Source organism: Apodemus sylvaticus, chromosome 19, assembly GCF_947179515.1.
Source record: "Apodemus sylvaticus chromosome 19, mApoSyl1.1, whole genome shotgun sequence".
Lineage (NCBI taxonomy): Eukaryota > Metazoa > Chordata > Mammalia > Rodentia > Muridae > Apodemus > Apodemus sylvaticus.
Window position 1 is genome coordinate 41,463,891 of NC_067490.1, and position 72,089 is coordinate 41,535,979.

A 72,089-nucleotide genomic window follows, 5' to 3' on the forward strand; every position below is an offset into this window, starting at 1 on the left:
TGTCCCTAGCTCTGCCTTTAGCCACTGCCAACAGCAGCCTTTTCCTGAGATTACCAAGGGAAAAAGGACATGAGATAACAAAGCAAACCCCTTTAGTTTTACAAAACATTTACTTAGCTCCTTCTCTAAGCCAGAACCCACATTAATGTATCACAGACTCAGCCCCCAAAAAGAATCTACTGACCGTGACTGACTGCCCCCTAGGCAGGAGCAGACACTCATTTCTGGTTCTCTTCCTGGCACTATTATTAGTAGCTCCTCCTTTCACTTTTAAAGCTGTCTTCATTTGGATAAGAGATGAAGCAGTCAAATAATTATAGCCTCCGCTGTTATTACATTATTTCTCATGTAATCCTATTTAAAAAAAATAGTCCACGTTTATAGATAAGGAAACTATGCATCCAGATAAATTGTGCACCTAGCCACAGTTTCAAGAACAAGTCAGTCTGTGGTGGTTTGAGTAAAAAAAAATAAAATGGCCTTTGAGCCTATAAGGAGTGGCACTATTAGGAGGTGTGGTCTTGTTGAAATAGGTATAGCTTTATTGGAGGAAGGGTGGCACCGGAGGTGGCCTTTGAGGTTTCAGAACCATTGTCTGATGCCTCTTCAGAACTTTCTCTTCCTGATGCGTGCCAATCCACATGTAGAATTCTCAGCTCCTTCTATAACACCATTATCTGCCTGCCTATCACCATGCTTCCCATCATGATGATAACGGACTAAAACTCTGAACTAGTAAGCCAGCCCCAATTAAATGTTTCTTTATAAGAGCTGCTATGGTTTGTAGCCTCATAAGAACCACAACTATATCAACCAACCAGAACCCTTCCCTATAAACTACCAACCAAAGAGTAGACATGGAGGGACCCGCGGCTCCAGTCAGGATGACATTGCCTGGCATCAATAGGAGAAGAGGCCCTGGGTCCTGTAAAGGCTCCACTCCCCAGTGTAGGGGATTGCCAAGGTGGTGAGGTGGGAGTGGGTGGGTGGGAGCGGGAGCACGCTCATAGAAGCAGGGGGAGGTGAGATAGGAGAGGGTAGTTCCAGAGGAGAAACTGGGAAAGGGGATAACATATGAAATATAAATACATAAAATATACAAAATAAATTTTTAAAGAAAAGGAGCTGCTGTGGATTCAAAATGGTAGTGGCTGCTTCCAGTGCCCCACAAGGCCGAGCTCCAAGGAGCCTCAGAGACCCTCAGGCTTCTCCAGATGATGCAGAGGTAGAGGATAAGCCTGGAGAGTGGATAATATCTCCAGAACAACTAAGGGGAGACAGGGCAGGGAAGAAAATGAAATGAAAATGAAGAGCAAGTCTCACGGGAAGATTTTTTTTTTTTTTAAAAAAAATGATTTTGTGGAATTGAAAAGAAATAGCTAATGGAGTTTCATAGGGTGGAGAGAAGCAGAAGAGAATTGTGGCAGTCACAACAGTGATAGGTATAGGAGCACAGCTGAAGCAGATAACAGAGTGCATCAGTGCCAGTATGACAAGTCCTTGTGTCACCAGGAGGCTCAGACACTACCCACTAGACCAGTGCTGCGGCTGTTTGCCCTGCTGGGAAGAGAACAGTGTGGGGCCATGGCACTGGCTGAGCTGAGGGCATGGTGGTATACAGCAGCCTAGAGCTGGCTTAGGTCCTATTCCTGGACATACTGCACAATTATCCCGATTCTATGCAACAACAAGATGTCTGAAATGAACAGATTCACCTTCTGGATTAAGTCTATTTGCAAGATTTCTAAGCTTCTGCCAGACACCACGTTGGTATCCGTTGTCTGTGCTACTGCTGGAAGTCATGTGTATGCCTGTGCTCTGTACTGCAGCAAGCAATCATTTTGATGTCCCTCATCCATGCTTCGTGCTGTAGCTGAAAGCCGTGTTGATATCTGGGCTGCAGCCAGAAACCATGCGGAAGTCCATGATCTGTGCTGCTGCCAGTGGTATGGGCAAGAAAACTTTGCAATGGTATCGATGCCTTTGGACACATAACTGAAAATGAGAGACATTGAAGGCTTCTGTGACAACCTTCCCCAGCCCCCAGAAACAACAGTCTAGACAGGAAACTATTGACAAAATTTCTTTAGAACTGTGATAAAGACACTGAAATATTGATCTTCATAATTGATGAGTTATGGTAGGGAGAGGAGAGGAGGACTTGGTTTTCTTTAAAGGACTGGTCACTGGAAGTTTGACCATGCTATAGTGAGTATATGGGCAACACAAATTGGACTTGATAGGGTTTTTTTTTTTGGGGGGGGGGGGATGGGATGAAAGGTAAGACCTGAGAGTAATAGGAAGAGAGTGTGATTGGAATGCATTGTACAAAATTGGGCTGCATTGTATAGAAATATTATGTTGGGAGAAAAAAAAAGAGTTACCATGGTCACAGTATCTCTTCACAGCAATAGAACAATGACAAAGACATATTCCAAAACTGAAATTTATTCATTTTGTCTGACTGTATGTAGACTGTCTTCTTTCTGTCTTATCATGTACAGCAGTAGGTTGTCCTGGGCCTGTAGGATTGGAAAATTTCCTTGGTAGTTTTCTACCTTATCTTATACTTCACAGTCTCTCCGCCATTAGCTTGTAGGAACCTCAGTCTCTGAAATATTAAAAGTCTGCCTATCCTGTCCAGACAAATGTACCTAGGCCATGGAAACCAATTTAGTAGTTTACATGAAAGCCAATAATAACTAAAAATTTCCCTAGCTAGATTCATTCATGGAGAAAATTAAGAGAGTTTTTGATGACTCCAGACATCATTGTTCTTTTGGAATGTGGTAAGCTGCAAAACCTTTATAAATAAAGTGTCTACACCTATTCTCAGAAGTGGGAGGTTGGTCTTATGCACTATGTATCCAGATGCTGAATTTTTAGTGCCCAGAGATCTGGCTACAGTCTAGAAGCTAGCATCATTATGATTATTGAACCATCTCCTATATCAATGTGTAAAGAATGCTCCACAATTATCTCTGATTGGTCAATAAAGAGCTGGTCAGCCTATGGCTGGACAGAGAAGGCTTGACGACCTCTGATCCCAGGAAGAGAGACTCAAAGCAGGAGAGGAAGGGAGAAAAGAGGTGGTGATGAGGCAGAGGGTCCAAGAGAAGTTGTAAAGAGCAGGTTGCCTTCAGATTCACCATGAGAACTTCATGGAGCAGAGCAAGCCAGGGTGAAACTCAAACTGTGTGTAATAGAGGACTGTGAAGTAGATAACCAAGAGGGTTACAATAGATGAGTATGTGCGCAGTCACAGTACGGAGAGTTTGTTAATAAATTTAATGGGTCTTTATGTCAATTAAGTTAGCATGGGCTGGAGCAAGCATAGGAATTTCCTGCAGTTTGGGAGCAAAAGGGGTTATAAGAACCCCTCCCACCACCAAGAAATACTACTCACTCAGAGGGTCAAGAAGTTCCTTCTGAAGCAGTCATGTCTATTTGGAAGCTGAGGTGTGCAGCTCAGGAGTGTCAGGGAGAGATGGCACATCATATGGTACTCTTCAATACCTAGAAGTGTTCCTCAATAGAAAACACTGAAACAAAAAAATACTTTTATAATTGTAAAAGCAAAAAAGGAAGAAATGGAAATGAAATGAAAAAGAAGAAAAAAAACATATTGTCAAAATTTTCATGGTAGTACTTGGAAGAGAAAGGTTTTTAAAAATGGCATCACCATCTTCTAGTGAAATTAACTAGGAAGAGAAGGGCTACCTACCCTAATGGAGGCAAGTGAGTTTGGTCCATGTCTCAGTGCCCAGGCTGGATACATGAAACACATTCTCTTTCATAAGGACTCAGTAGAGTTTAAAATATCACATAGGCATTGAAGATCTTCCTGTCATAGCTCAGAAGACAGAGATTGACCAGAGAGCTACTAGATACTGCAGGGATCTGGCTAGCAGAAAAGGGTTGTCTATAAATATATTACAACATGTGTGCTCCATTTCTTCCAGTTATATTAAAAACAGCTGCTATCACGGAATAAATATTTAGGCCATTCTGAGACTGATATTTCTGTCCCACAATGCACCAATAAATATGGCATTTAAACATTGCTTTCAAAGCATTAAACAAAATGTTTAAATTAAGAGAGGATTTGTTTTTCCCAGGTTTCCTCTGCTTCTGGAATCACCTCTGACCCTGGATATGTTCCTTCAGATCAAAGTTGAGAAATGTGAATTTGGTGGAGATTCTCCCTGCCTCAGCCCTACAGTCTCCTCCATGGATCCCTGAAGATGGAAGGAGTAGAAATGTGCTTGCAGTGACAAGCTGTTAATCAAACTGGCACCAGGGAGCTCTGATTTGTAGCGTTCCCTGCTTTCCATAGAGGATGTCCAGCCCAGAATGACTGCATTGAGGACAGTGGTATTTAAAGATAGCTTGAGAAGTTCCTAAAGATGCCACATTGAGCTGATGTGGACAGATGCATAGCAACACAGGCAGGGGAAATCTAATCCAATTACCTGCCCCAGCCACCAAATGCACTAAGCCCCTGAGCAGTCCTATATAAAAATGATAAAAAATAACTGCTATCTGCAAGTAATCACCATTTTTGTACTTTGTGGGAAAGTCCTTTAGAGTAGTATTGTTATTTCCCGAAGAATGAAATGAAGTCGTTATTATTGTGTCCAGGAATGTTTAGGGACATATAGTCTCATATTAGAAATCACAGAAGCAAAATTCAGACCCATATCCACTTGATTCCATAATCCAAGGCGTACTTCTGCCCTTTTCATCTTCCTTTACAGTGAGCCTAGCTACATTCCTGGACTGCCAGCAGTTCTGACCACCTTTGTATGCCCCTGTCATTTATTGCCAACTTTCACTATAGTCTATCCCTCTTTCCCTTCTCATGCAAAAAGTCATTATTTGCAACAAGAGGACTAAATAAGGACCCAAGCATCTTAGCATGCAAATGCCATCCTATAAATGCTCTATTAAGTTAGATAGGTGGCAGAATGGATTGACTGCTTGAAACAGAATCCGAGCCATCTTTATCCCTCTTGTTTAGAATGCTTACATGGAAGCCTCAAGATTAAAGGTAAGTCTGTAATAAATTGCTATTCGGCTTTTGGGTGAAGTCTAGTCATAAGTCACTGGAGCTGGGCAGACTCCTCGGGGAGTAAAGTGATTGCCATACAAGGGCCTGAATGTGAACACCCAGAGAACACATTTTCTAAAAATAGGCAAGCATTGTGTACCTATAATCCCAGCACTGGGAAGGTAGAAGCAAGAGGATCCTTGGCACTTGCTAGCTACGTGGTCTAACCAAGTCATTGGGATAGAGACTTCGAGAAACCTTGCCTTTAAGAAATAAAGTGGAATCCATTGTAGTGGCCCACACCTATAATCCCAAAGCTCAAGTGATGAAGACAAGGAGATCTCCTTGAGTTCCAGACTCAGCTGGTCTACACAATGCACTCCAAGCCAACCAGAGCTATACAATGAATCTTTGTCTCAAGAAGAAATAAAATGGAGAATGATTGAATGTTCTCATCCACTGTTCAGAGCCATACACCTACATAGACGTGTGGGATACACAGAAAAGAAAGTATGCACATAGACACAAAAAGATATTGTTACTACCTCCATTGAAATTAAGTTTACTTCTGTCATTTTTGTTTATTTTATTATGTGTATGGCTATGTGTGTACATGTGTGTGTGAGAGTATGTGTGAGTGTGTATGAGTATGCATGTGTGTGAGCATGTATGCATGTATGTATGTGTATGTGGATGTATGTGAGCATGTAGGGGGACACATGTGTGTTTGTGAGTGTGTGTGTGTGTGTGTGTGTGTGTGTGTGTATTTGTAAGTGAATGTGTGTGTTTGTGAGTAATGTGTATGTTTGTGAGTGAATGTGTGTGTTTGTAAGTGTGTGTGTGTGTGTGTGTGTGTGTGTGTGTCTGTGTGTGTGTGTGTATACAAGTGTGTGGAGGTTAAAGAACAGAACAGCTTGCTGAAATCAGCTGCCTCCATCTACCATGTGCATCCTGGAAATGAAACGCAGGTTCTCAGACTTACAGGAAAGTGCCTTTATCTGCTGAGTCATCCTGTTAACCTAAGTTTAATTTCTTTAAAAGTAAGGATAAAGTTGGGTATGATGGTATACACCTTTACTCCCAGCCCTCAAGAGGCACAGGAAGTTGGCTCATTATGAGTTTAAGACTAGCCTGTTCTACATTGCAGGTTCTAGGCAAGCCCAGTTTACCTAGTGAGACCCAGTTTCATAAGTAACTTTAAAATTAATTTAAAAGTAAAAAGAAGCTGGGCGGTGGTGGTGCACGCCTTTAATCCCAGCACTTGGGAGGCAGAGGCAGGCAGATTTCTGAGTTCGAGGCCAGCCTGGTCTACAGAGTGAGTTCCAGGACAGTCAGGGCTACACAGAAAAACCCTGTCTCTCAAAAAAAAACACAAAGAAACCCTGTCCTGGGAGGGGGGGGTAGGGGGGAACCAACAACAACAAAAGTAAAAAAGTAAAAAGAAATAAAAGATATGAGTCACTATTACCAGTTCATAGGTGAGTTGTGCCTGTTCTTACGTATGTTGGCACCTCATACATTCCAAGAAATAAAACTGTTTTTAAATTTTAGTTTATTTAATTTGCATGAATATTTTGCCTGCCGGAATGTATGGATACCACATGTATGTCTAGTGCCTGCAAAGGCCAGAAGAGGGTATCTGATCTCCTAAAACACACAATTGTGAACTGCCATGTGTGTTCTAGGGATTGAGTTGGGGCCCTCGGCATAGCAGCCAGTGCCCATAGTGATTGTTTGGTTCCCTATCCACTAAATGACCAAGGGTCACCCTTCCAGAGTGGAGGCCGTGACTAATCACCCTGACTCCGAGCTCTTTGGCCTATGAAATAAGCTCATTAAATCTTATAGCCTGGAAAGCAACATCTGCCGCAATCTTTAGGCACAGCTGAAAAATCATTTTAAAAATTCATAAAAACTTAGGAGGATTTTCAATTGAATAATAATCACCCTTCAAAAGACACTCAGCAAGTATCTTTAAAAATGGGTCATGTCTGGGGAATTTAAGCATTGATGTGTAATTGAGCATTTCTCTGCTTAGCTTCAATAGCAGTGTGCAAATTAGAAAATAATCTTCCTCTTTTAAAGTGTAGGACAAGCCTCAGATCCAAATATGCTAGTGTCCATATTGGCTAGGATGTTGAAATCAAGCCAAGATATGAATCCATCAATTCATTCTTTAATTAATATTTGTGTAAAGATTTATCACATATATATGAATATATATAGTGCATCACATGCTAACATAACATTTATTTCCATGATAAAACTTTCATGAATATACCAGTTTGCATTCCTGCAACATGTACAGGAATATCTTCTAAATTAATCAGAAGACTATTTCTACGTATACACTTTTTCGATATATGACAAGGAATTTTCAAGTTTGAAAGGCTATTTTTATATGCTTTCCTGAATTATCCATGGTAATTTGCACACAGAAGGCCCTCAGCAATGTTGTCTGAGTGACTTACTGACCTTTAGTTCAAGTAAGACATCTGGAGGAGGGAAGGAGGGAGGACAGAGGCCCAGGTTTTGTTACCGTAGAATATCTTTGCTGCCAATGGTGAATTAACAATGTCATCCTCAAATGCAAAAGATGGTCCATTATTTTGTAGCTTAGAACTCATATCAGATAGAAGGATTCAAGTTTAATATGTATTTCAATATTTCTTGTATGTGTTCACAGATATATTAAAACAGGATTTCTGCCTTTAAAGTAATTTATAAAATTACCGCTATCAGAGATAAGTACTCTCACACAATGCATACCCTGTGTCTTCAAATAGCTCATGGTTTAGAATTCTGTTTCTACTCTAAAGTAAAGAACAATTTTGAACACATAATGCTAATCCATATTTGATTAAAATGCTCTATTATTCATTCTTCTCATAACTTTTAGTCATAAAATGTCAGCAATTTTCTAAATTAAAAGTATTTACAAAAAATAAACATCATTATGAATAGGCATCTTGCACTTTCAAGAGTATTGTATAAAGAATTTTACCTCCCTAAGAAATGTCAAGCTAGGATATCCTATCCCTCAACTAAACATAGTCTAAGATAAAATATCTAATAACAGTGTCACACACTGCAGATATTTGAAATTCCACTTAAAGTTTCCATAAAAAACATCAGTCTCATATTCATGAAAAATATAATAAATCGAACTCATTTTCCTATTCTGTAATTCCCTCTGCCCATGAAAGAGTTGGCTGATGGGCAGGCGGTTGAGAAACTATGTCATGGTTTGAAAGTACACTGGTAGTTCTCAGGCTGCTGCTTGTGGAGAGCCAGATGAGCCTTCCCAGAAGATGCCTACCTAGAGTCCACTACAGCTGAAGATCAGCTTAAGGATTATCATCAACTGACCTCAAAGTATAGACAATCCCGGGCTATCCACATGAATCCAAGGGTCCGTCAAAGTAAAAGCTGGAGTCAGAGGAGAAACATCAGTGAGCAAGAGTGAGGATGAAAGCGGTGTTGTTGGCCTGACAGATGCACAGAGGGAAGCACATGTCAGGAGACTGGGGTGACTTCTCACAGCTGAAAAGAGAAAGGAAGTCCATTCCTCCTGAGGTCTCTAAAAGGGAATACAAGTATACACATATGCCTGTATCTTGATTATAGCCAGCATGAGGGGTTCTACCTCCAAAGCTGTAAGATACTGATATTTTGTTTTAAAGTATAAACTTGTATGAGCTATTCTGAGCCCAAATGACTTAACACAGTCGGAAGGAAGGAAGGAAGGAAGGAAGGAAGGAAGGAAGGAAGGAAGGAAGGAAGGAAGGAAGGAAGGAAGGAAGGGAGGGAGGGAGGGAGGGAGGGAGGGAGGGAGGGAGGGAGGGAGGGAGGGAGGGAGGAAGGGAGGGAGGGGGAGAGGAAGAAGAAAGGAGGGAGGGAGAGAAGGAGGGAGGGAGGGAGGGAGAGGAGGAAGAAAGGAGGGAGGGAGAGAAGGAGGGAGGGAGGGAGAGAAGGAAGGAGGGAGGGAGAGAAGGAAGGAGGGAGGGAGGGAGAGAAGGAAGGAAGGAGGGAGGGAAGGAGAGAGGGAGGGAGGGAGAGAAGGAAGGAAGGAAGGAAGGAGGGAGGGAGAGAGGGAGAGAAGGAGGGAAGGAGTGAAGGAGGGAGGGAGGGAGGAAAAAGCCAGCTCTGGAGATGGTAACAGAGTGTGAGATACTAAATACTACTGAACCACATATTTGAAAATGTTAATGTAGCCAGGCAGGAACCCCAGTAGAGCAATAGAGACACCATCCCACCCACAAAACATTGAACCCCAAATTTATCCTGTCTACAGGAAATATATGCACAGGGGAAGGAGCAGAGACTACAGGAAATGACCAACCAATAACTGGCCCAACTTGAGACCCATCCCATGAGCAAATTTCCAGTCCCTGACGCTGTTAATGATACTCTGTTATGCTTACAGACAGGATCATGTTGTCCTATGAGACGTACACAAGCAGCTGACAAATTCATACACCCACAGCCAAACAGTGGATGGACTTGGGGACCTTAGGGAAGAATAGGAAGAAGGATTATGGGCCCCAAAGGGGATAGGAACTCTAAATGAAAAGCAACAGTCAACTAACCTGGACCATTGGGGCTCTCAGAGTCTGAACCACCACCCAAAGAACATATACAGGCTGGACCTAGGCCTCCCCACATATAAGTAGCAGATGTGCAGTTGGTCTTGATGTGAATACCGAACAGCTGAAGCAGGGGCTATCCCAAAAGCTGTTGCCTGTATGTGGGATATGTTCTTCTAGCTGGGCTGTCTTGTCTGGCTTCAGTGGGAGAAGCACCTAGCGTCACATAGACTTGAAATGACAGAGGATGGGGAATACCCCTAAGGGCCCCCACCCACGCAGGGAAGTAGAGGGGAGAATAGGGGAAGAATTGTGGGAATGGGTGACCAAGAGTGGGACAGTGAGGGGATATAAAGTGAATAATTAAAAATTTAAATTAGATTTTAAAAAATGTTAAGATGCTAAATGTGTTTGTAATGTTTGTGTGTATATATACACATGTGTGTATACGTGTGTGTGTGTGTGTGTGTGTATATATATATATATATATATATACAAGTAGTCATAATTTTAAAACAAATAAAAAGCCACATTCAGATAAGTCACACTAATAGAAGAAATGCCTTTTCTTTATATAAAGCAAAGAAAACTGTTCTATTTGGTGACTAATTTTTGGCAAGGAACAAAACTGCCTGTAACCCCTGCTCATGTAGACCATGACACTAGCACATCCACTCACTGACCGTTAGGAAGAGCAAACATAAAGCACAGACACCATTTATTGCCTGCTCAAAGCCAAAAGTCAGAAGTCCTTTCTACCCCAGGTTCTTACACCATGGGTCATGATCCCACATAACAAATGGTAACTGAAGAAGGCCTACAGAAAACGACCACAGGAAAAGGTTGCTGAATGGACAACAACCCAAAATAAACTGAAGACTCAGCATACAGTAAACCAAAACTGCCCAGACAGCACTTAGTCATGTTGCATGATGGGACTTCCCTGCAGTCTTGGTTCTGAGCACAAAGTAAGTGCAAATAGCACATGAACTGCTTCATATCACACAGCCCATGAGCATGGAAACACCTTACCTCGAGTTCAAAATTATCATATTTTTGTAATTTATCCTTTCCTTTAAATGCAATTTCAGTCATTTGGTTTGGGCCACACTCTTTCCAACATTTTCCAAGTGTTTTGGGTTTTTTTGTTTTGTTTTGTTTTTATTGTCTCAGGCCAAAATGCCTAAGAGCAATCACAGAAACAGATTACTATACAGGAAGCTCATCAGGGAATGAGCAAGACAGTAACTGAAAGAAACTGAAGAAGGACAGCAAGAAGCAAAGTTGGACTTCTTTATAAATAGAAAGCCTCAGCTCTCCCACAGGAGTGCAGAAAGTAACACAGCTCCCTAGAGTTTGTCCAGATTACGAAAGAGGGGTGGCCACTATTGGAGGATATTGTTCAATAAAGGCCATCCTCATCCAGAATAGCAATCCAGACAGTATCAAAATATGCACTGTAGCCTCCTCTGTTGAAATGTTTTTCTATGCCCAGTCTCAACACTGTTGCCAATAAGTGTTTTAGTTATATTAGCATATGTTCATTATACAGCACAAAAGCTTAAATTATGATGTTTCCATGCATATGTATCATGTGAGTGACTGTTTTGAGGCACTCTCTTTTTTTTATTCGATAATTTTTTTTATTTTCATTTCAAATGTTTCCTCTTTCCTGACTCCCCACTCCCTGAAAGTCCCATAAGCCCTCTTCCCTTCCCCCTGTACCCCCATCCACTCCTTCCCACTTCCCTGTTCTGGTATTGCCCTATACTGCTGCACTGAGCCTTTTCAGAACCAGGGGTCACTCCTCCCTCCATTCTTCTTGGACATCATTTGATGTGTGGATTATGTCTTGGGTATTCCAAGTTTCTAGGCTAATATCCACTTATCAGTGAGTGCATACCATGATTGATCTTTTGAGACTGGGTTACCTCACTTAGTATGATGTTCTCCAGCTCCATTCATTTGTCTAAGAATTTCATGAATTCATTGTTTCTAATGGCTAAATAGTACGCCATTGTGTATATATATCACATTTTTTGTATCCATTTCTCCGTTGAGAGACATCTGGGTTCTTTTCAGCTTCTGGCTATTATAAATAGGGCTTCTATGAACATAGTGGAACATGTATCCTTATAACATGCTGGGTAATCCTCTGGGTATATGCCCAGGAATGGTATAGCAGGGTCCTCTGGAAGTGACGTGCCCAGTTTTCTGAGGAACCGCCAGACTGATTTCCAGAGTGGTTGTACCAATTTGCAACCCCACCAGCAGTGGAGGAGTGTTCCTCTTTCTCCACATTCTCGCCAACACCTGCTGTCTCCTGAGTTTTTAATCTTAGCCATTCTGACTGATGTAAGGTGAAATCTCAGGGTTGTTTTGATTTGCATTTCCCTAATGACTAATGAAGTTGAGCATTTTTTAAGATGTTTCTCCGCCATCCGAAGTTCTTCAGGTGAGAATTCTTTGTTTAACTCTGTACCCCATTTTTTAATAAGGTTATTTGGTTTTCTGGGGTCTAACTTCTTGAGTTCTTTGTATATATTGGATATTAGCCCTCTGTCAGATGTAGGGTTGGTGAAGATCTTTTCCCAATTTGTTGGTTGCCGATTTGTCCTTTTGATGGTGTCCTTTGCCTTACAGAAGCTTTGTAATTTTATGAGGTCCCATTTGTCAATTCTTGATCTTAGAGCATAAGCTATTGGTGTTCTGTTCAGGAACTTTCCCCCTGTACCGATGTCCTCAAGGGTCTTCCCCAGTTTCTTTTCTATTAGTTTCAGTGTGTCTGGCTTTATGTGGAGATCCTTGATCCACTTGGAGTTGAGCTTAGTACAAGGAGATAAGGATGTATCAATTCACATTCTTCTGCATGCTGACCTCCAGTTGAACCAGCACCATTTGTTGAAAAGGCTATCTCTCACAATTCTTCTCTAACCTCTCTTGCTTCCTGAAGATCTGCCTCCCTTCACTTCCCTGGTAGTCCCCACTTTGTTTCTGGGTTTTTTTTTTTTTTTTAGTCTGTAAAAGCAGTTCCTAACCTGTGAGTTGTGACCCCTTTGAGAGTCAAATGACCCATTCACAGGGGTTGCATATCAGCTATCCTGCATATCAGATATTTACATTATAATTCTTAGCAGTGTCAAAACTATATTTAGGAAGTAACAACAAAAATAACTTTATGGTTGGGATCACTATAACATGAGTAACTGTATTAAAGGGTTACAACATTAGAAAGGTTGAGAACTATTAGCTTGGATATTTGCCTGACTTGCTTCATTTATAATTTCATTTTGCTCAATGGCTCAATAGTATTTCATTGAATGTATATCATACACTTTTCTCTTCCTCCCATCTGCTGATGGACACCTGGGATGGTTCTGCAACTTGACTACCGTGAATAGTCCCGTATCAATTTGATCATGAAATGATCCATTTCAAAATAGTTCAACTCTTGGCTACATTCTCAGAGATACCCCAACACTCTGATCTTCATAAAAAAATAAGTTTCTCTGCTGCATGTCTCACTACAATCCCAGGCAGCTGAAATGTATATATTCTATACCTTACATCCATACATGTCTCATTCTCTTCCAAATATTGAGATCAATTATAGCTCTCAGTTTTATCATGATAAGTAACATCTTCAAACTGTAAAACTATTGTTTTCATTTTTCTAAATAAAATGGATTAGGCAATTCCAAGAGTGGGATTAGGGGATGATACTGAACAAAGTTTACTCTCTTAATTAAAAAAAAGAAGAAGAAGAAAAAATTCTAGTTCAAAAATACTAATGAGTAAAAAATGCCTAACTCTATATGGAATCTATTGTTATCAGATAAGGCCATTGAGAGTTGTAGCTCACACAACAATAACAACTATCAGGTACATCTTCACCAGCAATCATTTATATTACTTTTCATGTTAACAACAATAAACATAAGTTGAGACTCAAAGAAGTTAAATAACTGCCCATCCTAAAAGACATGGGGCAGCATTAAAATCAGAGCCCAAGCCAATCAAACCTAAGTCCCTGTTCACCTGGTTTCATTAATTTGGTTCATTGCCACTGAGATTTGACCCAAGAAAACAATAAATAAATTCTAACTTTGTCCTAGCTATGTCATAAAATATTTTTGTCAAAATCAAAATGTGATGGTTATCTAAAATGACAGGCCAGAGAGCATTCACTTCAGCTGATCACATGCCCTGATGCAACCTTACACAAACAGGAACCACAGAGCGTGAAGAAAAGGTCTATGGGAGGAAGAAACAAGCTTCCCGATGAAGAAAGTTAAGTGCAAACAGGAAGAGAGTGGGAACTGGATCAAAGCACCCAAGGGTTATGTTTATTAAAACTAGTAAGCACATCAGTAAACACCACAGCCTCTTGAGGCGTACCTGTGTGTATTAGACAATTCAATAGTAAGAGCTCAGATAAGGGCCTTTGACAATATTATTGCCTTCAGATGAAGGCAGTTGAAGCTATCCTGTACCCAAAAATGTCCAGGAAAGAACAATTTAATCATTGATGAAAAAAGCAAGGAACCTGGATTCTTCCCAAAGCAAGAGAAGAATAACGAGACAAGGTTGTCTCATTCTGCAAACTCTTTTGGGAGTACCATAGAAAATGGGTTACTGTGTGTGTGTGTGTGCCAGGTACTATAATAACCACAGGGAAAGCTGTGGTAAGTACAAACAGCCCCTGGAATCTTTTAACTTGTATTATAGTGAGGGAAAATAGAAAATACATGGACAAATAGTATGAGTATTAAGTAAAAATAAGAAGGGATAATGTAGTGAGGAGAGGGGGTTGGTAGGTATGTAGGGGGTCTCTATGAGGAATACTTAATTAAGCAAGGGCTTGAATCACAAAATCAAGCTGATCTGAGAAGATGAAGAAAGAAAGCAAGTGTCCCAGGAAAAAAGAAAAGCAAGTGCCAATCATAGTCAAACACAGAGAGAAGCTGGGTAAACTGAAGAAAGTCTCATTATGGTAGGAATAATAAAGAGAATGACAGATCATGGCATGGGAAGCTTGAATAAATGAGAGCCTTCCGATTTTTTAATTTGGGAGCTTTATTCTAAGCAACAGAACACTAATGAATAGTTTTCATCAGTAAAGTGGTGGAAGGTGGCTGCTAGATACACCCTGAAGGAGTAAAAGATAGAGACAGCTTGGACCAAAATAGAAGCAAAGCAAGTGATGTTTAGGATCAGAGCAGAGTCCTTCTTGGAGGTGTGGCTACACATTAGATGACAAGTGAAGACAATTATTGGGTTTAGGTTTAAGTGACTGAGTGAGCTGCAATATTATTAACTACAAAGAGTGTCTGAAGAAAAAGAAGGTTATAGAGGGGAGGAGTTTGGACGACATAGTGACTATTTTACTTTGGATGTGTCAAGAGTCTATTACCTGTTAGACATCAAAGTGGCGATGGTAAGTCAATAATAAGACATGAGAAGCTGAAACTCAGGACAGTAGTTAAAGACAAATTTTAGGAGTGTTAGAATTGGTATAACTGGGATTTCAAGTAAAAGGACAGAAAGAAATCACTCTTTCTGTGGCATGATCAGAGAAATAATAATGAAGTAAAATTCATAGGACATAGAATGATCATAGTGGACCACACCTGAAACCTCCAAGGGTAGAAGCAGAAACATCTGGAGTTCAAAGATTTCCTGTAATACATAGTGAATTTGAGGCCAGTCTGGGCTACATGAGACCCTACCTCAAAAAAGAATCACCTGGGACACTGAATAAAAGTTAGCAGCATATTTACCAATTCACATCAGTCATTCTTATAAGAAGCATTTCTCTGAAGACTTAGTCTGATTCAATTTTAAGTCATCCAAATCGCCTTAAGATATAAACCTTCTTTCATATTTATAAATGAGGAAAATGAGACGGGAATCCACTAAAGAACTGGAAAGTGAGGACTGAGCTTGAGATAGGAGGATTTGAGAAAGAGGCTATTGTGGTTGTATGAGGCAAACTGGCAGAGGGACGTCAAAGAAAATCTGAGCAGAGGAAAGAGGTGTTGCTCAGAAGTCAAGGGTGATTATCACAAGAGTTTATGAAAGAACCAAAAAGAGAAGAAATGACCAAAGGGGAAATGTGAGGTGAGGGTGTGAAGACCACTAGGAGACAATGCCTTGCTATTGACAAGATTCCAGAAGGTTCTGTTAATATAGACTGTGGAGTGTAATGCGCATTCTCTAGAACTGTGCCACATGGTAGCACTGAGAGTGTTTGAGTTCAGATTCTATTAGATGTGTGGTTTTGTGGGAGGAAAGCAGAGTTCTACTCTCTTTTTCTTAATGAAACAAGCAGTATATGTATGTATGTATATATGTATGTTTGATGTTTGTGTATATGTTTGGATATATGTTTAGACATATGCATGTTTGTATGTATGCATGTATGCTTGTATGTATGCATATATGTATGTAGTTTGTATGTATGTATGTATAGAATAGTGGCAATAGAACGATGTTAAGGAGAATTAAGAATGAGTGAAATACTGGCTGAGAGTAGGAGAGCAACATAGCAAGAGAGTGTAGATGGTCTATTGGGCAGAGTGGAAGGCACTGTGGATATATGTGCAAAATGTTCCCATTGTTATGAGCTTTCCTTCAGCATCATCCAGCTCACTAGTACTGATGGTGAGCTCTGAGGCTGCTCAACATAGAGTCCACGGGGTTGGAAGATATGCTAGCTGTTGTCACGGTCACTGACAGTGGTGAAACCCATTAATCAAAAATGTAAAGAGGTTGAAAACACTGCAGTTCTTCAGCCCCGTAATTTCTAAGGACTTGAAACAAGCCCAGCAGGAAGGGAGCTCTAAATGGGACGGACACACTCCAAGTTTTCTCTACACATCATCTTCACCTACTAATAGCACCAGCTCTCATATTCAAAATTGTCTCTTCAGGGCAGTACATTAAGTGGTCTCATTAGTGAGAAGTGGAGCCCACACCAGGCATGTGTAACATAGAGTCAGACCACAATGGACAAAGGGGAAAGACCTAGTGTTTCTTAAATACCTATGACAAAACCATGATATTCATATTTACTATTTCTTTATATTTGATTTAGAAAACCCAGCAAGGTTGATGAGATTGGGGGAGGAAGGGTCACGAGGGTTAAAGAAGGCTATGAAAGGAGTGAGAAATGAGTGAGATTTGGGTGCTTGATGTGAGATTTCCAAAGAATCAAAAAGAATTATGCTAAAAAAAAAAGCTCTATGCAAACATTTGCCTTGATTTTACAAATGAAGATACAGAAGGTTAGCCAAATATCTTGCCCAAGTCATAAACTTGGTAGACAAGAGATTTGTAATTTCAACTCAGGCCTGACAGATTCCAGTGAAAACAGCAAATTACTATGTATAATATAGTTTAGACCTAAGAAAGACAAGTTTTGTTTCACACATATTAAATTTTGTTTGTAAGATGCATTTTAAATGAAGTCCTCTTGACATGCCTTGGGAACTATAAAATAGACCAAAGCCCTCCACAAATCCATTATAATATAATTAAAAACTTCATAGAAGCTACTTAGCTCTACTCTGCAAGCTCATGGTTGTTGTGAGTATGATAAAAATGATTATTAATATTCTGTACCTATTAACTAATGTTGGAAAACTATGGCAGCAGTTATTTCTTAACCAGCTAGTTTCCCAAATAATCACAGAGACCTTTTAGTATTTCAAAGCTTTGGCTTAACTGGGATGATTTCCAACCAGTTCATCTAAGTTAACCAACCACCTGGCTCCATCCAGCCATGTGTCTACCTATACCTTCCAAGACCATAGTCGCAGGTGTCTCCTTTGTGGTCTCCTGGCCAAAAGGGCTTCCCTTCTCCCTCCCGGAAGTCCTGCCTATCTCTCTCTACTGTCCAATCATAGACTTTAGCCTTTTATTGACCATTTAATTTGGAGAGCAAGGTTTGCACAACAAAAGCTGGTGTTTATGAGAATTTGCTGGACTTAGAGCAACCGGATTTAGGGTACAGAATTTATCATTTGTGTGCATAGAAGCACCAGACCAACCCCAACACAAGTAGCTTCAAAACTGAAGGAAAAGCTCAACAGTGTGCCAGTTTGAAAGCGCTTTAGAACGTATATGAAGTTAAATCTTAATGAAGAAACAAAAATGGAAACCCCCATGGAGAGAAGTAGAAAGCAGGATAGGGCAAGGAGTCTGCTGTGAACCAAATTAACTTTAAATCAGGCAACAATTTGACCAACGCACCTTTTGAGCTAACACTGTTCAAATTGAAATTTTTGTTGTGAGAAAGTTTGACTTCTCATGATTTCTAGGCAACATCTGACTTGGAGAACCCAGACAGATCTGTTACGACACCCATAATTCTCCAAGCATCAGCTGAGGTGGCAGATGCTGGAAGCCCTTCCTGGGCCTGAGCCTGATCTCCACCTTACTGACTCTGTGTGTTGTTTATAGCTCCTTGGGCCAGAATAGGTGCTTCACAATACATTGACCTATTCAGAAATTCCAACTACCTATACTCATGCTGACTATGTAGACCCACCAAAATGCCTTCTTCAAGAGCATTAGTGTGAAATATAGAAAAATCCCCAATTCATAGCGTGGTGAAATTAAAATTAAAAAAAAAAGAACAGTAAAGTATGCATGATAGAGAGGAAGCATGAAAGGGCCAAATTATGAGTAGATAGCAATTTTCCAGTAAACAAAATCTTTAACTTTCTACAAAGTAACTGTAGCTTAGCAAAAGCGAAACCAGAGGGAGCACCCCGAGAATGAGCCTTTAAGGGTTTATTAAAACCTATTTCCCAGAACAGTCTTGAATCCCCAATGGCTGCTCTTTCCAGTATGCACTGTGAAAAGTGGCTTCAACCTTGCCCCTGTTGGTTTGTGGGATTTGGTAATTCTTCCTACGAACCCATCTCCTTCCTAGCCACACAGGTAATTTGATAATACAGCTCCATTATTAGAGACAGTCTAATGTCTCTGAACCAAATCCCCTAAATGTATTCACTATGTTTCTAGATAGCTTCCTCTTTTCTAATTAGCAATCACAAATACAGCAGGACCTTATACCTTGGGAAGGTGGAGAGATGGGAGGGGAATGTAATGGGAAGGAATACAAAGTATGTGTTTGGATGCTTCTATTTGTAGACTACTGGATGTTTCAGATCTATGGAATTCTTTTGTGTCATCACTTGATTAGCAGAGGACTGTAATCTCCCAGCTGATAAGCTCTTAACATTGGTACAAGTTGTCCTAGAGAGAGTTACTGAGATTTTTAAATGGTTTGGTTTTGTTGTTGCTGTTTGTTTTCTAGGAATGTGTTCCTAGATTAGTGACGTGGAAATTTCTAGTTTCATTAGAAACTCAGTTGTGTCACATGATATTTTTCTGGTAACCACCTTGTAAGAGGATGTTTTGCTGAAGTAGACACATGAGAGGACATGTTATATTTTGCTGGAGCGGATGCTTGAGAGGGCATGTGATATTTGGAAAGAGTATAAATGGAACCCCATAAACAGTGAGAGGTAGCTTTTTTGTTTTGTTTTGTTTTGTTTTGTTTTGTTTTGTTTTGTTTTGTATTGTTTTTGATACAGGGTTTCTCTGTGTAGTCCTGGCTGTCCTATAACTCACTCTGTAGACCAGGCTGGCCTCGAACTCTGAAATCCTCTGCCTCTGCCTCCCAAGTGCCGGGATTAAAGGCATGCACGACTACTACCTATAACACATACCTTTCGCATGACCATAAAAATAACTGCGAAATTCCATTGTTTTAAACCACTTGTTTATTTGCCGTTAAAACTTCTTTCGAAAGTTTCTTGTCTGGGCAACTTTCATTCTCCTACTCCTAAGGAGAGTGTAAGTCTGTCCCACCTGTAAAAATAAAATATTTACCTTGAAACATCTCTGTATATTCGCTTATGGTTTTCAGCACCATAAAAGTGCAAACTGCAGTGTGTCACATAATGTTTTGGGGTTGGTTGGTTGGTTGTTTGTGTTTTGTTTTTTTGATTTTGTTTTGTTTTGGTTGGTTTGGGTTTTTTTTTTCCCCAAACAGCTTTATATGCAAATATTCATCGCAATGAGTCATTGATCTGGTTCAAGGTTTCAGTTTCCTAATTATCATAAATACTTGACCATCATTCACCTCAGGATATTGCCCAGAGTGAGGGTGATCTAGAGATGTGGCACGGCATTCAGTGGCAGGATCTTCAAGAGGTCCAGGCTGCTACACACCTTCCAACCTTCCTCAGTCCCAGCCACTCAAAGGAAAACTGGGAACCACTGTCCACCATGCCAGCTTGAAGCCTGTAGGCCCTAAGTTCCCCCTCTTTCCAGCAGGGCAAGCAGCAGGGGCTGCAGCTGTGGTGGCTCTATGCTGTGAGCCTGCCTGAGGGCAGAGGGCCAACCTTACTCAATAATGACCCATTTCCACAGGAGCCCCAGGGTGCCACCCACCTCTCTCTCCTTCTTTGGTGTTGCAGCCCAGAGGTTCACAAGGCATGACTCATTGTGCTTGAAGCCTGTGACAAGTACAAATGGTAATGCACTCATCCTTCTTCCAGAGGGCAAGCAGAAGCAGAGGCTGCATGCTACAGGCCCTATTCAATTCTTTATCTGAGGGAGCCATGCTCTCCCATCAGTCCCATACACTTCAAGTCTCTAGTTTCATCATTCTCCAACACGTGTACATGCATGTGCATGCACACCCAAACACATACACACACACGCACGCACGCACGCACGCACGCACGCATGCACACACGCATGCAAGTTGCTCTCTGCCCTGCCATCGTCCCTTCCAATTTCATAAAACTACTTTTTAAAAGCATCTTCCCATCAGATCTGCCTCTTTTCTTTTTTTTCTTTTTACAGTGTAAATAGTTATGCTTTATTGGGAGCTAGGCACACAGTAAATGCAGGCATATGTGTGATGGAAGGGGATGTAGAAAAGATGATGCTTTTCCTAAAAGTTAGTATCACAAAAAATGTGAAGATACATCATGTAGAAATATCAAACTAATATCAGAAGGGAATAAAAATAATTGAATCTAGAAAGGAAGATATTAAACAGAGGCAGGACAGGAGAATTTTAATCATCACATTGTGTCCTATAGAATTATCTGACTTGTTAAGCCATATGCATTACAGTGATAGAAAATAAAACTAAGGAGGAGAGAAACAAGTCAGACATAAAACTGCACTGCATTAGTGACAGTACTTTTGATAATCGTTCATATTGCTGCATCTATTAACAATATATTTTAATTGTTACATGGTATTTCATTTCATGATTGTACCACAGTTGTTTTTATTTAATTCTTTTTTTATTTAATTTTTTTATTTGATTCTTTCATTGATAGGCCCCTGAGCTATTTCTGATTTTCTACTATTGTGATTAAAGTCACTAGTATTATAATTAAGAAAATAATTTTGTGGACATATGCCTTAAATTTTCTGAGGTGCATATGCAGTGCAATTGCTAGGGCCTGTTGTAGGTACATATTTAGTTTGTATACAATTTGTCAGATAGTTTTTCTACAGTGGTTATAAAATAATACATTTTGTACTCTCATAAACAATGTATGAGGGCTATGATATTCCATGTCCTTTTTTGTTCATTTAAAAGCTAATTATAGTCATTCTGGTGGCCATGTAATAGTTTCTTGACATTATTCTAATTTATACTTCCACGATGACTATTTCAACTATTTACTCTCTTGCAGACAGTTCAGCCTAGTTTTCCTTATCAGGATTTGAAGCAGGTGGCAGGAATGATATAGATGCAATGTTCATGTATTTCTCAAGAAAAATAAGATTATTAAATTAATAAAACAAAATAGAAATGACCAAACTACATTAGACACATGTATGAAATCATCAATGAATGAAAAGAAAAATTTTAAAACCATTTCCTATAGACTCATGTGTAAACTATGCAAATCTCTCTCTGCTTTCTTTGGTTTTATTGTTGTCTTTCCTTTATGTTTCCTTTCATTTTATTGAGTAGGGTATGTTGAATAGGTGGAGTCAAGGTAGAAAGTATCAACTAAATGCTTATCAGCCAACCTCAATAACTCCTTCCACCATGGTAGAGGCAAACCTGTCAGATGATTGCATCTGTGGATACATTTGGTACAGCAGAAGGAGCTGATGGGAATCTGGAAGGAAGCAAGATCCTGAGACACAGCCTGCAGTCCAAAGTTCATGATAGGACAGTGATGGAACAACAATCCAAAGTTGCTGAAGGTTCTGGGACAGTCAGTCTGCAAATAAGACTTGTGGCTACTTCCCTTTCAGATGGAGTTCTGTGACACCCATGACAATACTGTCTACCATCTAGTGTGCATTCTGCATCTCCTAGAGAGACGTAGGTAAGTCACCACCTGTGAAGGCTATTCTTGGTTGTCAACTTGACTAGATCTGGAATTAGCTGAAACCCCAAGCATCAGACAGATCCGTGAGGAATTCTTCTTGACCGGATCATTTGAAGGTGGAAGACCACCCTAAATCCAGGTTACACCTCTGACAGTAGCCTATATAAAGGACACGGAAGATAGCAGCTTTTGTTTTTTATCTGCTTGCCTGCATTCTCATTGGCAAGGTCAAATATCCTGCTTCTTTGAGATTCTGATGTTTACTGAAGATCACCTGAGACATCCAGCCTCATGGACTGAACAATTATTAGATTCTTGGACTTTCCTCCCAAGGACCATAGCCTATAAGTCACTCTAATAAAACTCCTTTTCTTATATCGAGATTTAATCTATTCAACCTGTTCCTCTAGATAACCCAACTAGTGCATGACCTCACATTGTCAGAAACTTTCACCTTTATTAGGAAGAGAAAACTGAACTCAACTTTTTATTAAAACCCCACTTCAATGAAAATGACATCAAAGATCCCCAGGGTCCTAATCACCCCTAAAACCCCTACCTGCCAACAGAGTTGCGCAGGCTCCAACACATGAATTCTCAGTGGTGTTTTCAAACCATACCACAGCTATAAACAACTGCTTCATAAAGACTGTACAAGAATTGCTCTTCACCAGCCAATTCTTCTGAAACTCTTGCTGTGTATTGTATTGTAACTTTAAGTCTCTTGACTTTAATTCAGTTCACATCCCTCTTAGGAAAACAAAGAACACTACTCCAAGCTCATAGAATCTTTTTCAATCTTTTCATTCCCAGCTCTGTGAAGCTACTGTAGTTAGAGCTACCTTAGAAATGGGGCATGGTGCATCTCCACATTCCTATTTTTGCCCCTACTTCCAACCCATCCTAAATGCTTTATATTTCAAATATTTTAATATCAGTTGAAAGGAAAAGGACTCAAATGATTCTATCATCAACTTTTATGTTAATGAGTATTCATCCAATTTAATTTACAAAAATAAGCCTTCTTTCTTAAGTTGGGAATACAACTTTATTACATACATTAAAGGGAATACTTCAAAAGATATTTTTCAAAATAATGTACCTTCACTCTGAAACTACCTGTCATATTTACACCTATATAGAATTACCTGAACTTATAGGCACTCTGTGGAGTCACAGGGTTTCTGAAATTTTGAAGCAGAGAAATTATAAATGTAGGGGATGATTCAGATTATTACACCACTAATGTTTTTACACTCATATTTCTCAACCCAGAGAATGCTTTCTTGCCTTTCAAAATCAAACATTAGTCTCAGAAAACTTTCAACAATGAATTAGATTTGTTTTCAAATGTAAATTTAGACTGATAATCAATGGATTGAATGTCATTATCAGGTCTAGAGGATCAGTATAATATGCAAAATAAATAATTTAGTATCTTCATTTTCAGATTGCAGGGAAGTATAATTCAGTTTTTACATTTTAATTAAAGCAAGCTCCCAAATACCATTGTTAAGGTTTGGTCTTAGCTAAATTTAGATCCAGGCATGATGGTACATACCTTTAATCACAGGAAATAAAGCCAGGCAGATCTCTGAGTTCAAGGCCAGCCTGAGGCAGAGCAAGTTCTAGGTGAAGAAATGCTTAATGTGTACTGTAATATTAAATTCTGTACCTAAAGATCTAAGCCTATGAGTGAAGTTTCACATTTACAAGCTATTGTTGCACAAACCTTGTTCCTTAATTTAAAACTAGTGGTTACATAAAATTGGTTATAGCCAATTACTGGAAAAAATAGAGGTAGGCGGGTTTTATGGTTTGTATATGCTTGGCCTAGAGAGTGACACTATTAGAAGGTGTGGCCCTGTTGGAGTAGGTGTGTCAGCTTTAAGACCCTCATCCTAGCTACCTAGCTGCCGAGTATTCTACTAGCAGCCTTCAGGTGAAGATGTAGAACTCAGGTCCTCCGGCACCATGCCTGCCTGGATGCTGCCATGTTCCTACCTTGATGATAATGGACTGAACCTCTGAACCTGTAAACCCGCCCTAATTAAATATTGTTCTTATAAGAGTTGCTTTAGTTATTGTTGTAATAGGCCTGATCATGCTTTTGTTTGGCATATGGATTTGGAGACTTTGGATTTGGAACACAGTGGAATGCTTTAAACAGGATTTAATGAACTAGTAGGAATATGAAAAACTTTGTTACTGGGAGTGATTTGATTGTGCGGACTGGGGCCAAGAGGTTTCAGTGCTTTCAGCAGAGAATTTCAATATGTGGCCTAGAATCTGGTTCTGTGCTTTTTGCCCTTGTCTGAAGAGTCTGCCTAAAGCTAAGGTGAAGAGACTCAGATTAATTGCATTGACAAGGGAAGCTTCAAAAACACCCATCATAGACATTTTTCTCTGGTTAAGTCTCATGGACAGCATGTAAAATAGGCACAGCAAACTGAGAAAGGAAAAATATAAAATTTATGGTTCAAGTATTAAAGGAGTACCAAGGAATGAAATGGGGCTGAATTCTGTGTTGAAGGAGATAGCAAATTAAGGGAGTGGGACTTTGGGGCAAGATCCTACCCAGCTAAATTTAGATCCAGTCATGATGGTACATACCTTTAATCACAGGAAATAAAGCCAAGCAGATCTCTGAGTTCAAGGCTAGCCTGAGACAGAGCAAGTTCTAGGTGAAGAAACGCTTAATAGGACCAGAGGTGAGGAGGATACAACATCTGTCCCAACACCTGGAGTAACTGGGACCAGCAGAATCCAGGAACCCTGCCCAACCAGTTGCTACTGGAAGGGTTACTTCCAGTCTGGGCCCTTGCTCTGAGCAGATAACACCCAGAGGAAGCTCCACTCCCAGGCACATTAACATGCCCAGGATCCCAGGAGCTTGGTCACACCAGGATCTCGAGGTCCCAGAGGCAGCTTGACTCCTAGGAGCTCAGACAAACCCAGGATCTCAGGATCACAGGATCCCAGAATCACAGGCTCACGGAGAGAGCTTGACTCTGAGGAGTTCTAACACAACCAAGATCGCAGGAAGCACAGGTTCCAGCCAGATAAAGCATGGGCAGGTAGCACTAGAGATAACCAGATGGCGGGAGGCAAGCTCAAGAACATAAGAAACAGAAAGGAAGGTTACTTGACATCATCAGAACCCAATTCTCCCACCATAGCAAGTCCTGGATATACTATCACACCAGAAAAGCAAGATTCAAATCTAAAAATCACTTCTTATAATGATGATAGAGGACCTTAAGAAGGTCATAAATAACTCACTTAAAGAAATACAGGAGAATACAGGTAAACGGGTAGAAGCCCTTTAAAAGGAAACACAAAAATTCCTTAAAGAATTACAGCAAAACACTCTCAAACAGGTGAAGGAAATGAACAAAACCATCCAGGATCTAAAATTGGAAATAGAAACAATAAAAAAATCACAAACCCTGGAGTTAGAAAACCTAGGAAAGAGATCAGGATCATAGATGCAAGGATCATCAACAGAATAAAAGAGATAGAAGAAAGAATCTCAGGTGCAGAAGATACCATAGAAAACATTGACACAACAGTCAAAGAAAATGCAAAAAGAAAAAAAAAAAAAACATCCAGGAAATCCAGGACAGTGAAAAGACCAAACCTAAGGATAATAGGTATAGAAGAGAGTAAAAATTCCCAACTTAAAGGGCTGGTAAATATCTTCAACAAAATTATAGAATAAATCTTTCCTAACCTAAAGAAAGAGATTCCCATGAACATACAAGAAGCATTCAGAACTCCAAATAGACTTGAGTAGAAAAGAAATTTCTCCAGTCACATAATAATCAAAACACCAAATGCACTAAACGAAGAAAGAATATTAAAAGCAATAACGGAAAAAGGTCAAGTAACATATAAAGGTGGACCTATCAAAATTACCCCAGACTTCTCACCAGAGACTATGAAAGCTAGAAGATCCTGGGCAGATGTCATACAGACCATAAGAGAACACAAATGCCAGCCCAGGCTACTATACCCAGCAAAACTCTCAATTACCATAGACAAAGAAAGCAAAATATTCCACAACAAAACAAAATTTAAACAATATCTTTCCACAAATCCAGCCCTACAAAGGATGTAATAGATGGAAAATGTCAACACAAGGAGAAAAACTACACCCTAGAAAAAGCAAGAAAGTAATCATTCAACAAACCCAAATGAAGACAGCCACACAAACATAATTCCACCTCTAACAACAAAAACAACAGGAAGCAACAATCACTTTTCCTTAATATCTCTTAATATGAAAATTAATATTATCAACAGATCCTAATTGATTGAAATTCAAAAATATGAGGAATTAGAAATTTGTTGACTGTCACACAGTGGTCCCTCTAATTTGGTAATTGGAGAATTAGGTCCAATATTGTAAAATCCATATACACTTTCTACTTGTTTGTACGTGACAGTGTCTTGCTGTGTACCACATAATAGTCTTCAAATCATGCTTCTCCTATCTCAGCCCCTATATTAATAGGATTATTTATTGGATGTTTTTACAATATACTATGGTTTTTCAGAACAGCTTACATATTTCAAAATTATTTATACAGTCAAAAAATAGACAATTAACTTGGGCGGTGACTTGTAAGAGAACAAAGAGTGAGATTGAAAGTTTTGCTTGATATTTATAATTATTGTATCAGCTTTGAAGAATATGTCCTTATAAGCTACTGCTTTTCAAAATCATCACAGCCAATGAACCAGAAACTTACCCTCACTTAATGTCTGTGCCACCCTCCAAGCAGAACCATTGTTCATTGAAACAGTTGATGAACGACTTCATGGATAGACCATCTTAATACACACACCATTTCTTAAATTAATGTAACCTGTTCCCTGTGGGCTGAGAATGATGATAATCACTCAAGTCAAATAGCTTTGATCAGAGCTGGAAATCTGTATCCAAATAATTGCACCTACAATTCATTCCTTGATGCAGCAGAGCTGTAAACTCTTAGCTTAGCTAATATAGAGGTAAAATCCATTGGTAATGAGAGTGACATTGAGGTACAGCCTTATTACAATGAACTCCAATGTCTAAAAATTGTTCTTATTTTGGGTTTGTACCACAGTAAGAGCCAAGATTTTAAGCTTTACTAAAAACAAAGCAAACAAAAAATAAGTCAAAATTCCAGATATTATAAAATTTAAATAATAGGTGACATGCTTATAATACCAGCACTTGGTAACTGAGGGAATAAAGACCAAGAACAGCCAAAATACAGTTCTTTCTCTAAATACAAATAACAAAAGAAATGTTTAATAAGTTCTAACAGTCTAATGTTGAGTAAGTTCCAAAATCTAAAGCAGGCCATTGATAGACATGATGGTATATACCTGTAATCCCAGCAGCAGGAGGGCTGCCACAAATCAAGGTTACCCTGGCACATATGAGGAGTTCCAGACCAGCCAGGGCTACACAGGGGGACTCTCTCAAAGAGTCAAGAACAACAACAAAAAAAATGTCTATCCAATCATTCATGACAGCCCTGACTGAACAGATATTAAAAATGCCTGAGCTGTTATTTTGGAGAGAACATTCCAAAATTTAAAACTACCACCACTGGGTTGTGGTGGTGGCACATGCCTTTAATCCCCGATACTAGGAGGCAGAGGCAGGCAGATCTCTGTGAAGTTAGCCTAGCGCAAGCTGCAAGGCAGCCAAAGCTTCACCGAGAAGCCCTGTCTGTTGAAAAAATATTCTACCTATAAAAGGCTTGAAAACCTTCCAAGGAAGACCTCAAATTTCATTAGAATTATACAATCTTTTCCTATGTTTCACAGTATGATCAGAATGGCTAGAATGGAGAATGTGTATAATCTAAGAATATTAAATTACCACAAACTGTCAGAAAAGAAAAGAAAAGCTAACTCCAGGCATGGTGGTACATATATTTAATTTCAGCAAACAGTCATGCAGGTCTCTGAGTTCAAGGTCAATCAACAGAGGAAGATCCAGGACAGCCAAGCTTAGGCAGTGAAGGAGTTGGAAAACAAATCTGGTGATAATATTATAGAACAAATGGGACCATGTACTAGCCCCCTCAAGCAGCAGAACTCAGCTTCAGACATGTGTCTCTGGCTAAATAATCAAGAGAAAAGGGAATAATTGATGTTGTTGAAAAGGGGAAATCATTTGAAATGTAAATATATTATATTGAATAAAAAATTTAAAAAAAAATGGGACAATTGATGCTAGTTAGCTGGAGCTAAGATATTAGTGGTGATTGAGGTTTGTCTTAGTCAGGGTTTGTATTCCTGTACAAAACATCAAGACCAAGAAGCAAGTTGGGGAGGAAAGGGTTTATTCAGCCTACACTTCCACATTGCTGTTCATCACTAAAGGAAGTCAGGGCAGAACTCACACAGGGCAGGAACTTGGAGGCAGGAGCTGATGCAGAGGCTATGGAAAGGTGCTACTTATTGGATTTCTTCCTCTGGCTTGTTCAGCTTGCTTTCTTATAGAACCTGAGAACTACCAGAGACCAGGGATGGCTCCACCCATAATGGGCCCTACCACCCTTGATCACTAATTAAGAAAATGCCTTACATCTGGATCTCGTGGAGGCATTTCCTCCTTTCACTGTGATAACTCCAGCTTGTGTCAAGTTGAGACACAAAACCAGCCAGTACAACTGCCTCAACGCTTACTTTCTTATTCATCCCCAAGATCTACATAACTTTAAAAGTCCCACAGTCTTTACAAATTCTCAAATATTAAAATTTCAATCCCTTTAAAATATCCAATCTCTTTTGAAATTCTAAGTCTTTTTATAATTCAAAGTCTCTCAATTGTGGGCTCCACTAAAATACTTTCTTATTTCAAGAGGGAAAAATACCAGGCACAGTCACAATCAAACTCTAACCATCCAGTGTCTGGGATCCACTCATGATCTTCTGGGCTCCTCCTACGGCTTGGGTCACTTCTCCACCCCGGCCCTTTGTAGCACACACCTTTTCTTCTAGGCCGCAGCCATCTGTGCTCCACTGCTGCTGCTGTTCTTGGTGGTCATCTCAGAGGCCATGGAGGGGTGCTGCTTACAGGATTGCTTCCCCTAGCTTGCTCTGCTTGCTTTCATACAGAACCCAGGACTACCAGCCCAGGGATGGCATCACCCACAATAGGCCCTCCCACTCCAATCCCTAATTGAGAAAATGCCTTACAGCTGGATCTCATGGAGGCTGGAGTGATAACTCCAGCTTGTGTCAAGTTGGCACACAAAACCAGCCAGTGCACTGGGTTCTGAGTTACCTAGAGGAGCAAGGAGAATGGAAAGAGAGGAGAAATCCACCATGAAGGGAGATGGACTGTGAGCACATGGCTAGAAGAAACAGCAAGTATCTGGGGTATACATACTGCTGGGGAGGTAGCCATTCCAGTAGTTAGAAAAGTAGATCAGGGATCACCCCTCCCCCGAGTAATTGTCAAAGCCAAATAAAATAACCGTAGTCTGAGTCTATAGATTCAGACTTATTTGTAAGGTAGTCAGGGATAAGCTTAATTTGTTTTTACTACAATACATTATGATTTATACATCTTTAAACAAGTCAATGAGCAGCAGCCAATAAAATTCAAGTTTGTGTCAACTCCTTTGAAAGGTGTCAAAAACTAGCTCTGATGACATATGTTTCTGAGTTAAACTGCCAGTCTTCCTTTTCAATATATGTAACTATATTTGATTTTTTTCCTGATATACACCAATTATATTGTCAAAAGACCTACTTTAGGGCCTTTTCTGGTGACTATATTTGTGGATGGTTCTAGATTAGAAATTTTGTTACTTTCCATATCTAAAATAGTCCATGAGGTTTATTATGTTGAAAGCATTTTTCTTCCTCTCAACATATTTGTTTTGCTCATTTATAATTCTGGTTGTTGATACTACCAGAGAATTCCACTGTGAAAGGCTCAGTCAGGGCTGTCATGCTCTCTTCCTAATGTGAGCTCCCACCTTGTTGCTATAGCTGGCTCTTCCTTGATGAAAAGGAGAAAAAGATTTGCAAAGACAAGAAAGAATGTATTTCCCTTTGCCACAACAGCTACACAATTTGTGTGTAGATAAAAACATCAATTCTACAGCATTTTGAACTAGTTAGAACAAGTTACTCCAAAATTTGTTGCTTTGGTAGACAGGTCACCAGTAGAGAGAAATTCCGTTCTGCCACTCTGTGTGACGCTGGAGAAAAGAGCAGATAGCTAAAGCACCCTCACCTCTGCCAGAAGAATCCCATGTTGTGAGCCAATTGGGAGATGGTGTTGTCAGGGACTAGAGAAGGTGGGGGCTTGGACTGAGTGTCGATTATGAAGAGTGAAGAGCGGTGCTGCCTTTAACCTATAGCCACAGACATTATGCAATTTCTTGAAGCCAAAGTGATATGGAAACAGAACCCTTTATTTAAAAGAAGGAAGAAAAGTTCCATGAAAAATTCTAAGGCCAAACATTCATAACTTCCATCTTTAATCCAAGCACTCAGGAGGCAGACACGGGTATACCTCTGGGTTTGAGACAAGTTTGCTCTGCATTCCAGAACAGCCAACTACACAGGGAAACTCTACAGAGTTTCTGTAGAGACAACAACAACAATAACAACAATAACAATAGTAACAACGGCAACAAAACTCTGATTAATAACAACAAAGCCCCAAACCAAAACTCCCAAACAAAACAAAAAGTTCTAAAAATTAAAGCTTTTTCTTTATGCTACATTCTCTTGACCTTTTTTTTAAATGTTAATAACATCTTTTTTATTGATATATTTTTTATTTACATTGCAAATGATTTCCCCTTTTCTGGGTCCCCACTCCCCTAAAGTCCCATTAGCCCTCTTCCATCCCCCTGTTCTTCCATCCACACCTTTCCGCTTCCCTGTTCTGGAATTCCCCTATTCTCTTTCACTGAGTCTTTCCAGAACCAGGGGCCACTCCTCCATTCTTTTCGGACATCATTTAATTTGTTGATTATGTCCTGGGTATTCAAAGTTTCTAGGCTAATATCCACTTATCAGTGAGTGCATAGTATGATTGATCTTTTGAGACTGGGTTACCTCACTTAGTATGATGTTCTCCAGCTCCATCCATTTAACTAAGAATTTCATGAATCCATTGTTTCTAATGGCTGAATAGTACTCCATTGTGTAAATATACCACATTTTTTGTATCCATTCCTCTGTTGAAGGACACCTAGGTTCTTTCCAGCTTCTGGCTACTACAAATAGCTCTGCTATGAACATAGTGGAGCATGTATCCTTATTGCATGCTGATGAATCCTCTGGATACATGCCCAGGAGTGGTATAACAGGGTCCTCAGGAAGTGTCATGCCCAGTTTTCTGAAGAACCGCCAGACTGATTTCCAAAGTGGTTGCACCATCTTGCAATCCCACCAGCAGTGGAGGAGTGTTCCTCTTTCTCCACATCCTCGCCAATACCTGCTGTCTCCTGATTTTTTGACCTTAGCCATTCTGACTGGTGTGAGGTGAAATCTCAGGGTTGTTTTGATTTGCATTTCCCTAATGATTAATGATGTTGAACATTTCTTAAGGTGTTTCTCAGCTCTCCGAAGTTCTTCATGTGAAAATTCTTTGTTTAGCTCCGTACCCCACTTTTTAATGAGTTTATTTGGTTCTCTGGGTTCTACTTTCTTGAGTTCTTTGTATATATTAGATATTAGCCCTCTGTCAGATTTAGGGTTGGTGAAGATCCTTTCACAGTCTGTTGGTTGACATTCTGTCCTTTTGACGGTGTCCTTTGCCTTACACAAACTTTGTAGTTTTATGAGGCCCCATTTGTCAATTCTTGATCTTAGAGCATAAGCTATTGGTGTTCTATTCAGGAACGTTTCCCCTATGCCCATGTCCTCCAGGGTCTTCCCCAGTTTCTTTTCAATTAGTTTCAGTGTGTCAGGTTTTATGTGGAGGTCCTTGATCCATTTGGAGTTGAGCTTGGTACAAGGAGATAAGAATGGATCAATGTGCATTCTTCTGCATGCTGACCTCCAATTGAACCAGCACCATTTGTTGAAAAGACTATCTTTTTTCCACTGGATGCTTTCAGCTCCTTTGTCGAAGACCAAGTGACTATAGGTGTGTTGGTTCATTTCTGGGTCTTCAATCCTATTCCATTGATCCGCTTGACTGCCATTGTACCAATACCATGCAGTTTTTATCACTATTGCTCTGTAGTAGAATTTAAAGTCTGGGATACTGAATCCCCCTGAAGTTCTTTTACTGTTGAGAATAGTTTTAGTTATCCTGGGTTTTTTGTTATTCCAGATGAATTTGAGAATTGCTCTTTCTAGCTCTATGAAGAACTGGGTTGGGATTTTTATGGGGATAGCATTGAATCTGTAGATTGCCTTTGGCAAGATGGCCATTTTAACTATATTACTCCTGCCAATCCATGAGCATGGAAGATTTTTCCATTTTCTGAGATCTTCGATTTCCTTCTTCAGAGATCTGAAGTTCTTGTCATATAGGTCTTTCACTTGTTTGGTTAGAGTCACCCCAAGATACTTTATGCTGTTTATAGCTATTGTGAAGGGGGTCATTTCCCTAATTTCTTTCTCAGTCTGCTTATCCTTTGAATATATAAAGGCTACTGATTTGCTTGCGTTGATTTTGTAGCCAGCCACTTTGCTGAAGTTGTTTATCAGCTGTAGGAGTTCTCTAGTAGAGTTTTTAGGGTCACTTAAGTATACGATCATATCATCTGCAAATAGTGATAGTTTGACTTCTTTCTTTCCAATTTGTATCCTTTTGACTTCCTTATGTTGTCTAATTGCTCTAGCTTGGAATTCAAGAACTATATTGAAAAGATATGGAGGGGGGGCAGCCTTGTCTAGTCCCTGATTTTAGTGGGATTGCTTCAAGTTTCTCTCTATTTAGTTTGATGTTGGCTACCGGTTTGCTGTATATTGCTTTTACTATGTTTACATATGGTCCTTGGATTCCTGTCCTTTCCAAGACTTATAGCATGAAAGGATGCTGAATTTTGTCAAATGCTTTTTCAGCATCTAATGAAATGATCATGTGGTTTTTTCTTTGAGTTTGTTTATGTAGTGGATAGCATTTATGGACTTCCTTATATTGAACCATCCCTGCATCCCTGGGATGAAGCCTACTTGATCATGGTGGATGATCGTTTTTATGTGTTCTTGGATTCAGTGGGCAAGAATTTTATTTAGTATTTTTGCATTGATATTCATAAGAGAAATTGGCCTGAAATTCTCTTTCTTAGTTGGATCTTTGTGTGGTTTTGGTATCAGCGTAATAGTGGCTTCGAAGAAGGAGTTGGGAAGTGTTCCTTCTCTTTCTATTTGGTGGAAAACTTTGAAGAGTATTGGTGTTAATTCTTCTTTGAAGGTCTGATAGAATTCTGCACTGAAACCATCTGGTCCTGTGATTTTTTTGGTCGGAAGCCTATCTATGATCCCTTCTATTTCTTTAGGGGTTATGGGCCTGTTTAGATGGTCTATTTGATCCAGATTTAATTTTGGTAATTGGTATCTATCCAAGAAAATGTCCATTTCCTCCAGATTCTCCAGTTGTGTTGAGTACAGGTTTTTGTAGTAGGATCTGATGATTTTTTGAATTTCCTCGGTTTCTGTTGTAATATCTCCATTTTCATTTCTAATTTTGTTAATTTGGATACTTTCTCTGTGCCCTTTGGTTAGTCTGGCTAAGGGTTTATCTATCTTGTTGATTGTTTCTTTTGGTCTTGTTGATTATTTGTATGGTTCTCTTGGTTTCTACTTGATTGATTTCAGCCCTAAGTTTGATGATTTCCTGTCTTCTTCTTCTCCTGGGTGAATTAGCTTCTTCTTGCTCCAGGGTTTTCATTTGTTCTGTTAATCTTCTAGTGTATGCTCTCTCGAATTTCTTTTTGGAGGCACTCAAAGCTATGAGTTTTCCTCTTAGCACTGCTTTCATTGTGTCCCATAGATTTGTGTATGTTGTGCCTTCATTTTCATTAAATTCTAAGAAATCTTTGATTTCTTTCTTTATTTCTTCCTTGACCAAGGTATCATTGAGTAGAGTATTGTTCAGTTTCCATGTGTATGTGGGCTTTCTGTTGTTTTTACTGTTACTAAAGACTACTTTTACTCCATAGTGATCTGATAGGAGGCACGGGATTATTTCAATCTTCTTATATTTGTTGAGGTCTGTCTTGTGACCAACTATATGATCTATTTTGGAGAAGGTACCATGAGGTGCTGAGAAAAAAGTATATTCTTTTGCTTTGGGATGAAAAGTTCTATATATATATATATGTTAACTCCAATTGGTTCAAAACTTCAATTAAAGTTTCATTGTCTCCCTGTTTAGATTCTGTTTTCCTGATCGGTCCATTGGTGAAAGTGGAGTGTTGAAGTCACCCACAATTATTGTGTTAGGTGCAATGTGTACTTTGAGCTTTAGTAAAGATTCTTTTATGAATGAGGGTGCCCTTATATTTGGGGCATAGATGTTCAGGATTGAGAGTTCTTCTTGTTGGATTTTTCCTTTGACCAGCAAGTAGTGACCTTCCATGTCTCTTTTGATGACATTAGGTTGAAAGTCAGTTTTATCTGAAATTAGAAAGGCAACTCCGGCTTGTTTCCTGGGACCATTTGCTTGTAGAATTGTCTTCCAGCCTTTTACTCTAAGGTAGTTTTTGTCTTTGACACTGAGGTGTGTTTCCTGTATGCAGCAAAATGTAGGATCCTGTTTACATAACCAGTCTGTTAGTCTATGTCTTTTTATTGGGGAATTGAGTCCATTGATGTTAAGAGATATCAAGGAGCAGTGGTTACTGCTTCCTATCCTTTTTGATTTTAATTTCATGCGTGTGTGGTTATCTTCTTTGGGTTTGATGAAAGAAGCTTAATATCCTGCTCTTTCCAGGGTATAGTTTCCCTCGTTGTAATGGTGCTTTCCCCCTATTATCCTTTGTAGGGCTGGGTTTGTAGAAAGATATTTTGTAAATTTGGTTTTGTCATGGAATATCTTGGTTTCTCCATCTATAGTAATTGAGAGTTTTGCTGGGTATAGTCTCGGCTGGCATTTGTGTTCTCTTAGAGTCTGCATGAGCTCCACCCAGGATCTTCTAGCTTTCATGGTCTCTGGTGAGAAATCTGGTGTAATTCTGATAGGTCTTCCTTTATATGTTACTTGCCCTTTTTCTCTTACTGCCCTAAGTATTCTTTCTTTGTTTAGTACATTTGAGGTTTTAATTATTATGTGACAGGAGGTATTTCTGTTCTGGTCCAGTCTGTTTGGAGTTCTGTAGGCTTCTTGTATATTCATGGGCATCTCTCTCTTTAGGTTAGGGAAGTTTTCTTCCATAATTTTGTTGAAGATATTTGCTGGCCCTTTAAGTTGTAAATCTTCACTCTCATCAATGCCTATAATCCTTAGATTTGGCTTTCTCTTGTGTCCTGGATTTCCTGGATATTTTGGGTTACAAGCTTTTTGCATTTTGCATTTTCTTTAACTGTTGAGTCCATGGTTTCTATGGTATCTTCGGCATCTGAGATTCTTTCTTCTATCTCTTGTATTCTGTTGTTGATATTTGCATCTATGGTCCCTGATTTCTTCCCAAGGTTTTCTATCTCCAAAGTTGTCTCCCTTTGTGCTTTCTTAGTTGTTTCTACTTCCGTTTTTTTAGATCCTGGAAGTTTTTGCTCAGTTCTGTCATTTGCTTGTTTGTGTTTTCCTCTAATTCTTTAAGAGATTTTTGTGTTTCCTCTTTCATGACTTCTGCCTGTTGATTAAAGTTCTCCTGTATTTCTTTAAGTGATTTTTGCATTTCCTCCTTATTGGCTTTTGTATTCTCCTGAATTTCTTTCAATGATTTTTTGTGTTTTCCTTGTAAGGGCTTCTAATTTTTGATCCATTTTCTCCTGAATTTCTTTAAGTATGTCCTTCATGTGTTCCTGTACCAGCATCATCACCAGTGATTTTAAATCCAAATCTTGTTTTTCTGGTGTGTTGGGGTATCCAGGACTTGCTAATGTTGGAGAATTGGGTTCAGATGCTGCCATAATGCCTTGGCTTCTGTTAGTAACGTTCCTATGTTTGCCTTTAGCCATCTAGTTCTCCCAGGTGTTAGATGGTCTTATTGTCACTGGCTGGTGCTTCAACCTACTGTGGATCTTTAAGGTTATCTCTGCACCACTGGATGACTGGGTTTCTTCTGGCACAGATTACTGATGTGCTGCCTTCCTCTTTTGTGCCTTTGGAGCCCTTCTCAGTCTTGCCTCAAGCAATGTTATACTTAGGTTGTCAAGGTCAACTAGGTGTTCTCTGTCTGCTCTATTATGGAGCGAAGATGTTGTGGTGGGGGTCACTCCCACTGTTGATTCTCACATAGGACACAGGTCCTGCGATGGACTGGCTTGCAGATGAACCGCCTATGTGCTCAGTTCCTGAGTGCAGGCAGACCCCTGGCGATTTGCACCACCAGAAATCTAAAGCTCAGGGGGATACAGTACCTAATGATCCTTTTCTGTCCCGGCAGGCAGCAAATATCTGTCTTGACGTTTGATGCTTATATATATATATATATATATATATATATATATATATATATATATATATACACATATGTATATATGTATATATGTATATATGTATATATATTTCATCTTCAGTCACAATAGCAGATAGATCATGTAGATCATGGCAAATGTATATATGTATATATGCATATATGTATGTATGCATATATAGATATATATGTATATATGTATATATGTGTATAGTTATATATATGCATATATGTATATGTACATATGTACATATGTATATGTGTTTATATGTATATATGTACATGTGTATATATGTACATATATGTATATGTATATATGTATATATGTGTATATGTGTATATGTATATATGTGTATATGTGTATATGTGTATATGTGTACATGTGTATATGTGTATATGTGTATATATATGTGCATATATGTGTATATGTATATATGTGTACATGTGTATATGTGTATATGTGTATATATATATATATATATATGTGTGTGTGTGCATATGTGTATATGTATATATATGTGCATATATGTGTATATGTATATATGTGTATATGTGTATAGTTATATATATGCATATATGTATATGTACATATGTACATATGTATATGTGTTTATATGTATATATGTACATGTGTATATATGTACATATATGTATATGTATATATGTATATATGTGTATATGTGTATATGTATATATGTGTATATGTGTATATGTGTATATGTGTACATGTGTATATGTGTATATGTGTATATATATGTGCATATATGTGTATATGTATATATGTGTACATGTGTATATGTGTATATGTGTATATATATATATGTGTGTGTGCATATGTGTATATGTATATATATGTGCATATATGTGTATATGTATATATGTGTATATGTGCATATGTGTACGTATGTGTATATGTGTGTATGTGTACGTATGTGTATATGTGTATATGTGTATGTGTGCATATGTGTATATGTGTATATGTATATATGTATATATGTATATATACATACATACACATATATATATACATACATATATATATATATATATATGCTTGTTGATACTACTAGAGAATATTACTGTGAAAGGCTCAATCAGAGCAAATATATATATTTTCCCTGTCCTAATTGCTATAGTGATTGAAGATGAAATTAGCATATGCATTAATGAAAGTCTACACATTAAACTTTTGGATTTTAAACCTTAACCTTTACCTTCTTCTATCCGCTTTCTCCTACATCAAAATTATAGGTAATATTTGTATAAGAACTTTCTTTTATAATATGCTATCTTTCTATCTATCATTGTTTCTTTATTGTGTTTGCATGTTGTAGTGGCTATTCCTGGTTGTCAACTTGACTATATCTGGAATGAACTATGGCTTGGATTACTTGGAGATCTTGAGGCATCGTGGCTATGAATCCCAGAAGATTAAGACAGGGAGATCTCTGAGTTCAAGATCATCTGGGATAAAGCAATTCCCAGATACAGGCATGGTGGCATACACCTTTAATCTGGACCACACCTTCTACTGGAGACCTACATAGGACATTGGAAGAAGAAAGATTCACTCTCTCTCTTCTTTGCCTGCTTGCCTAGTGGGACTGAGCAACTGGTAGATCCTTGGACTTCCATTCACAACTGCTGCTGACCATTGTTGGGAGTTGTACTACAGACTGTAAGTCACCAACAAATTCCACTACTGTATAGAGACTACACATAAGTTCTGTGATTCTAGAGAACCCTGACTAATACACATGTGTATGTATGTATACCCACCCCTGTGTGCATGTGTGTGCTTATGTGCATTAGAGTGAAGAGGGTATTTTAAGGTTATTGACTCTAAGAAATTGAAAATACATGTTCTTATAGATCTGCAAAATAAAAAGAGATACACTGTTATTGACAGTGGGCAACATAATAATGGTACTAAAGTGACCTGATTATTGTTTGGAGTTTTCTTTTATAGTATTGTAGAAAAGGGGGACTTTATTACTAAGGGGTATAGTTTGGGTGGTTCTCTCTGTGTACATTATATATAATGTACATATATATGTGTGTGTGTGTGTGTGTGTGTGTGTGTGTGTGTGTGTGTGTGTAAAATTATATGTGTGTATGTGTAAAATTATATGTATAGTGTGTGTTTGTGTGTGCATGCATAGTCATTTATTGCTGTAAATATTTTCCCCATAATATGTATGTCTTCAACATACTTCAGAAGCCCAAAGAAGTAGGGATTCTAATACCAGTAAAGTACCACCTCAGCAGTAGCATATATGAACTTGCTACAGAGAGTGAGGGTAAGCAGTCAAAAGGTACACGCTTCTTTTTTCCATGCTCTTCCTCTTGGCTGCCACCAGATGGAGTGGCCCAGATTCAGGGTGGATCTTCTGACCTCAGAAGATCAGATCAACAAAAAAAATTCCTTGCAGGTGTGCCTACCTACTTGAATTTTAATGCCAGATATAGTCAAGTTGATGACCAAGGACAACCATCCCAGATGTCCATATGAAACATAAATAAATGTCTGTGTTTTTGTATGTGTGTACCTAACAGATTAGAAGTTTGATGGTGAGAAAATACAATAATAAATTTTTAGAAGAAAATATATTAGATAATCAAACAGGGCTAATGATATCCAAATTGAACTACATTAAAACTGGAAATCCAGTATCTTCTGGTCACCAAAATACACTATTAATGAATCAGAGAGCCGTGGGTTACGGTGCAGACATGGCCAAGTCCAAGAACCATGCCACGCACAACCAATCCCACAAATGGTACAGAAATGGCATCAAGAAATGCCTGTCACAAAGATACGAATCTCTTAAGGGGGTTGACCCCAAGTTCCTGAGGAACATATGCTTTGCCAAGAAGCAATAAAGGCCTGAAGAAGATGCAGGCCAACAATGCAAAGGCAGTGAGCGCACGCGCAGAGGTCATCAAGGCCCTTCTGAAGCCTCAGGCCATCAAGCCCAAGATGCCAAAGGGCCCCAGCTGCAAACTCAGCCGTCTAGTTTTCATCGCTCACTCCAAGCTTGGGAAGCTACATGGCCAAGGGACATAGGCTCTGCCAATGAAAGCCCAAGGTTCAAACCAAGGCAGAGGCCAAAGCTCCAGCTAAGGCCCAGGCTTCAGCTCCAGCTCAGGCTCCCAAAGGTGCCCAGGCCCCTGTGAAGGCCCCATAGAAAAGGCTCCTGCCAGTGTGAAGACAGATGGACTGCTGTGACACACCTACGCACACGCTATTTGCTGCAGATGACCAGTGTCCTATGCTGTTTTTACAAATAAACTTGATGCTAGATCTGTAAGAGAGAGAGAGAGAAAGAGAGAGAGAGAGAAAGAGAGAGAGAGAATGAACTAATGAAATAGCTTTGCAATAAAATTATACAAATCTGTATCTAAAATATATGGAAAACTGTGAACTAAAAAGAAAAGTGCAATTCAACTGAAAATGGAGAAAATACTTTAAATAAGGGCTTAAGGCACAAAACTGAGGCATCATGATTATAAAAATTAAAAGCACAATGAAGTAGCATTAAATGCCCTCAAAAATATGTAGTGTTGGCAAGACTATAGACCAACTTAAACTGTCATACACTGGTGGTGGGAGTGTAATTGAAACAAACATATTGAAAAGTATCTGGCAGCAGTTACAAATGCAAAACATATGCTAATCATATGACCCTATATACACAAAAGAGTGCAGATATGTTCAACAAAAGATACAAAATAGAATGTACAATAACAGCACATTTCATAATAGCCAGAAATTTGGATTTAACGAAATGTCCATCAAGAATAGAATGAAAATTAGTATCTAGTATATCTAGTATATATAATAGAGTAATATGTAGTTAAACTTTTCAATTATATGATACAAATGAAATACATACAACTCCATACAACATACCTGATTCTTTTCAACATAATCTCATGTGAAAGAAGCCAGAGACAAAATAGTCAAATAATGATTCATTTGCCTGAACTCCCTGATTGCTTCTTGACCTAATGTGCATTAACATGAGTGTTTCTATTTTGAGAAAATTATCACATTTTTCACTTATAACATACATTTTGTTATACATATGCTTCAGATTCAATTTAAACATTAAAAGAACAGTCTGCTACATGTCCATATTGTTAGCAGAATATTATGACATTTTGCTTTGATATGTAATACCATTGATATCTAGAATAACTAGAAAAACAGAGAGGGGGAAAAGGGAGAGGGAGACAGACAGACAGACAGACAGACAGAGATGTCATTCATGGCACTTCCTTATATCTGCTGAGTTTGAAGGCAAATAGCATTGAATAATAAACCTTTGCCTTTTGTCTTTTTACTCTTTTACATAATCTCATTTTCAATTTGAGTTATATGCAAAAAGATTAAAAATTCTTATAGAATGTGGATTTATAGTACAAATACCTTTTTAAAGTTTAGCATGATTTCAGATTTAATCAATTTAACCCTGACCATGAATTTCTCACTTCCAGGAACTATGGTTATGAGTTGGCTATTCCCAATCTACAGAATCAAAAAAAATTAAGCCATTGGTCATTCTCTGTTAGCATATCTATTGACTGCTGATAACCTCCATTCGACACTTTTTCCAACACAAAATCTGTGTGATTTTATCAACCTGATAACCTACCACTCTGAAAAAAAAAAATATTGCTGCATCTGGACCCAGTGACTAGCATTAAGAGAGAAAATTGTTCTCACATGGAGAATCCTCCTCCCTTGGTCTTTTCTCAACAGGAGTGAAGCAAGTCTAGAAGGATGTTATCAGAGCTATCAGACCAACAGGCTGCCTCTGCATTGCTGGAAGTCAGAAAACAAACACAGATGAGTCCCTTTTTTTTTTAATTAGATATTTTCTTTATTTACATTTCAAATGTTATCCCCTTTCATCATCCACCCCCCAAAAAAATCCTATCACATCTACCCTCCCCCTACTCCCTAACCCACCCACTCCTGCTTCCCTGTCCTGGAATTCCCCTACACTGGGGCCATGAGCCTTCACAGGACCAAGGGATTCTTCTCTCATTGGGAGCACTTAAGGAATGTGTAACTTCTACTTCCAGGGAGTGCTGCCTACTCCCACTTTAACCCCAACTCCTGCAACCCCAAAGCAACCTGCAGAACATAATGCGCTCTCCAAAGACTTGGGAATATCATCAGTAATAGTCTGTAGAAGGATTGTTCCTAGAGCTGGAAGCCTACCTGATCTGAAACACCATTTCTGATACTCCATTTGCATGACAAAACAGATTGTCCCCAAGACTAAACAACCATTTCAGCTGGTTCACAACCCAAGTCGGAGTAACAGCAAACAAAGATCCCAACACCCATTCAACAAAGGTGAGATTATATATCCACACCAAGAAACACCACCAATGACCTAACTCCAGATGCAAAGGTACCATCATGAAAATATAGACAACGTGAAAAACCAAGACAGTATGTCTTCTCACATAAATAAGCACCCTATCATAATGCTCCCTGAGAAAAGCAACTTAGCTGATACACAGGACAACAACTTCAAATAGTGATTATAAACACATAAATCAAAGGCAATATAAGCCAATGCCTGAATGAAGACTACAAAAACAGTTGAGGAAATAATGAAAACAATTCAAGATATAAAAACAAAATTTAATAAAAAGATACAATCTATGGCCACAAAAGCAAAGTGAAATAAAACTCAAAATAAGAAACTCAAGAAGATAAACAATAAGCTCAGTGAAAACTCTCACCTACTGATTGTTGTTGTAAAATCTCCATCCCAAATATGCCCGGCAAGGAAACCACAACTCAAATAATATGAATACAAGCTGTTCGCATAGATTGGGTAGACTTCCCACTACACGACCATCTTTCCCATCTATGAGACCCTTTATAACTTGCAGTGTCTCCAAGCCAGGTGTTTCTGCTTCTCCTCACTCCCTCTCCCAGAACCTATAGCTCCACTTCGTCATCCTCTCTTCCTCTCCTTCTCATCCAAAACCTTCTTCTCCTCCTGCCCAATAACCAGCTCTAGCCTTAATTTACAAATTAAGGTGGGAAGCAGGTTTACAGTAAATCACCTGAGTTCTGACTCATTCCTTGTTTGAAGCCCCTCACAGGAGACCGGAATTAGCATCGTATACAATTAGCCCCTGGGCTACCCACAACTGACTGGATCAAGTGAAGATAAAATGGCCTCCTGTCTTCTTTTCAGGGACTCTGACCCTGTAGTCTCAGTTTCTCTCCATGAATCCTTCAATCCTGAAGTCTCTAATACAACTGAAGCTTCATCTTCACTAATGGCATGTCCCACCTTTCACAGAAGCTTCCATGCTGACAAACCAGTACATACTTGCACACTACTAAGATGCCAAAGTGATGTTCATCTCTGGCCCTCTTCAGCTCCAGTCACCCAGCACCAATTGTCCCAGTAAAGATTCCAGTTCTTTTTTTTTTCCAGAGCTGAGGACCAAACCCAGGGCCTTGTGCTTGCTAGGTAAGTGCTCTACCACTGAGCTAAATCCCCAACCCCAAGATTTCAGTATTTAATTAAATGGCACTGATAGAGGGTTCAGAATATTCAGATGACAGTACCATGCTCTGCACCTCTCTCAACATTCCAGTCTTCCAAGCAAGATCCCACAATATTTCATTAAGTTCTGAGGTGGCTTGAATAAAAATGGCTCCATAGGCTCATAGGAACTTGCAGTATAGGGAGGTGTGTTCTTGTTGGAGTCTGTATGGCCTTGTTGGAGGGAGTATATCCCTAGGGCATGGGGTTTGAGGTCTCAGAAGCTCAAGCAAGGCCTGGGCTCTCATACTCTTCCTGCTGCCTGTGGATCAAGATGTAGAACTCTCAGCTCCTTCTCCAGCACCATGTCTGCTGCCATTCTACCCAACATGATGATAATGGACTAAACCTTTGAAATCGTAAGCCAGCCCCAATTAAATATTTTCCTTTATAAGAGCTGCTGTGGTCAGGGTGTCTCTTCACAGCAATAGAAACCCTAAGACACTTTTGTAGCCCAAAGTTCCAAAATTCTTCCATAATCCTCCCTTCAAAAAAAACATGTTTAGCTCAATTACAGTAATATTTCACTCTCTGCTCTTAATTTCTGTATTAGTTTGTCTTTCTGTTGCTTTGATAAGACACTGGCCAAAAGTCAAGATAGGGAGAAAAGGATTTGTTTGGCTTAGAGGTTGCAGTACATTATCTGGAGAACTCAGAGACCATACTGGAGAAGACACCACTGAGGAGTGCTTACTGGCTTGCTTTACATGTCTTGTTCACCTTGCTTTTATATGCAACCCAGGATAGCTGGCCCAGGGATAATAATGCCCACACTGGGCTGGGCCCTCCCACATCAATAATTAACCAAGAAAATTTGCTTATAGGCCAATTTGATGAAAGTGATTCCTCAGTTGAGATTTCCTCTTCTCAGATAACTCTAGTTTTTGTCAAGTTGACAAAACTTAATGAGCACATCATTGGTATGTGTTGTATCATTTTATTGATCCCCAAACTTTCTCCATGATGGCCTTTTTGTCCTCACCTGCTGGTGTTTCTGGCATGACAACCATCATACCCAGCCCACTGATATCTACCTAGAAAGTGGTGCCAGGCTTACTAACAGCAGATTCTACCTCACTTCTCAAAGGGACCAATCATGACTGAGCCTTGGCTGGGACATTTGTAGCCCCCTTATAAACAACTTGGGCTATGCTGACTGTAATAGGGTCCAAGATGTTAGTAAGCCTCAAGACCTTAGCACAACTAATTCCAGGCCAGAAGTACCATTCAGGCTGTAAAACTCAGCAAGAAGACAGCACCACCGGCCAAAACTAAAACAAAAAAAAACCCTAATCCATCAAAGTCCATAGCTCTGGGAAAGTAAATTGCTTGTTTGGCTTCTTTAGTTCTACTTCTGGCTAACTGTCCTCATTAAATAAAATGTGTTAACCCAGAATATGGTCTTTGTGCTTAAAAGCTCACCCTGAGAAAGGCCTAGAGCTACACTGAGATCCTGAACACCCAGTGTTGTCCTGGACAGCAAATAAAAACTTTCTATTGGCTTAAACACAAGCCTAAGCAGTCTTCTCTGATGAGTATTTAAAAATAATTCAAATGAAACAAGTAACCTTATTTATTTTTTAACACAAACTTAACCATCCTTCTCCAAGGACACACCTGAGATCACAATACTGCATTTAATGAACCTGGTATAGCAGTCATCATTAGAGCTTTTACCAATCCATCATTTTTATGCTGCCCAGCAACCGCCTTTGAAAGATCCAACCTATGAAGCCAATCTCTTCTCACTAATATTTTGTTGTGCTTAGATTTTCTAGCAGTTCTTTTGGGGCAACCATGGCACTGTGTACTGTAGAAGAGAGGGAGCTAGGAATGCCTTAGAAAATAGGAGGCAAATATTACAGATCAGATAGAGAAATGTGTTCACAAAACTGCCTATGTCAGTGAACAGGAAGCCTTCATTACTGGCATCCTTGGAAACATTGTTTAAGTCAATTTCTTTAAATATTTTTGAATGAAAAGGGAACGATACAAAAAAAACAATGTCTATGTTGAATTAACACATAGGAAATGTATACATCTAAACCAGAGAATATCTCTTACTCACGATAATTGTTTTCAAGGAGAATAGGGTAAACGCAGGCCAAGATGCTAAGAGGCAATTTCACCATGTGATACTTTCAATGTGGTACTGCCTACTTTTATCACCTGGTTTTTACAATGTATAAATAAAATAGCAAATGACATGTATTCATTTGTAAGTAATTATAAATGTTTATGAAAATAAAATTTGGACTACAAATGACTCATCCATTAAGGGCACTGTCTGTTCTTCCAGAGGACCAGGGTTTAATTCCCATGACCTAAATGGCAGCTAACAGCTGTTTGTAACTCGAGTACCAGGGTGCCCAACACCCTTTTCCAAGACACCAAGCATGCAAGTGATACACAAACATAAATGTAGGTAAAACACCCACATGCATAAAATAGAAATAAGTATGTTTTAATTTTATTTAATCATTTTTTACACACCAGATTTTATCCCCCTCCCAGTCCACCATTTGACTGTTTCACATCCCATATCTCCTCCTCCAATCCTGTATCCACAAGGATATCCCCACCTCCACCACAAACACCCACCCCACCAGTCCTCCCCACTCCCTGGGGTCTCCAGTCTCTTGAGGGTTAGGTCTATCTTCTCTGACTGAAACTAGACCCTGCAGTCCTCTGATGTATATGTGTTCGGAGCCTCACATCAGCTGGTGTATGCTGCCTGGTTGGTGGTCCAATATCTACAAGATCTCAGGAGTCTCATTGAGACTGCTAGTCTTCCTATAGGGATTAACCTCCTCCTCAGCTTCTTCCAGCTTTTCCCTAATTCAACCACAGGGTCAGCAGCTTCGGTTCATTGGTTTGGTGTAAATATCTGCATCTCACTCTTTCAGCTGTTTGTTGGGTCTTTTGGAGGGCAGTCATGATAGACTCCATTTTGTAATCACCCCATAGCCTCAGTAATAGTGTCAGGTCTTGAGACCTCCCCTTAAGCTGGATCCCAATGTAGGCCTGTCACAAGGACCATCTTTCCCTCAGACTCTTCTCCATTTTTGTCCCTGAAGTTCTTTTAGACAGGAACTCTGTGTCAGAATTTTTGACTGTGGGATGGCAACCACAACCCTCACTTGATGCCCTGTCTTTCTCCTGCAGCTGGGCTCTACAAGTTCCTCTCCCCACTGTATAGAATTTCATCTAAGGTCCCTCCCTCTGAGGCCTGAAAGTCTTTCAACTCCCAGGTCTCTGGTACATTCTGGAAGTCCCCCCCACCCCCATCCTCCAACCTCCCGAGGTTGCCTGTTTCCATTCTTTCTGCTGGCCTTCAGGGCTTCAGTCCTTTTCCTCCACCAAATAGCTGACCATTTTCCCTGTCCCCTTTCCCACCCAAGACCTTCTATCCCTCCCCCATCCTATGATTGCTTTCTTCTCCCTCTCAAGTGTAATTGAGACATCCTCACTTGGGCTATTTGACTTGTTAACCTTTTTGAGTTCTGTGGAGTGTATCCTGGGTATTCTGTACTTTTTTTGGCTAATATCCACTTATTAACAAGTACATACCATATATGTTCTTTTGTACTTGAATTACCTCACTCAGGATATTTTCTAATTCCATCCATTTGCCTGCAAAACTCAAGAAGCCTTTGTTCTTAATAACTGAGTAGTATTCCATTGTGTAAATGAACCACATTCTCCGTATCCATTCTTCTGTTATGGAACATCTGGGTTGCTTCCAGCTTCTGGCTATCACAAAGAAGGCCCATATGAACATAGTAGAACACGTGCCCCTGTGGCATGGTGGGGCATCTTTTGGGTATATGCCCAAGAGTGGTATGGTTGGATCTTCAGGTAGATCTATTTCCACTTAAGTGAGGAATCTCCAGATTGATTTCCAGAATGGTTTTACCAGTTCGCAATCCCACCAGCAATGGAGGAGTGTTTACTGGATATTAGGATGGCAACTCCAGCTTGATTCCTGGGACCATTTGCTTATAAGACATTTTTCCCTCTTTTTACTCAGAGACAGTGACTGTCTTTGTTATTGAGGTGTATTTCTCATATGCAGCAAAGTGCCAGATCTTGTTTGCATATCTAGTCTGCTATGTATCTACATATCCATGTCTTTTATGAGTGAGTCAAGTCGATTAATATTGTGAAATATTAAAGACAGATTATTGTTAGTTCCTGTTGTTTGTTTTTGTAAGTGGCATTATGTGCATGTGGTTCTCTCCTTTTAACTTTGTTGTAAGATGATTAATATCTTGTCTTTTCTTTGGTTTAGGTACCTTCCTTTTGTTGGAGTGTTGGTAGATAGATACTGTTTGAATTTGGTTTTGCTCTGGAATATTTTGTTTGCTCCATCTATGTTGATTGAAGCTTTTACTGGGTATAGTAGCCTGGGCTGGCATTTGTGTTTTCTTAGAGTCTGCATGACTGCTGACCAGGCTCTTCTGGCTTTCATAGTCTCTGTTGAGAAGTCTTGTGTAATTCTGATAGGTCTACTTTTGTATGTTACTTGGCCTTTTCCCCTTGCAGCTTTTAATATTCTTTCTTTGTTCTATGTGTTTAGTGTTTTAATTATGATATGACGAGAGGATTTTAGATTTCTTGTACCTTTATGGTCATCTCTTTCTTTAGGTTGGGGAAGTTTTCTTCTATGATTTTGTTGAAGACATTTTCAGGTCCTTTGAGCTGGGAATCTTCATTCTCCTCTATTTCAATTATTCTTAGATTTGGTAATTTCATTGTGTCCTGGATTTCCTGGATATTTTGGGTTAGGGTTCTTATTTTTATGTTTTGATTTTTTTTTTGACAGTTATGTCAATCTTTTCTACAGTATCTTCTACACCTGAAATTCTCTCTTCAATTTCTTGTATTCATTATTTAGGGCTTGCTGTGGTGGAAGAACTGGGTTCTGATGATGCCCACATATATTGGCTTCTGTTGCTTATGGTCTTGTGCTTTCCTCTCACCATCTGGTTATCCCTAGTTTTTGCTGGTCTGGAGCCTTCCTCTTTCATCTCTGGGTTGCTTCAGGTCTCCTGGTAGGCCTGTGGCCCTGGCTACAGTAGATCTCCTCGGAGGCCTTCAGACTGTTATATCTTCAGAGGAGCAGTCAAGCTGTTGTCCTGTGTGAAGTTTTTCTCCAAGGGGGTCTACAGACTGTTGTTTCTGTTTCCCTGTGTGCAGCAGCACTCCAGGGAGGATTTCAGTCTATTGAGTCAGTTGACCTCCATACTGTGGAGCCCCTGGGAGGTAGGTCTTCAGACTGGGATGTCAGTTACCTAGTTGCCTTCTGTACAGAGGAACTCCTGAGATTCCTTCAAGCTGTGGTGTTTTTAGGGGAGCAGACAAGCTGGCAATGAATTGCCCAGTTGCCCTGTGTGCAGTGGATCTCTTGGGAGACCTTCAGGCAGTTTCCCTGCTTGCAGCAGATGTCTTGGGATGCCTCAGGCTGTGGTGTCTTCAGGGGAGCAGACTAGGTAGGAGTCTGCCCAGACAGGAGGCACTGACTGGAAGGATAAAAATAAGTATTTAAAAATTAAAATTTACTTTAAAATAAAAAACTATTCAAAAAGAATCATAAAGTCTGTGCCTAGAATGTTGTCTAGAAGAATTAAGGACTAATTAAAATTAATTTTTACATCATGCATAGTACATTTTAGATAATCGTTGCAAATAAGCACAGCTTCTTTAACTGAAAAAAAGAGTAAATCAAGTAATTCTTTGGTATAGTATGAAACCTCTAACTGTGGATAACTCTGATTATGATGCCAAAATAGGTGCTTTTTGCAAGAATATTCCAAATTTTCCAGGGCTGTTCTTAACATTTGACCGATTAAATCACATACCTAGCAAAGAGTAGGCATGAGTTCATTACAAGGTTATCTAACTATGCTCCCTAATTCTGAGTCTCTTAAATTTATTTTATTAAAACATAACGCATGTGCATCTCTAGGGTATGATATAATTCAGTCTGTTTATTTATTGTCAAGAAACAATTGTTTTGATGTGTTTGTAATTTTTGTATGCTTTTTTCTATTATTACATACCATAGACTGTTATAAACAATAGTTCCATTAATGTGCTATAGAAAACCATAACTAGTGAACAGCTAGTGGGGTTATGGTACCCCACATCTAACTTACCCTTTCCTTCACCTATCTCTGTCTCTAATGAAAACTCTTCTACTCAGTTCTATGAACTTGGTATCAATTTCCATATATAAGTGAGAATTGTAATATATATTTTCAGCCTCTGGCTTATTTCATTTATTAGAATGACTTCTGATTTTGACTGTGTTGGTTTTTTTTATAGGCTTAGATTTTTGAAAACATACTTTTAAAAGTGTTCTTAAATGTTTTAACCTCTCTTCTAACTCACCATCAACCAGAGGTAGTGGAAAGGAAAAAAGCAAAGGAAAATGTGGACCTGTTTAGAGATAGTTCTTTTCAGTCTTCATTGTCAGGATATCAGCATTCAATTCACATGAAATAGCAGCTGTAACTCAGTCTAATTGCATGCACTATTCATGAATCAGCAATGAAAGTTTGATCCAGAAGATTGGCAAAGCTTTGCCAATCAGCCTGAGTCCATGGAAGCAGCAAGAAGCAGCCAGAATGCCACCAGAAGTTCTTTGGTTCATTTCTCTCTAAAAAAAAAAAAATCATTACAAACAATGATCAGTAAAGAAGGCATGGTAAACCAATGCCACAGCATTGTCAACAAAGACCAGAGTTAGCAAAATCCAATGATGACAAGCAAAGAAAACTTCCCTAACCTAAAGAAAGAGATGCTCATGAACATACAAGAAGCCTTCATAACTCCAAATAGACTGGACCAGAACAGAAAGTCCTCCCAGCACATAATAATCAAAACACCAAATGCACTAAACAAAGAAAGAATATTAAAAACAGTAAGGAAAAAAGGGCAAGTAACTTATAATGGCAGACCTATCAGAATTACACTAGACTTCTCACCAGAGACTATGAAAGCTAGAAGATCCTGGGCAGATCTCATACAGACCCTAAGAGAACACAAGTGCCAGCCCAGACTACTATACCCAACAAAACTATTAATCACCATAGATGGACAAACCAAGATATTCCATAATAAAACAAAATTCACACAATATCTTCCCACAAATTCAGCCCTACCAAGGATAATAGATGGAAAACACCAACACAAGGAGAAAAACTACACCCTAGAAAAAGAAAGAAAGCAATCTTCTCCCAACAAACCTAAAAGAAGATATCCACACAAACAAAAAAATAACAGGAAGCAACAATTACTATTCTTTAATATCTCTTAACATCAATGAATGCTCAATTGGGAAACATCAATTGATTCAATTCCCCAATAAAAATACATAGACTAACAGAACTATTTTTCATTTAAATCTTTAATTTTATCAGAAAATGTTTGTAATTACTCTTGCAATTAATTTAGTAATGTTTTATTATGCCTACCATTTTATCTGCATTATTTTTCACGATAATCTTCAAATTTAACATGTTTTTCTATATATTTCTTCTATTTCATCAGAAATGTTTTCCATGTAAATCTCTGATTTTATCACAAAATGTTTTTAATTCCACCTTCAGTTAATTTAGAATGGTTTTTTATGTCTACCAATTTATATGTATAATTTCCCATGAAATAGTCAATTTTAATATGTTTTTCTATATATTTCTTGAAATTTATCAGAAATATTTTCCATGTAAATCTGCAATTTTACCTGAAAATGTTTATAATTCCACTTTCAATCAAGATGGAATTATTTTTATGCCTACCATTTTATCTGTAGAATTTTCCACGATCTTTAATTTTAACATGTTTTTCTATATATTTCCTCCATTTTATCAGAAATATTTTCCATGTAAATCTTCAACTTTATCAGAAAATGTTTATAATTCCACTTTCAATCAACTTAGGAATACTTTTATGCCTACCATTATTATATCTATATAAAATTTTCCATGATAATTGTCAATTTTAACATGTTTCTCTACATTTTTCTACAATTTTATCAGAAATATTTTCCACATAAATCTTCAATTCTATCATAAAATGTATCTACTTCCTTTTTCAATTAATTTAGCAATGTTTTATATGTCTACCACTTTTAATCTTTAATTTCCCATGAAAAGTGTCAATTTTAACGTGTTTTTCTATATATCTCTATTTTATCAGAAATATTTTCCATGTAAATCTTCAGCTTTATCATAAAATGTTTTTACTTCTTTTTTCAATAAAATAACATGCTTTTCAAAAAAAAAAGATTAATTCTTCTGTCAGTTGTTTCCTGTCTAACAGAGTTGTTTAGTCTGATGTAATACCGTTTACTTCTTTTTGCCCTTGTGTCTGGTGTTTTTCAGTTCTTGTCACAAAGTTCCCTTACCCCTTCCAATGGCATACAGTATTTCCGTTGTTTTTCTCCTAACAAATACGTAGTTCCAAGTCTCACATTTAAGTGTGTAATCAATTTTGACTTATGTAGTACCTGGTAAGTGATGGGGATTGTTTTCTTCTCAATTGTATATACCCAGTTTCTTCAGAACACTATGTTTAATAAGTCATCCTTTTTCTAATGATCCTTATTTAAAAAATGAAACAAATCCTACTTACAACATTTATAAAAATTAGAGCCAGGCAGTGGTGGTACACACCTTTAATCCCAGCACTTGGGAGGCAGAGGCAGGCAGATTTCTGAGTTAGAGGCCAGCCTCGTCTACAAAGTGAGTTCCAGGACAGCCAGAGCTATATATAGAGAGAAACCCTGTCTCAAAAAAAAAATTAGTATTTGTCTGGATGCCTTCGTCAAAACTCAGCTGACTCTACATACTAACTTCTGTGTTCTGTGTTCTGCTTTTACTGCCATGCTGCTTTGGTTATTAGCTCAGCACTAAACTTTGAAATCAAGAATCACTATAGTCCAACCTTGAATAGAATCACTTGGACTTTTAAAGCTCTTTTATGGTTCCATATTAATTTTAGAATGTGTTTTATATTCTGGAAAGAACATCATTGGTATTTTGATTAATTGAATGCATTAGAATACACATAGATTGCTTTGTGTAGCAAAACTCATCACAACAGTATCAATTCTTGTGACTATGAAGTGGGATAGCTTCCTTTTTTTCCATGACCTCTACAATTCCCTTTATCTGTACTTTATAATTTTCACTAGGAAACCTTGGAATTATTGCCACAAGCAGTTAGAAAAAAGAAAAATAAGGACCATCCAAGTTAGAAAGGAAGAATTAAATTAGCCATGTTTCCAAATGACATTATTTTAAACATAGAAAAGAACAAACCTCAGTACTACACCATAAGACTTAGAAGTAATAAACAAAATTAGTAAATTTGTAGGTTATAAAACATAAAAGAAACTAGCATTTAATTTTTAGATACCAATAATGAAAGATGCTACAAAAAACAAAATTAATTTGAACTAACACAGATACCTACAAGGGGATGGCATGACTATTATCCTTGAAGAAGACCTGACCTTAGTTGTTCTATATAAATTGAAAACCCATAGGTTTCAGGAAGAGTAGATCTGACCACTGAGTCCAGAAATCACTCTCTCATGACTAAGTACACAAAAAGTAATAATAATATTCAGGTAACTGTGACTCCAAAATCATGAAACAGGACCTTGGTAGTTGCTTACACAATCAGAATGTGAAAAATGCCTTGAGGGGTGCAAATTTGAGAGTTGGGACATTTGGATCAATACCATCTTCAAAACAAGCTGTATTGTGGCTCTGTGCCAAAATGCCTGGATGTCCCATTTGGGTTGTTAAATATTCTGTGAGAGGCCACTGACTCAGACGAAGCTCTTGTGCCAAGCCTAATGTATTAAACCCTTATAGAGTAGGTCATTTTTAGTGGATGGCAGGGAGCCCACTGAACTGGAGCCAATTAACCTGTATTTACACCATATTTCTGTTCTGTATAAGTATTGTTAAATAATATGATTGGTGGATGCTTTTATGCCTCCATTGGTTCTGAGGACTGTGATTTTGGGGGATTAGTGACATGACTAAGCAATTTCTAGAAGGTGTTTGAGAGGCTATGGTTGCCAAAGAATGAGTAAGTGTCACCACCATAGTAGGGAACATGATGGCAGCAGGCAGACAGGCTTGTTGACAAAGCTGTAGCTGAGAGTGCACTGGAGATGGTAAGAGGCTTTTGACATAAGCTCACTCTATCACATACCTCCTCCAACCATCTACTACTTCCCTAACAGTCCCGACAGCAGGGGATAACAGATTCAAACATCTGAGCCTATAATGGCCATCCATACTGTTTTGGTTTTGCTTTGCTTTTGATTATAATTTCTCAGGTAAATTATGCTGATTTTTTTTCTTTTCACAAGGAATATAGGTAGTATAATGGATAAGGGTGGAGGCAAATATGAGGAAAGCCCTGGTTAGTTTTAGGTATCTGAAGAATCACCAGAGAAAGAGATGTACCTATCTGGTGTGAAGTTGGAAACTTTATACGGAAAACACAGGAACTCAAGTGTAAACAAACACTTTTTGGGCCATATCAGCATTGCTGAAGCCTCTTAAGTTAAAACTCAAATTTGAGCCAAATGGAGAACTGATAGGTAAGGTGCAGAGGTGTGTGTGTGTGTGTGTGTGTGTGTGTGTGTGTGTGTGTATGACCCAATTTATGACATTAAGAAATCATTCATTGTTATAAATTATTGTGTCAAAAATATTTTTTCCTGAGTACTTTTCATTTACTATTTACTGAGGACAATATAGATGAGATTCATTAAGTAATTTAGTATGGAACAGTAGAGGTAGAGGTTGGGCACCTGAGGCTCATTAGTAAAAATAGATTTGTTATGGCCTTGACTTTTCTATATGCTTGAAATATTTTACTCAAAAAGAAAACCTACATTTGTTTCACTTATAGTTTTTAATCTCTTGAAACTAGATTTAGAAGGGAGGAGCCAGAAAGCTGAGGCCAGTCTGCAAGAATACAAAATCCTACTGACAAACCAGACTCAAGAAGACAAGCATGGTATGTACTCACTTATAAGTGGATAGTAGCTGGTAAGTAGTTGATACTCAAGTTACAATGTACAGACTAGGCTCTAGCAGAGAAGCATGGATCTCCCTGGGATGGGAAATAGAATAGATTTTTCAGGAAGGCTGGGGATTGGTGGGAATAGGAGCAGAAGGGATGAGGTAGAAAGTAGAAGAGAGTGCAGGGAGAGACTGCTGAAAATAGGGATTACTTGAGAGATGAACTAGAAAATCAATGCAGTGGGAATTTCCTAGAATCTCTAAGAGTGATCCTAGTGAGAACTCTTAGTAATGAAGGACACAGAATATGAACTGGTCATCTCTTGTAGCCAGGCAAGGCTTCCAGTAATGGGCCTTGTTTGTATTTGGTTGAGTTGTTGGTGGGACATAGGGGTTCAGGATATCCATGGAGATCCCTAAACAACTCAAGTTGGTTCTGGGACAGAAGGTAGCTCTCTGGAAAGTGATAGTAGGACCCCATTGCCAATAACAATACCCACACAGCTCATTGAATATAGTGCCAGCGTGGAGTTTTTAAACCTACCTTCTAGTCTCTTTGGCAAGAGAAGCTGTAGTAGAAAATATTTTTTTTAAAAAAATGCACAAACCCTGGTCCAGGGTTTCTACCTCTCCCTTGGTTTTTGAGTTTATGGAAGAAAAACATATTCAGTCTTTATATTTTTAATAATCCTTATGCAGCATAATAGTTGGACAGCTGCCTACCCCCCATGCAGTTAGAATCTACTTTCCTATCAATCTGAGTTATTACTTACTATTTTCTATGTTTATCTGGGCTGCTCTTAATTCCAATTGGGCAACCCTCATGGCGGCCATGTTTTTATGGCTCAGTTAACCCATGGTGGCTTTTCCTTTCTCCTCTCCTGTACATTCGTATTATTATTCTTATTCTTCCTCCTCTTCCTCCTCCTCTCCAACCCCAAGCCTATGAAACTTCAACCCTAACTATGTCTCTTCTGCCCAGCTATTGGTTGTTGGCATCTTTACTTACCAATCACAATTAACTGGGGACAGGGTCACTCAGCATCTTATGAGGGACTAGCATTAGAATATAAGTAGCATTAGGCCAACCCACTACAGAAGACACTCTGCAGGCTATAGAAAGAGAAACCTGGACACCAACTGAATCACAAAACCCTCCACTGTAGAGGGATTTTAATCCAGCAACAAAACTACTCTGGCTAGAATATAGACACAGCCTTAGTACACACTTTTAATTCCAAACAATTAAGGTAAAGGCACTTTGTAGATGGACCCATATTTGTAAGTGATATCAAGCTGAGTGGCAGACAAAGTGACAGACCAGAAAAAGTTTTGACAGAATAGAATATGTCCAATTATCACAAGAATAGATAGGAAAAAGAGGTAACTTAAGACAATGCAATGCAGAAAGAGAAGTGAGGAGGAAGAGGACGAGGAGGAAGAAGAGGAGGAGGAGGCAGTTTAACTGAGAGAGTTTTACAGAGACAGGTTAAGAGAGAGCAAACTGGGCACAGAACAAGCCAGAGAATGAGAAGAAGCCAGAAGATTAGAACAGATTTCCAACCAAAGTTAGTATGCGCCCAAGCAGAGCAATTCAGTCAGAAGCTGAGAGAAGTCAGTTTCAATCAGTAAGCTTGGAGAGCAGTTTTGAGCCAGAACAGCTGAGTTGAATCAACCAACTAGAGTTCAGAAAGAACTAGAAAGGGTGAGCTTATTTAGTGGTTAAGTCTGAGAGGCTGAAAACATTCTAGGCCTGGATTAGACTCTATGGAGGACTAGGTTAGTAGACAGAGGCAATATGCCTCAGAAACAATAATTACTACAAGAGGATAAAAGTCACATTCACACTTTACCTACAATCTGCCTGCAAGATGGACAATGGTGATATAGAACTTGTAGGAGTAGCCAACAGGTGTTTGCTCTAACTTGAGGCACAAGCCAAGAGAGAGAGCCCATGCCCTGTGCTAACTGGATGGCCAGGAATTGGAAAGTTGATAGCCCAGAGACCTAAGGTAGAACCAAACAAGACAGACAAAAAGTATAAATGAATGAATGAATGAAGTCAATAAAATGACTCCTAATGATATTCTCCTATACTCACAGATTGGTCTATGCCCAGTCGTCATCAGAGAGGTTTCCTCTAGCAACAGATGGAAATAAAGCAGAGACCCACAGTCAAACATTATGTGGAGAAAGTCTAAATTAGAGCTTTTCATCAGGTCCCTCCCTTCAGAGAAGTTGGGGGGAGGAAGACTGAAAGAGTCAGAGGAAATGGACGACACCAGGAGAACATGGCCCATAGAATCAATTAAGCTGGACACACGTGAGCTCACAGAGATTGAAGTGGCAAGCGCAGAGCCTGCATGAGTCTGCACCAGGTCCTCTGCATATATGTTATGGCTTGGTATTTTTGTGGGGCTCCCAACAGTGGGAGCAAGTGCATCTCTGACTCATGTGTCTGCCCTTGGGACTCTCTTCCTCCTATTGATTTGCCTTGGCCAGCCTCAGTACAAGGGCTTACTTAGCCTTATCCAATTCTCACTGAGTCAGGGTGGGGGTGGGGAGTGGGAGGGTGGGAGTGAGGAGTGGGGTGGGTGGGTGGGGCCACCGCAAAAGCATCTCCTACAGAAGGACCTAATTGACGACTACCCGAGAGACCAAGGATTGCTGGTGCAGACAATGCCAGCCAATCTGGAATGCTGTCTAGAAGAGATGCTTTCTTGGGATCAATGGGGCACAGGTAGAGGGTATTAAAGGAGCTTGCAGCAGTGCTCAGAGGAGCTTGCTGGAGTGTTTCTCACCTGCTGCTGGAGTCTGTGTCATTGACTCTGCACCACCTTACCTGTTGGGGGTCAGGCCGTGAGCAGTCCAGGGCACAGGCAGCATGTATTCCACCAGACTAAGTGATAGTTGTGGCTTATCCAGAGATCTTTTCTGCTTGATAAATTAGCTTTTTGTCTCTGAGACTAAAACACCTGGCACAAACGACTTAAGGGGAAGATTGATTTCAGTCACCAGGCCATATGGAAGGAAGAATGAGGTGGTGCAAAGACATCCAGGTCCTCATGACCAGGAAGCAGGAGAGGAGAGATCTGTTCTGACAAGTGGTCTGCAATGGCCCACACATGTGCAGCAAGCACTTCCTCATTTACTAACCCCAGAACCTGTCTGAGACCTAAGTACACATCTCCAGTACTCTACTTCCTAGAACTAAGCCCTGGCCCCTAGTTTTCTCTGCCTCTCACAATGCTACCATGTTATAAATCCATCATCCGTTCCTCAGGTCAGAGCTCTCAAGATCTATGCACCCCTGAAAATCCATCCAACAACTCCCAGTTGTGTGCAGTTCTAATCCTCTAGACACTTCTTAATGTATTCAGTATGGCCATCAAAATTAACCATAAGCATCATAACAGAAAATTCTGTTCTTTCTTGGTTGTTTCCATGACAAAAGGATAAAGCAGCAAGGACTGACAACCAAGAGTTGTTGTTGTGTTGTTGTTGTTGTTTTGTGTTGTCATTATTTTCAAGGAGAAAAAATTCTAATATTAAAAAGCAAGTTACAGATTGCCTTGCATCCAATGAACAGGCACTTTTACTATGATCTTGGGTATTATCAGGTTATCAAATGTAGATAGTAGAAAAGAATATTTGTTATCACACTGATCAAGGTGTCAACTCTAGCTCCTTCATCCACCCCCTCTCTCTCTCTCAAGTTTAAAAAAGACAAAGACTGCACTAAAATGCATACAAGAGCAGGAAAAGTATAGTTAAGTCTGTGTCATTTGGTAAGGAGACATGGAACAAGACCAGATCTCTTTTTTGAAAGTTTGTATTTTTAGCATTTGTTTTTCTCTTTGTAAATTTTTTTACAAAGTACATGTAGATCAACATACATATGCACATGTATCCATTTATAAATCCATACATTGGCATTAGTGTACACTGTGTCCTTTAGCCCACTAAATTCACCTATGCTCTCTACTAGCATTCCCTGAGAAGTTACTGGGAGTGCTGATTTGTAGCCCTCTCCCAGACTTCCTGGACTCAAGTGGAAGATTCTGACACAACCAATTGGATCCAACTCAGATGCTTCTCAATCCTGGCTGCCTTTTGGAATCAGTGGAGATCTTGGACCTACACTATTGCTCAATCCTTCCCTATCCCGAGGGATTCTGATTTGATTGGTTTTTGGACATGGATTAGTTTCTTAAGTTGTTCCAGATGATTCAAATTCACATCCAGAAATTAAACACTACTCCCTGCTTTGGTTCTCTTAGTCTTTAATGCCAAAGGAAAACATTCAAATCAACTATAGTCCATGAATGATGCTGAACTAGCTTGCTTCAGCAAATCTTTAGAGATTTGGGGGTTAAGTCTTTGTCTTTTCAAGCCACCCCTTTCTTGACCCAGGGGGAAGAAGTTGAGTTCATTCTACAGTTTGATTCATGGCACACTATAAAGGAGTAGAGAGCACTATAGGATCAAAGTCTTACATGAGGTGATATTTCAATAGCAGCACACAAGTGGGAAATAGGTGGACTGAGAGTTGGGAAGTTGAAATTTTGGGTGAACAGCTAGAGGGAGGGTGGGATGTGAACTTGTAAATATTATATTCCTATTATGAAAGTTGGTATTTAGAATTGCACTTTATCCCTGTAACAGAGCCCCAACCTTTAATATGCCTGAGGCTTTAACACAACTAACTCCATGATAGAAGTATCATTCAGGATATAATACTAAGCATATAGACAGAACTGCCTGCCAAAACTAAATGAAGACCTAATCCATCAAAGTCCATAGTTCTGGGGAACTCTCTAAATTGTAGTAACCTTGCTTTGGGGCTCCTGTAGTTCCACTTCTGTCTAACTATTTTCATTAACTGAACTGTGTTAACCCAGAATATGGTTTCTGTGCTTAAAAGCCCATCCTGAGAAAAGATTGGGGCTACACTAGGACCCCAAACACCCAGTAGTCATTGGCTGGCTAATCAATAGTTTCTATTGGCTTGAACCCATGTCTGAGCATCTTCTCTGGTGAACACCCCAAAGAAATCTCCACACTGCTGCTTTGCAAAGCATATTTTTGTTTTCTCAGAAGGATTGCCACACCTTTATTATCAGCATCAATTAACACATTTGTGTATATATCCATCTTCAGAATAATTATGGGCTAATAGAGGCTGGCTCCAGGCAGGTAGAAGGGAACAACATGGAGAAGAAATGGAACTAAAAAGTCATTTACATGAATGGAAAGAGTAAAGGAATTAAAGTGTTGCGATACTGTCTTCTATTACATTTCTAACATTAAGAGAGTATGTTATTTATAAACAACTTTACAGTGAACCAAAGATAATAGTAAGTGATATTAACAATTAGAAAAATATCTGTGAGCACATTCTTTAAGCAAAACCCTATGCTATCATTTAATCCTCAAACTAGCCATTCCACAAATCTACAAGTAACTGGTTTCAGGTCTTCTTACTGGTGTCAAAATCTATAGACACATGATCCCTTGTATAAAGGGGCATCATATGCAAATATAACTTGTTCAATACTCCCAAGTATGTCCAGGCATCTCTAGAAGATTAATATAGAATACCTAATATAGAATACCTAATATAGAATACCTAATATAGAATACCTAATTCAATGTAAGTGAATAGCATTGCTGTGTTCTGTTTTTTTCTTGTTTCTTTTTTGTTTTGTTTTGCTTTGCTTTTATGAGATGGTCTTACTACGTAGCTTTGGGATTGCCTGGGCTCACTATGTAGACAAGGTTATCCACAAACTTACACAGGTCCACCTCCCTCTGCCACCACACCCAGCTCGCTGTATTGTTTTTAGGATGAAGACAAAGATAAAAAAAAAAAAGTCTGTACACATTCAGTACAGACCCATATTAAAAAATATTTTTTAACTAAAATTTGTTGAATCTACAGATTTGGAGAGCTGACTGTAGTATTGAGGGTGAGTCTTTTTATTAAACCCCCTTACTTATTAGGGATCTTCCACATAGGAAAATTAAAATCTTTTATCCAAGACCATAATGCTGAAAGCAACCAAAACTGGATTCGCAAGCCCAGGATCTACCTTGCTCAGATCAAGGTAGTGTGTGGAGAATGAAGAAGTCAAGTGTAGATGGAACTGAGAGCATGGATCCTACTTAAGCTGTCATGTCCTTGTAGGTTAAGGCATCCGCAGTCTCACTGAGCTGCTTGGAACAACTGGCTAGATGTGGACTATAAGTGTAGAACAAGGAAAATTCTAGTGGCTGGCACACTGGTTCCCCACCTGGAACTTGGACTATAACGGGGTGAGAAGTTAAACATTGCACATAAAATCTTTTGCTAATCAGTGGACAATAGTAAAGAGCGTGTGATCCACCAGTGTGCACGACCATCTTTTAGCCACACGGCAGAGAAGAACTTAGCCAATCAACAGTCACTTGCATTTCCCCCGGGGTATCAAAAGGGAAGAAACTACTCATGTCCCTCAGGTGGGCAAAATGGAAGCTTGGGACTTAAACAGCCAAAAGAAAGAAACCTGAAGTCTCTTGACATAAGGACAACACAGGGAAACTGAGTCGCTTAATACTCAAGAGTAAGCGTCTAGAAGCCAAGCGCCTGTGAATGCTTCACTTACTGCTGAGCCATGTAAGCACATTATTGTGCGATTGTACTGGCTGGTTTTGTGTGTCAACTTGACACAGGCTGGAGTGATCACAGAGAAAGGAGCTTCAGTTGGGGAAGTGCCTCCATGAGATCCAGCTGTGGGGCATTTTCTCAATTAGTGATCAAGTGGGGAGGGCCCCTTGTGGGTGGTACCACCTTTGGGCTGGTGCTCTTGGGTTCTATAAGAGAGCAAGCTGAGCAAGCCAGGGGAAGCAAGCTAGTAAGAAACATCCCTCTATGGCCTCTGCATCAGCTCCTGCTTGAGTTCCAGTCCTGACTTCCTTTTGTGATGAACAGCAATGCAGAAGTGTAAGCTGAATAAACCCTTTCCTCCCCAACTTGCTTCTTAGTCATGATGTTTGTACAGGAATAGAAACCCTGACTAAGACAGCAATATTAGATTTTTTCCATGAAATACAATAAGAGAAATGTCACTCATAAGTATTGGTTTTTAAAAGTTATAAACAGTTGTTGAGGTGGTGGATCAGAGTGGAACCCTCCCAAAGCCACAACAAGGAAAACGCAAGTCAGTCCCTGAAAAGAATCACAGAGACCAAGAAGGAACCAGGGAAAAAGCAAGACAGAAAGGGAAGCTTCTCTTCCTATCCTGGTAGACACCAAAGGACATGGGAAATAACAATCCTGGCTCTCTTTGAAAATGAAAGAAAGGCAATTCTAGAACATGCCTCAGCCTGACAAATGTCACCTCAGAAGTGGTAGAAATCAGAAAACTACACTCTAAAAGGACCAGAGATGTGTGAAATGGAGGGTGTGAAAAATTACAGGCTGGGCAAAGCCAGCGAAGAGGGAGGAACAAAATAGATTCAGTGTACCACAGCTGCACACAACATCCACACCTGCACACAACACCCACATCTGCACACAACGTTCACACCTGCAGTCCAAGCTTTTGCCAGGTGGAGGCAAGAACTTCAGGTCAAAGTTATCCCCAGCCATGTAATGAGACAGAAACCACCCTAGAAAACATGAGATCTCATCCCTCTGTCCATGCCCCACTCAAAAAAAAAAAAATTAAACAAAAAGAAAAGCTAAGTGTGCGGGCTCACATCTTCAGTTCCACCACACAATATCCTGAGGTGGAGGTAGGGGAATCTGGACTTTAAAGTCACCTTTAGCTATAGCAATAAACAAAACAAAAATTGGGGGAGAGGGGATCTAGGTAAAATTCTTTTTTGGATATGTCCAGGGGCTGGGGTGGCTGAGAGAGTATTTCAACATAGGTAGAAGGTATTAGATTTGGAGCACTTGAGGGAGTTTAGAGTGGGGATGTTTTCTATTTGAGTTTGTTGTTCTAAGGTTTGACAGCATATTTTGTTTTTTATCAAATAGTTAAAGAAAAGCTAATAGAAAAGTAAAAGAAAAGTAAAAGAAAAACTAATAGAAAAGTCTGACGTTGATAGTAAACCACTATTAAAAGGGACTACAAGGAAGCCCAGGAAACTTCAGCTATATTTTGCAATAATCATAATATTCTAATTAGTGAGGGCCGAGAATCAATATGGAGCTTCCTAAGAGAATTTCAAGTCACAAAGCCAAATTTCGCAACACCCACTTCCATATTTATAAGACTCCAGAATGTTCCATACCTTTCGGCATTTTTAAACATGTTATTTTCTCATTGAACATATTGGCAGATTTCTGCAAATTACACATTCAGTACCATTTGCAAGGAACTGGAAGTTGACAACTCAAGTGAGTACAGGACAATTCACATTACAATACACACAAATTATTACAAAGTGACCTTAGTCAAAGTCCTTTGAGTCTCACGGACTCTCATGGTGCTAGAATAGGGAATCAAAATGGGAAATGATTCTTTCCCAGTTTTACACCATATCCAAACATCATTCGCTGGCTCTGTTTGTTTTGTTTTTTATCTCCCAAGCAACTGCCATTGTCAAAAATTCTACAGAAATGAGCATAAAATAATAAAGTAGTGTTCTCTTTTTTTATTGTTGAGACAAAACACCATGACCAAAAGCAATGTAGTGAAGAAAGAGTTTATTTCGTTAACACTTACATATCACAGATCAAAGGAAGTCAGGCAGGAGCTCAAATACGAAGAACAAAGTATGGATACTCTGGTCCTTCTTAGACTGGGAACAAAATACCCACAGGAGGAGATAGAGACAAAATGTGGAGCAGAGACTTAGGGAAAGACCATCCAGAGACTGCCCCACCTAGGGATCCATCCCATATACAGTTACAAAACCCAGACACTATTGTGGATGCCAACAAGTGCTTGCTGATGGTAGCATGTTGTAGCTGTCACCTGGGAGGTTCTGCTAGTACCAATCTAACAAAAAGACAGAGAGATATTATCCAAACAAACAAAATCAGAAAGGAAAGGGGAGTCATAGCAGGCAACAAGGAAATTCAAAGAATCATTAGGGCTTCTTTTTAGTTAGTTAGTTAGTTAGTTAGTTAGTTAGTTAGTTAGTTAGTTTACATCCCAATCAACGCTTCCCTTCCCACCTGTCTTAGGGTTCTACTGCTGTGAACAGACACTATGACCAAAGCAATTCTAATTAGGACAACTTTTAATTGGGACTGGGTTACAGGTTCATAGGTTCAGTTTATTATCATCAAAGTGGGAACATAGCAGCATCCAGGCAGGCATGGTACAGGAAGAGCTGAGAGTTCTACATCTTTAGTTGAAGGCTGCTAGCAGAATACTGACTTCCAGGCAGCTAGGCTGAGTGTCTTAAAGCATGTGCCCAGAGTAACACACCTACTCCAACAAGGCCTCACCTAGTCCAACAGGGCCACATCTTCTAATAGTGCCATTCTCTGGGCTCAGCATATACAAACGGTACCATTCACTCCCTGACTCCCATATGCTTGTTCAAACATATGAGTCTTTGGGGACCATACCGAAACATACCATACTAAAAGAGTACATTTAACCCAACTTCCAAAGTCCCCATAGTCTATAGCAGTACCAACAATGTTAAAAGTCCAAAACTGTATATAAGGATCCTATCCAGAAGGAATAAAGGTGTGTCATGTCATAGAGCTGTAACACTGCTGCTTGGGAAGAGGTCTGCTCTCTCAAAATGCCACCGGAAGTCCCAACACTCCTCGCTGGCTAGTCGGCCCCTCATCTGCCCAGCCCAGCCCGACTCAAGGCAGGGTGATGGTAACATGAAGCAACTGAGATGGCAATGGTGGGGACCGGTGGAGCCAGCTGCAGCAGCAGAAGCAACTTCCCCTCCCTGCTCACACTCTCTCCCCTTTGCCTGAGCCCTGGCATCCAGCAGGGCCAGAGATCTCCCAAGGAAAACCTCCCCGGTACACAGGCACACAGCTGTCCTGGATCTCGCTCTGTAGATTGACCTTGAACTGAGAGATCTGCATGCGTGTCTCCAGGGGGGTTAAAGGTGTGTACCACCAAGTCTACACTTAAGCTTTTCTTCATCTAGAACTTGCTGGGCCCAAGGCTGGCCTTGAACTCAAAGATCTGATTGGCTTTATCTCAGGGGACTAAAGGTGTGTACCACCAAGCCTACAACTAAATTTAGCTGGGTAGGATCTTGCCTCAAGGTCACCACGCCCTTATCTCAATTTAATATCCCTAAATACAGCTCAATTTGATTGATTCAGCTCAATTTTACTTCCTGGTGTCCCTTTAATCGGAACACCACATATTTTATACTTTTCCTTTCTAAGCTTGCTATCTTTGTTCAAAATGTTCTTCATGAGACTTAACCAGAAAACAAAAGGCTTTTTTGAGACTTCCTTTGTTAATGCAATTAATCTAAACCTCTGCATCTTAGCCTCAGGTAGATTCTTCAGACATGGACAAAAAGCAGCCATTGTGTATATATACCACATTTTTTGCCATTCTTCTGTTGAGGGATACCTGGGTTCTTTCCAGCTTCTGGCTACTATAAATAGGGCTGCTATGAATGTAGTGGAGCATATATCCTTATTACATGCTGGGGAACCCTCTGGGTATATGCCCAGGAGTGGTATAGCAGGATCTTTCGGAAGTAGTTTCTACCAACTTAATACAATTTAAGGTCATTTTCTTATACTACAGCTGTGTTAGGATATTCATCTGGGTTCTGGTGGTGCCATATTAACCTATTGTTGAGTGTGTTCTTATGTTGTCCCTGGCTCTGGCATGCCACTGGGGATACATGAAGATGGTAGTCTTGAAAATGGAGTGGGTACAGTTTGCCACTGTTGGGTGTACTTTATGGGGACTTGGCAGGCAGGAGATTTGGGGGAGGCTTTTAACCTGGTAGTCCCTGGTGCTGGCCAGTCTCTGGGGATACAAACTTATTGGCTAGAATGGAGTATGGGGGACAAGGCACAATTTGCTAGCTGTGTCTAAAGGGACCTGGGGGAGGGGGTCCAGTCGTTTTCCCAGATGTTGGTAGGCCTGGTGCTGACTGGCCTCTGGGAATGCAGGCAGAGCTGTAGGCTGAATCACTGGCTTGCTTCTTATGACTCACTCAGCCTGCTTTTATAGAAAACAAGACTAATCAGCCTTTGTATGGCCTCGCCAACAATGAGCTGAACGTTATCGCATCAATCACTAATTTTTGAAATGCCCTACAGGCCTCTCTACAGCCTGATCTTATGGAGGCATCTCAATTGAGGCTACCTCCTCTCAGATGACTCCAGTTTGTATTAACTTTACATAAAAACTAGTAAGCCCAGGCATACTATATCCATAAAGCACTGACAATATTTTACTGTAAAACAAAATGAACAGTTCAGAGCTATTTTCCTACAACATAATTATCCACAGAGTGATCTCAGGAGTCTATAGATTTCATCAGAAGACCAAGTCTTAGTGTAATGTCTTTACCTTGGTCCTCCAATCTTCCTCTGGTAACTAGGCCTTCCAAAACTAGTAACTGATGATTTATTCAAAGGCAGATGTTCAAATGGGACAAGAACAAAGGAATGAGCTCCAAGAAGCAGAGAGAATGGTGCTCATAGGTGAAGTCCTTAGTTTCCCCATCACAAACTAAGTTTCTGCCTAGTTGGGGCTAGGAAAACCCCTAGCTAGCAAAGGCCAGGGCTTCTGTGTTGCATTCTGTAGCTGCCAGCAGCTATTGCGAACTGGTTCCTGGAAGAGAAGCTGAGTGATAGATGGGGAAGTGGTGAAAAGAGTGAGGGCCGGGGGGATGACAGTTTACCGATCAGGTTTACCAATGGAGACCAAAGTTTAATGGAGGTCAGACCATTTAACAGTTTTGGCGAGCCCTCCTCCCAGACTCCTGGGTGAGCTCAGAGGAACTGGTCTGGCTGTTCATTTGGGCATTGGCTCCACTGCTCAGGCATCTGGGCAGGTCACCTGCTTAATTCAGGAACTTGTAGATCTGGAGGAACAATGAACTTCACTTTCTCTCTGCGTGTTCCACTCTAGGTAGAGCAGGATCCTGACTAGCACAGGAATCTCTGCTCAATAAAGGCTGGGAGAGGAAGTTCACCTTGATCAATGTCAAGTTCCTACCATGTGGCCTGACACCCCATTATGGTTCTGTAAACTTCTGTGGTGTCTTTCTGAGATAAAATTAATTCTGATTCCTCTTGTCTTCTTGCCAAACAACTGGAACTCATGTTCATGGTGTGAATAAATGTTCCTCTTCCTGACTTGCCCCTTGCAAATACCTGGAGTTCTTTCCTTCCCTTTCTCCACATCACCTTCCAAGTGGTTCTTCCTCCTGACTGGATTCTTGCAAATATCTGGAGTCCGTTCCTTCCCTTTCTCCACATCACCTTCCAAGTGGTTCTCCCTCCTGACTGGACTCTTACAAATATCTGGAGTCCGTTCCTTCCCTTTCTCCACATCACCTTCCAAGTGGTTCTCCCTCCTGACTGGATTCTTGCAAATATCTGGAGGCCAATTCTTCCCTTTCTCCACATCACCTTCCAAGTGGTTCTTCCTCCTGACTGGCTCTTTGCAAATATCTGGAGGCCATTTCTTCCCTTTCTCCACATCACCTTCCCACTGGTTCTTTCTCCTCACTGGATTCTTGCAAATACCTGGAGCCCATTCCTTGCCTTTCTCCACATTGGCTTCTTGGGGGCAGAGTGAAAAGAATTGGAAGCTGTCCACGATACAGGCTGAAGGAGTGAATCTTCTGGGATCTTCCACCAAATTATGACCAGGCTTCCCATCACAGACACTCCTTAAATCATTTGAGGGTTCTAGGGAGGAGTCACCAGTCTTAGCTGCCAAAGCCGTATCCTCTGAAAACAATCTCAGAAGTCCAGTGATCTGCCTTTTATGTTTCTTCAATAAGGGCCCATGCTGCTTTAAAAGGATGGCCAGGTCTTTCATTACCCCATCATACTTGATAGGTCTCGTGTGCTCTTCTCGACACATGGGACAGGTCATTATCAAGTCTTCTTTTTTTTCCATCCATTTTTTACTGCACTCAAAGCAAAATATGTGGGTGCAGGGGAGATAAACAGGATCGGTGAAAAGGCCCAGACAAATTCCACAGATTAGCTCCATTTGAAAATTGTTTCCATGAAGTTATCTTGTGAAACTCTTAGGTGGTGATGTTTAGAGTCCAGGTTCTCTTTCCTTAGCTGAAAACCAAAGATAAAGACACAAACAAAAGTTGTAGCCAGAGAGATATAGGACTGTGAAGACAGCCCCACAATAGGATCATTTTGCCTAAAGTTGGCGATCGCCAGCAAAGTACTCAGGGTCTGACCATTTGTGCTTATACACTTATTTGCTCAAGCTCTTGGTTAAAGAAATCAGGCCCTAGGTCTGGATTGAGACTTATATAGAGCCTCTGACAGACTCTATTCACAAGGAGCCCTAATCTCTGCCCACAATGTAAGTCAAAAGCTCCCTCTAACAATGAAAGGGGGCACATGACTTTAATCCCAGCAGTTGTGAGGCAGAGGTAGGCAGATTTCTGAGTTCCAGGACAGCCTACTCTACAGACTGAGTTCCAGGATAGCCAGGACTACACAAAGAAACCATGTCTGGGGGAAGGGGGGGGGGGACAAACAAACAGCCCAAGGAACAGTTCAGATATCACCAAAGTCTAATTAGTTTTGGTTTTGGTTTGGGTTTGGGTTTTGGCTCATACATCAACAAAAACACCAAAAAGTTTTTGTAGGCAGGCATGGTGGTGCACGCCTTTAATCTCAGTACTCAGGAGGTAGAGGCAAGAGGATCTCTGATAGTTAAAGCCCAGCCTATCTTCAAGTGAGTTCTAGGACAGCTAGGGCTATTACCCAAAGAAACCCTGTCTCAAAAAACCAACAGAAATAAAAGTTCTTGTGAATTATATGTCATATATCATAATTAGAAATTAAAATTGAAAAAACAAGAAAGCCAAGTGTGTAGTGCAGGCCCTGAATCCCAGCACTCAGGAGGCAAAAGTTAATGAGTAAAAAGTCTACATAATAAGACTTTGCCTCAGAAAGGGAGAGAGAGAGAGAGAGAGAGAGAGAGAGAGAGAGAGAGAGAGAGAGAGAGAGAGAGAGTTGGTGAAATGGCTCAGCAGATAGCCCTGGCTGCTCTTTTGAGTTCAATTCCCAGCAACCACATGGTGACTCACAACCATCTATAAGGGGAACTGATGCCCTCTTCTGGCCTGTGGATGTATATGCCACAGAGCACTCGTACAATTAATGAATTTGAAAAAAAGAAAAGAAAGGAAGAAGGGAGGGGGGGAAGGGAAGAGAAGAGAGGGAGAGAGGGAGGGGAAGGGAAGAGAGGGAGGAAGAGAGGTAGAGAGGGAGGGAGGGGAAGGGATAAGTATTGTTGACAACAATCCTGCTTCCACAGATATTTGGTTAGAAAGAATGGGTGTAAGGGATTTGCTGGTTCCCTAGAAAGAGCTTAGGATACTAGGATACCCTTCTACTAATTAAGAGTCACTGTTCTGCAATACACTGGGCTGGTCTGGCAAGGAACAGATCTTGGCAGCAAAGCCTCCGGTGATGTACCCAACCAGGTGCAGATGCAGATGATGCAGCAAATACAGACCACTTATTAGGCAGTGTTCTCGGAGTCACAGAACTTACCGAATGTCTCTATGTAGTTAAAAAATTATTAGAATGACTTATAGTCCAACTAACCCAACGTTAGGCAACTGCGAATGGGAAGTCCAAGAATCCAGTAGTTGCTCAGACCCACTAGGGTAAGTGTTTCAGCTGGTCTTCTGTATAAGCTCGAATCCTGAAGAAGTAGGTTCCAACAGATGTACGGGCAAGTAAGTGCAAGCAGGTGAAGAGGGTGTCTTCCTTCTTCCAGTGTCTTTATGTAGGCCTCCAGCAGAAGGCGTGGCCCATAATAAAGGTGTGTGCTACCACGCCTGGACCTGTTACTTGGAACTTGCTCTGTCCCAGGCTGGCCTTGAACTCAGAGATCTCCTTGCCACTGTCTCCTGGGATTAAAAGTGTGTACCACCATACCTAGGCCTAAGTTTTCCACACCCACTATCTGGGTGTGGAAAACTATCATTTCTCAAAGGTTTGCTCATTTTTCCGCAGCTGGCTCTCACAGTGGCAGAAGCCTACTAACACTGCACAGTTCTCCCCGCTCCCAGAGAAATATTTTCTTGCCAGAAATACTCACTTTAGTGCCCAACTCTTCATTACTATGAAAAATTTGAATGAACTGATGAATTTGAAGATAAATTCCCTTTAAAAAAAAAAGTCCAAGTGCTAGAAATATTTGAAGTCACTGACCTGTGATATCTTGATACCTTCATGACAGTTTATCAAGATGTACATGTGTTTTTACTTTTGAAATGTAATTATCATCAGAGTTTCCATGAGGTAAAACCAATTCATAAATTAAGCTTATTTCCAAAACACATGATAGCTGAATACCATCTAGCCTCCTCCTAAGAAAGGAGACTAATCAGGCCTTACCCTTGCCTATATCCAGAACCAGCCTGGGTTGCATAAGCGCATGTATCAGTTAAAAACAAAACGAGCAGGACTTCGGGCGGCGGCGGCGGCAGCAGTGCAGCAATGGCTGGTCCAGCTGAAGGGCCATCAGCAGTGGAACCAAGGCGACACAGGGTCCAGTTAGGCCCTGCGCCCACGACCACTGACCTTCGCTGACCAGCCGGGCTGCAAGCAGCTGCGGTTTGCGGCGCCTTTCACTGCACGGAAGCCACTTCTGAACTCGGCCTCCCGCCAGTCAGGAGAGGCTCACCTCCATCTTGGTTTCGGACTCCAGACAGATTGGACAGACTGAGGTACACAAACATAATCCGAGGCCAACACCATGGGGGTCTGAGCCCGACGGGCGTTGGCCTGCACCCAGGCCCTGTGCTGTTCGGGGGGCCATCGGGGTGCCAACCCAGCCAGGAGGGTTTTATTTTGCCCTGGCAGGCGCGCACACAACCATTTTGCCTACAGGACCCAAAGTGCTCCGGAGGGCAGAGACAGCTAACAAGCATAGCCTGAGGCTAACAAAGCGGGGGTCTAGGCCCCAACAGGCCCTGGACTGACCCCAAGAACTGGGCGGCTTGGTAGGCCATCTGTGAGTCAACCCGCCCAGGAGGTTGTTAGCACAGCAGACTCTCCCAGCGCTTTCAGGGAGCGCGAGCATGCATGCCCGCCATCCTGGTCACCTGGCAGACCCAATTAACAGTCATAGCCCTAGGGGAACTTTGCTCGGACCTTGGCCTCCCAGGCTTTTGCCTGGACTCAGGGCCTGGGCGGCCAGGCTAAACTGGTGTGCGCCAGCCCAGTTGGCGGATCGGCTGCCCAGCGGAGTGATCAGAACACAGGGGAGGTCCCAGCAGCATACACCGTCAGCGTTCCCTGGGGGTGCACATGGGCTCCATCTGGTCCACAGACACAATCTGGGGCAAGGCCTCAACTCAACTCTCTCTGCTTCCGGATCCAGATCAGCCTGAGCGGCGGCACCACATCCCCAGGTCCTGCAAGAGGCTAGAGGGGCTTCCGGGCGGCCAGCTGGGAGAAGTCGGTGTGCTCTGGTGAATCCAGCGGGCCCCAGCGGAAGCCTTTGGGTGCCTGCTTCGGGATCTGAACAACCAGGGCAGCAGCACCCTGTCTACAGGCAGTGCAGAAGGTAAGCTGTGCACCAGAGGCCAACTGGGAAGGGGCAGCTTGCACTGGTGAGTCCAGCACTGACAAGACAAACTAACACCAGTGAGAACTAGATGGCAAAAGGCAAACGCAGGAATGTCACTAACAGAAATCAAGGCAATACGGCAACATCTGAACCCAATTCTCCTCTACCAACATGTCCTGGATACCCCATCACACCAGTAAAACAAGATTTGGATTTAAAATCACTGGTCATGATGCTGGTACAGGAACACATGAAGGACATACTTAAAGAAATTCAGGAGAAAATGGATCAAAAGTTAGAAGCCCTTGCAAGGGAAACACAAAAATCATTGAAAGAAATCCAGGAGAATACAAAAGCCAACAAGGAGGAAACGCAAAAAACACTTAAAGAAATACAGGAGAACTTTGGTCAACAGGCTGAGGTCATGAAAGAGGAAACACAAAAATCTCTTAAAGAATTACAGGAAAGCACAAACAAGCAAGTGAAGGAGCTAAGCAAAACCATCCAGGATCTAAAATCAGAAGTAGAAACAACTAAGAAAACTCAAAGGGAGACAACTTTGGAGATAGAAAGCCTTGGGAAGAAATCAGGGGACAGAGATGCAAATATCAACAACAGAATACAAGAGACAGAAGAAAGAATCTCAGATGCTGAAGATTCCATAGAAACCAAGGACTCAACAGTTAAAGAAAATGCAAAATGCAAAAAGCTTGTAACCCAAAATATCCAGGAAATCCAGGACACAATGAGAAGACCAAACCTAAGGATTATAGGCATAGATGAGAGTGAAGATTTACAACTTAAAGGGCCAGCAAATATCTTCAATAAAATTATGGAAGAAAACTTCCCTAACCTAAAGAGAGAGATGCCCATGAATATACAAGAAGCCTACAGAACTCCAAACAGACTGGACCAGAACAGAAATACTTCTTGTCACATAATAATCAAAACACCAAATGTTCTAAACAAAGAAAGAATATTAAAGGCAGTAAGAGAAAAAGGCCAAGTAACATATAAAGGAGGGCCTATCAGAATCACAGCAGACTTTTCACCTGAGACTATGAAGGCTAGAAGGTCCTGGGCAGATCTCATGCAGACTCTAAGAGAATACAAATGCCAACCAAAA

General features: G+C 40.0%; 1 protein-coding gene and 1 pseudogene across 1 annotated transcript; one reads left to right on the top strand and one right to left on the bottom strand.

Moving 5' to 3' along the window:
• Positions 1 to 39,322: 39,322 nt before the first annotated feature.
• On the top strand, positions 39,323 to 39,777 carry LOC127669169 (60S ribosomal protein L29-like; annotated as a pseudogene).
• A 26,163-nt stretch (positions 39,778 to 65,940) lies between these two features.
• Rfpl4b (ret finger protein like 4B) lies at positions 65,941 to 67,399 on the bottom strand. Its single transcript, XM_052163539.1, has 3 exons — positions 66,925 to 67,399; positions 66,405 to 66,549; positions 65,941 to 65,956 (listed from the first exon to the last, which is right to left on the bottom strand). The coding sequence occupies exons 1-3, from the start codon at positions 67,397 to 67,399 to the stop codon at positions 65,941 to 65,943; spliced, it is 636 nt and encodes a 211-aa protein (XP_052019499.1).
• Positions 67,400 to 72,089: the final 4,690 nt, after the last annotated feature.

Excerpts from the sequence above, each read along its gene's own strand:
- Rfpl4b (XM_052163539.1), bottom strand. The coding sequence starts at position 67,399 with ATGGAGCTAATCTGTGGAATTTGTCTGGGCCTTTTCACCGATCCTGTT. Across the intron at positions 66,550-66,924 it reads AGGCAAGGAATGGGCTCCAG|GTATTTGCAAGGGGCAAGTC; the intron begins GTATTTGCAAGA and ends AAAGAACTCCAG.